A 70,882-nucleotide genomic window follows, 5' to 3' on the forward strand; every position below is an offset into this window, starting at 1 on the left:
GAGACGTGACCAAGCCACATGCCTGCTGCTGTCCTCTCATGTCCACAGGCAAAATGGACATGACAGCCTGTACCCCAGCCCTTCTCCTGGAGAGGTCCTATGCTGTAGCTTGGCAGAAGGACTTTCCCAGCCATGTTCCTGTTGCCGGCCTGCCACCTCCAGAGACAGAACTGACCTCACAGGCCCCTTCACAGCCAGGCATGTCCTCCTGCATGAGGAGTTCCTGAGAATCAGCTGTCCTCCTCATAGCATACCCCTCTGTCACCCTCATTCTAACCCATGACCTGGCCACAGAAAAGCAGCCTTGTTTCTTTCAGATTTTTCAAGTGCATTTCCCACAAGCCATTTGAGTGGAGAAACATTCTTCACATGAACTTCCGTAGTTGTGTTGACATACACATGATATATGATCTTTCATATATATGGCTTTTTTTTCCAGGTTGGACTGACCGCTGGAGATCATCGAATCCAGCCCTCCAACTGAGGCAGGGTCAGCTAGAGCAACTTGCTCAGTAACTGGTCTAGCTAGGCTTGCAATATCATAGAGGCATAGGAACAGAGAATCATTTAGGTTGAAAAAGACCTTAAAGAGAATCAAATCCAACCGTTACCACAGGACGGCCAATCCCATCACTAAATCATGTCCCGAAGCACTGCATCTATGTACTTTTGAAACACCTCCAGGGCTGGTGATTCCACCAGCTCCCTGGGCAGCCTGTTCCAATGCCTGACCATCCTTGCAGTGAAGATGTTTTTCCTCATATCCAATCTAAAGCTCTCTTGGTGTAAATTGAGGCATATTCCTCTTGTTCTGTCACTTCTTACCTGGGAGAAGAGACCTACCCCACCTTTCAGGTCTACAACCCAACCTTTCAAGTCTACAACATCCTTTCAGGCAGAAAGATCCCCCCTGTGGTTCCTCTTCTCCACACTGTACAACCTAAGTCCCCTCAGGTGCTCTTCAACAGTGCAGGGCTCCAGACCCTTCACCACCTTTGTTGCCCTTCTCTGGACATACTAAACCACCTCAACATTACTGTTGAAGTGAGCGGCCCAAAATGGAAACACAGTGTTCAAGGTGTGGCTTCAGCAGTGCCGAGTACAGGGGGTCCATCACTGCCCTGGTCCTGCTGGCCACACTGTTTCTGATAGCAGACACGATGATATGGGCCTTCTTGGCCACCCGGGCACACTGATGGCTCATGCTCAACCATCTGTCAACCTGCACCCTCAGGGTACTTCCCCACCAGGCTGCCTTCCAGCCACTCTGGCCCAAGCCTGTAGCGTTGTGGGGGGCTGTTGTGACCCACGTACAGAACTGGCACTTCTCCTGGTTGAACTTCATACAACTGGACTCATCCAAATGATCCAACCAGTGCAGATCCCTCTGCAGAGGTTTACTGCCCTCATGGAGATCAACACTGCCACCCAATTTGGTGTTGTATGCAAACTCACTGCGGGTGCACTCAAGCCAGATCATTAATAAAGTTCTGAAGCAGGACTGGCCCCAACACTGAGCCCTGGGGAACACCACTCCTTATGGGCTGTTGTCACCTGAATTCACTCCATTTACTCCCCCTCTTGGGGCCTGGCTGTCCAGCCAGCTCAAAACCAGCGTGGAGAACCCACCGAAGCCATGAGCAGCCAGTTTCTCCAGGAGAATGCAGTGGGAGATGCATCCAAAAGGCTTTCCTAAGGTCCAGGTAGACAGCATCCACAGCCTTTCCCTCATCCACTTGGCAGGTCACCTTGTCCCAGCAGGAGATCAGATTCCTCACGCAGGACCTGCCTTTCATACATCCATGCTGGCTGGTCCTGACCTCCTGGTTATCCCGAACCTCCCTCCTACCCTTCTTGTAGGTGGGCAGCACTTGACTAACATTCAGCCTTCTTGGACCTCCCCAGTTAGCCAGCACTGTTGGAAGTCACCCCTGTGGTGAGGCAATAGAGAAACAGACCAATGATTTTCAAAGTGTCCCTGCATCACGGGATGTCCATTGTCAAGGACACAATCAAAAGCACAGAGGGGCTGAGCTGGGCTCTGTGAGCGCTGGCAGGGAAGAGCCCTGGGGCCAGAGAAAGAGCTGCTGGCAGGGACAGCTGCAGGCAGCAGAGCCCTGGGCAGGGAGGGGGGGAGATGCTGAGGGGGACCCTGATGCAGGGCAGATAGGGGCACCTCCTGGCCATGGTCTGCCGTGCAGGTGCCTTCCCTGAGCAACACACCTCTGCTCTCCTCTCCCACCCAGCACAGCCTTTAGACCGTTGGTTCCATGTGTTTCAACAGCTCCTGGTCCAGCAGAGCAGCAGAAGGGATGAAGTGCATCTCTCCTGCTGCCACGTGCCATTTCTCGCTGAGCACAGCCTGAGGGTGACTGCCCTGCACTGCTGCTGTGTGGGAGGTGGTGTGCCGGGCTGGGGAAGGGGAAGGAGTTCCTGAGTGTCCCTTTGTCTCTCTCCTGGCCTTGCTCAGATGCTATTGGCATTGCAGACAGGCTCTCTGGCAATAGGGGTTTCAGCTGCCGGCTCAGGCGCACACCTTGTGGGTCCTCCTGTGCAGACATGTCCTCAGCAAGGAGGTGTCCCAGCTTTCCCCTAACCGATGATGCTGTGGGCAATGCAGTCTGTGAGGCTGGGGAAGGAGCTGACTCTCTTTCAAGAAGTTCACATGGTCGGAACCCTTTAAACATCTCTCTGGGGTGTCCACCCAAGGTCTATGCTGCTTCCAGGGCACACGGTGAGCCCTCGGTGTCCTTGGATAGCAGTGTGGTGCTGAGCCTTCGGTAAGGGATGAGGCATTCTGTTCTCTGCAGTGGATCCCTCTGCTCTCAGCAGTGCCTGGCTGCTTGTCAGGGTAACATGGCAGTGTGATCACTCTCCATCTAGGAAAGGAGCAATTGCCGGGCAGCTGGGAAGGAGAGGGATGGAGAGAGCAGAGTCCCTGCCTCTGCCCTAAGGCACAGACAGTCCCCTTGCCTCTCAGCACTCACTCTGCTCTCCCTGAGCACAGCACAAACCCCTCCTGACCTGACTCTGGCCATGGCCGTTGCTCAGCATGGGCAGAGCCGATGCTGACAGGCCCTTCTGCGCTGGGAGCAGTTTGGGCTGAGCCAGTGCAAGGCCAGGACTGGCCCCTGCCCCCACGGTTCCCATGAAGTCCCTGCTGCAGAGCAGGGCTCACTGCTGGGCAGCCAGCAGGAACAGCCCCTCTCCTCACAGCACACTCGGCCAGCACTCAGCACAGCTCCAGCCACGGCTCGGAAGGGAGCTCTCCTAGGAACGGCAGAGGGGGGGCATGGGGCACGGGGGGTGCATCTAGGAGAAACAGCTTTCACTTGCCTTAACAGAAGAATTGCCTGACTTGTCACTACTTTTCCTCCTTGAGCAGGTTCCCATGCCCAGAGGCAGCACATGTCCAACAGCAGCTCCATCTCCCAGTTCCTCCTCCTGGCATTTGCAGACACGCGGGAGCTGCAGCTCTTGCACTTCTGGCTCTCCCTGGGCATCTACCTGGCTGCCCTCATGGCCAATGGCCTCATCATCACCACCATAGTCTGCGACCACCACCTGCACACCCCATGTACTTCTTCCTACTCAACCTCTCTCTCATCGACCTGGGCTCCATCTCCACCACTCTCCCCAAAGCCATGGCCAACTCCCTCTGGGACACCAGGGACATCTCCTACTCAGGATGTGCTGCACAGCTCTTCCTGATTGTCTTTTTCCTTTCAGCAGAGTGTTCTCTCCTCACCGTCATGGCCTATGACCGCTCCGTGGCCATCTGCCAGCCCCTGCACTACGGGACCCTGCTGGGCAGCAGAGCTTGTGTCCACATGGCAGCAGCTGCCTGGGCCAGTGGGTTTCTCTATGCTGCGCTGCACACGGCCAATACACTGTCACTGCCGCTCTGCCAAGGCAATGCCCTGGGACAGGTCTTCTGTGAAATCCCACAGATCCTCAAGCTCTCCTGCTCACACACCTACCTCAGGGAAGTGGGGCTTATTGTGTCTGGTGCCTCTTTATTCTTTGGCTGTTTTGTTTTCATTGTTCTGTCCTATGTGCAGATCTTCAGGGCTGTGCTGAGGATCCCCTCTGAGCAGGGACGGCACAAAGCCTTTTCCACGTGCCTCCCTCACCTGGCCGTGGTCTCCCTCTTTGTCAGCACTGGCATGTTTGCCTACCTGAAACCCCCCTCCATCTCCTCCCCATCCCTGGACCTGGTGGTGGCAGTTCTGTACTCGGTGGTGCCTCCAGCAGTGAACCCCCTCATCTACAGCATGAGGAACCAGGAGCTGAAGGACGCACTGAAGAAGCTGATGCAGTCAGGTGTCTCTCAGCAGCACTGAACTGCCTGAATCTCCTCACAAGGCATTTCCTGGTCATCTCTGGAACATCCTGTGCATTTAGCACTTTTAACGTCACAATTGTGTTTCTCCTAGAATGTTTGCATGCACTCCACTTCCTCAAAGGAATGAACCCAGCCTGCCTGACCCAGAGGCTTTTGTACGTTTGCATCCAGGATGGTGCAGCTGGACTCCTGTGTCACATCTCTGTAATTTAAGGGGCTTGTGTAGTGAAGATATCTATCAAGTTCCCCAGAGAGTAAAGCACCAGTGTAGAGCTCAGCTGTGTGAGTGTGCAAAGTTGGGGCAAATAACAGGGTGGGGGCATGCGGCAGGGTGTCCTGGTGTAAATCCTTGGGTCACGGTGAAGGAAGCAAGGCAGTAATCGGGTGGGACACAGGGCTCTGCTCAGTGCCATGTTCCCTGGATACCCAGGGGAAGCTGCCCCAGGTGCCCCAAGATGTCCTAAGCATCAGTCGTTTCCTTTGCTTGTTGTACACCCCAGTCGCTACGAGGAACATTTGCTGCATGGTCAGCTCTGTCATCCTTAGTGGCTCAGTGATACCCAACTCCATTGCAACTCTAAATGTAAATGGAGCCACTTTCCTACTGTCACTGGTTACACACAAGTCCCATAGCTCTTGCCACAGTTGGCCACTCAGCCAAGGCTGTGGTCAGACATCTCCAAATAGATCATGTCCTCACGGCTTTGCTTTGACAAATAGTGAAGTAAACCACTGACGGAGATCCCACCAACTGGCCTGGGTCCAGTCTTTCACTCTCCATGTTATCTCAAATAAACCCCATTTTCTCAGCCTCTCCTTGTCCATAACATGATCCAGGTCCCAACCATCCTTCTGGCTTCTGCAGGACTTGCTCCAGTCTGGCAGGGTCTTTCTTGTGCGGGGGAGCCCCACTGTGGGCTCAGCAGTCCTGATGTGGTCCTGTGGAGGGTTAACCATGGCCAGCACCCAGCCAGCCACCCAGCTGTTCATCTGCTCCCCTGACTCAACAGGACAAAGGGAGAAAATAAACCAGTGATGCTCCTGGGTCAAGGTACAGGCAGAGAGACTACTTACCGATCCCTGTCATAGCCAAAGATGTGTTGTCTTGCCAAAGATCAATTTCATTCATTGCCAATTAAAACAAGATGTTGATTGTGAGAAACAATGACCAAAACATTGAAGACCATTCCCCATTTTCTCCCAGGGCTAAATTACTCCATTGATCCCAATTCACCTACACAAGCACACCCTGAGAGGTGTAGGGGGGATGTTGAAGAGGGTTGATGGCACACGAAACCGCTGCTGCTCCTTCCTCGTCACACTTCTGCCCTGCTCCAGCGTGGGTCCTCTCCATAGACCCTGCTATCTTTGCGGTCAAGGGTATGCATTGTTCATTTCATTCTGTCTTGCTTGTGTCCTTGAAACTCAGAGAATGACAGAGAACGTTGACATTGGAAGGGACCTCTGGAGATCACCCAGGGAAACCCGCTAGGAGAGGCACGGCCAGCTGCAGGAGTGGTCTGGAAACTAGGACCATGCGCGGCAATCAGTTAGCTGAGGGGAATGCGCTCGAGCTTGTCTAGACAACAATTAACATGATGAGGCATGTTTGCAGAGCACAGGGGAGTGGGAGACGGATGGCACCAAGCTTGGCGCCAAGGAAAGGTAACACCTTGCGGTTAATTGATGGTAGTTAACCACCAGTCAGGGATTGCCTAGTATGCAAGGCTTAGCTTCAAGAACAAATCTGTTTAAAACGCGCAGCTTCTGAAAGTGTATAAAAACGCGTGCTTCTGTACAATAAATTGACATTTGCTTGCATCAAGCTGCGTCCTGTCTCTTCATTCGCCGCAAATTGGTGACCCCGACGTGATGCGTTTAAGGATCTAACGTGAAGGGCTCTCGAATCGCCTATCTGAGCGACATGCAGCGAATCCCACAGACCTCTGAATGATCTGCTGAAAGGAAGCAGGAGCCAGCCTGAAATCCCTCCGGAGTTGAGAGGTGAGCTGTGGGAAATCCGTAACGGGGAATCAGGCTTCGTCCCCAGAAAGAGACGTATATGGACTCATAAAGGGTCTTCTAGTCAGATCCGGGAGTCCGTGCCTCAGTCTCCTCAAATGGTGACCCCTATGGTGGTGTTCCCAAGCCTTGGAACAATAAGGACGGAACTGGTCTGTACAAAAAGACAGCTCGTGGAAGAGGGCTGCGTTCTGGAGGAGACGTCTTGGCTGAACGATCATCTTGCTGGCTGGACCAGGCGGACAACCTAAACCCCGAGGATAACACCTGTATTCATCGAGACAGGTGAGCAGCCAAGAAACTTTAGAGACTTTGAAAGAATGAAAGTGTGTACAGACAGCAGCCAATTGTATGATGCTGCCGCGGAGGGGAACTCCGTGTCGGGAATGCATTTAACATCTTGGTGGCAAATTCTGACTACTCTTTGCCAAGTGTGGACTAATTCTACTAGCGGTGCTAAACCAGAGGAAGCTGTAAATTCCACCGACAGCGTGACTCTTCTCAAGACACCGTCAGCGATGGCGATTCTGTCCACACCTCCTCTGCCCCCAAAGCTTCTGTCACTGATTGCAGCGACCCTCACAACACAGGACCAAGCACGGGAACAGGACAACTCGGACAATGATTTTATTGACACTGATAAACCTTTTGATCCAGGTCCTATAGATCTGGAAAAGAGCTAGACCTTTCCCCCATCCCCTTGTCTCTCCTGATGCATTGATTGTATTTTTGGGGAGGGTGAAAGGGAGTGTGAGGGATTGGTGGCAGGAATGCAAGTGGGAATCAGTTCAGTGATGGGTTTGGGGAGTTGCTAGGGCATGTTCAGTATTTTGTCAGACAAATCAACCTGCAGAGTGGCAGCCTGTGCAATACGAGGCTGTTAAAGGGTTAAGCAAAGCAGTGCGGGAAGGGAGGATTCATAATGCATTTGCTATGTCCCTTCTTGAAGTGATGGCAGAGCCTTATACACTCACACTGCATGATTGGAAGTTACTGCTTTGTATGGTACTAACTGATACAGTATATGATGTGGTTATTTGATTTTTGTGAGCTACCTGTAGTGGCCTTGACTGAAAACCTTAATCGGGGAATTGCTGTTAACTATGAGCAGATAGCTGGAGCAATTAACTGTGCCGATTCTGTGACTCAGGCAAGGTATGCCAGGGACAACTGTTTGCAAATGAATGAGATGGCTATTAAAGCAGTCAGGGTGCGGGAGTCTTGCCACAGTCTTGCAGGGTCCTAGAGAGTCACTAACTTTAATACTAACTTGATTGATTGGCTTCAGAATATTTTGCAACAAGTCGAACTTCAGGAAGCTCAAGGGTTGCTTTTAAAACAACTAGCTGTGATAATGCCAATGAAAATTGTAAACGGGCAACTTTCACAATCGCAACCCCAACATGTGTCAAATGATTGTAACGCAGAACTCACAGCAGACTGTAATTCTCAGGCTGAGTTCTGGAATGCAGCATAACACATTTTTGCTTCTCTTGATATGGAGAAATAATGTGAAATGGGGATAATGGACATGGATTGTGATTGTATGTGTCTGCTTAAGGAATGTGGGTATGGTGACTAGTCATGGGTGCGGTGACAACCACAGTTTTGAGGAGACGCCTGCCCCTCTTCCTCTAACAAAGGGGAGACGGGGAGACGCCTGCCCCTCTTCCTCTAACAAAGGGGCTATTTAAAAGAGAATAAGAAAAGATGAGAGACATTCAAATGCTATCTAGAGGGAGGGAGTGCTAAGTCTCCTTGCTGGAAAAGATTGGGTGGTCACAATCACCTGAAGAAGATCGGATGGTCACAAGAACATGAATCACCTGAAGAAGATCGGATGGTCACAAGAACATGAATCACCTACAAACCTGCAGGACCACCACATTCCAGGAAATGGACTGATAAGCTAATTAACATACGAAGCGGGGTTTAGGTAACAAATATGTATAGGCGTTAATTGAATATTCATTTGTTCATTGTATAAATGTGAGATGGTTCGTCACTTCGGGTATGCACGCTTGTGGAGGAGCGATCCCCCGTGCATCTGCGCGCAATAAACATACCTACTTTATAACTTTCGAGTTATAGAGTCTAATTCCGCACGTCAGTTTGGCGAGCCAGGCAGGAGGATTTCTGCTCGGCTGAGGGACCAGCTGCGGAGCGGACGCTCCTAGGCGCGCCCCGGGAGATTTCCTCGGAGGAGCCTCCTCTTCTCAGCTGTTCACCCGGGAGCAGAAGAGAAACCCCTGGATCCACGGATAAAACGGTATGTTTAGTAACGGGGCGGCTGGTGAGACGCACGGAGACGTCCGGCGCGCAGCGTAGTCCCCAGGAGGAAAGGTACCTTGGGAGGGGGTTTGCTGACCAAGGGGTGGCCGCTAGCGATCTTGAGGGCAGATCGAGCAAACCCGAGGTTACTGCCATTCCTAAAAGCCCGGAGGCCTCGTGACGGAAAGCGGGGGGCGGGACGGAATAAGGCGGAATCTCACAGGAACAAGAGGGACCTCACAGCAAAAGTAAAAGGGAAACTTTTGCGTAGGGAAAAGAGGAAGCTAAAAACTTCCTTTAGGTTGTCTTAAGAATTGGGGAATTCCTGGAATGTAACAACTGAAATAGCGCTCTGTGTCTTGTTTGTTCTATGTGTTGTCTTGTTATATGTTCAAAACTCGGAGTTATGAAATGTATGTTGAAAAAATATTAACATTCTGGTAAATTGTGGCAAATAGCGGAAAACTTAACACTCTGCTTAAGACCAGGAAAAATTGGTTTTTGTTTGTTGTTTGTTTTTTGGCAATTGTTCATTGAAATGCATACTTTGTGAACTGTTAGTGTTCCTAAGAGTTTGTACGTAAGTGCACGGTACCGTATAACATACTGCTTGTGTGACTGCGGGCTGCCCGGAGAGTGTGAATGGTGTGATTGAGATGCGCATTTTGATTTTCCGTGTATAGCTTAATTATTTTGACTAAGTGTGAGTGCAAGAGTGCTTGAGACAGGCTTTTGAGTGCAAAACGAGTAAAAGCTCTATCCGCGTTTCCGACCTTGGGTGGCTAAGGCGGCCGGAGAAAAACAAAGTAATTAAAATTGCAAAATGGGAAATGGAAGGAGTAAGCCCTGTGAAAAATCGCCTTTGGGTTGTATATTAAAACATTGGAGTGATATTGTAGGACAGGGTGGTACCGAAAATAGAAGGAAATTGGTTAAATATTGTAATCAGTGGTGGCCTTTGTATAAATTGGAGAGCGATGCGAAATGGCCTCAGGAGGGAGGAACGTTAGATTATAACACTCTCCTGCAATTAATGTTGTTTCTGAGGACAGAGGGAAAATGGGATGAAGTATCATATGCAGACATGTTCTTTGTCCTCCAGGACAAACCTGAGTGGCAAAAGGACTGTGGATTAGTACCCCCTCGGGATCCTATGGTACTAGCACTAGAAAGAGTGCGGGATTAACATCACCTGATCTTTGATTGTGGCTCTAGAAAAGGATGTTCTTGTTGAAATTTTTGTGTTAAAAAGCTCAGGTTGCGGTTCCTTCTGTGGAGCAACCAGAATGAAACACGTTGTAAGATATAAAAACTTGTACTAATGTATGTAAAACCTGAGGCGTGTGAGCAACCAGAATGAAACACGTTGTAAGATATAAAAACTTGTACTGATGTATGTAAAACCTGAGGCATGCGTGTGTGTGTGAAGAATCAAAGACCCTGTGAAAGTGTTGAAGTATTGGGGTGAGTTTGTACAAACCCCTGTACCCCCTCGAAGGTGCGACTGAATCATGCTGGAATGCATGGCAGGATGTTTTCTGTTTGCCTGCAACGGCATGATACGTAATAACAACAGACTTAAAGCAACAAGTAGCAGATTTGCATTCAGGGTAAGAAAGAGTTAAAACAGAAGTGCTGCTGCAGAGGCAGGTTTGTGTAACCTGCAGAGCAGGAAGAGCATCTCCTGCCCCAAACCCTTCTGCTGGTGAGGAGGAGGGGTTGCTATTGCTGACAATTGAGCAGAAGGACCTGACAATGTCACCCCAATTGCTGCAGCATTTGCAGTACAACAGGACCGGTAACGGCCCTTCTAGGGCAGGGAATGGGTATGAGGTGGAATTTTAGTGAATACAAAACCAACTTACTTGTTAAACTTCAGTAAAAAAAATAAATAAATAAATTTGTTACAGTTGTGGGAGCTGCTGGCCACCAGGAAAACATCCTGAAACCTTTAAAGTACAAACTAAAAAAACAAATAAGAAGGCCAAATTCACTAAAATCTTCGTTGGGATGAGATTTATTAGAACATCTAGACGTTTAAAGAAGGGGAAATGAAATTAAAAGTTAAATATGATCAAGTAATTGAAATATTGAGCTTATCTTTAATTCAGCAGAAAAGAGGAAAAGAGGACCTCCCTGAAGTAAGAGAAATTTTTAACCAGGTGTATCTGAAAATAAATTCCAGGAAAAGTGAAAAATGCTTTACCTGATACAGTAAAATGATAAGGGGGAGGCTTGCTCAGTTCAGATAAAAACAATATCCCTTGGTCAGCAAGGCTGTGGGGATATTGGCAGAAAAAGTGAAATAAAATACACTCTGTAGTAGTTCTACTAATGTAAATCTGTGTGTTTTGCCATGACAGTGACTTGTTATGGGATGTGCAGATGAAACTGCATTGACAACGAAGTACAAGGAATAAGGTTGGTCAGGTGCCTCCTACCATAGTCAAGGGCAAGACTGGGTTGGCCTCTGTGTTTGCCACCAAGAAGAATCTTGAGCTCCGCTGTTGGCTGCAACCCAGTAGGCGTTGAGCGGTGGGAACAAATGCCATGCCAGACCTTGATGTGAGGCATGGCCCACTCTGAGGCACTGATTTGGAAATTGGAAACCGCCTGGCCGACCATGAGGCCAGACGAGTAACAGAGGAGGTAGGAAAGGAGGAATTATCCTTAATACCAGATGATAAAATCCAAACTGTAAGTACAGATCAAGAGCCAAACTATTCTAAAGAAAACTTAAAGGTAATTCAGGACATGAATTATAAAATAAAATTAAGTAAGTGGACTTATTTAAGGGATGGTTGTATAGTGGTACCATCCAATTTAATATGGACCACAGCCCTATTATTAATAAGACGCATTGGGGAGCTGATACTTTATATAAAAGTCTAAATCAGAAATTGAAAGGGTGAAACTTGTATACTGTAATAAAACAGGTGACTCAGCAATGTGAAATGTGTTTACGCAATAATCCCAATACAGCAAATAAAATAAAACTAGGGAACATTAGCAGAGGGAATGTTCTAGGGCAACATTGGCAGATCGATTTCTCAGAACTTCCTAGAAAAGGGGGGTATCGATATTGGTACTAATGGATACCTTTTCAGGTTGGCCAGAAGCCTTCCCGTGCAGAACTGCTAAAGCCCGGGAAGTGACCAAAATACTACTCCAAGAGATAATACCTAGATTTGGAGTCCCAGCGGTAATGTCCTCGGATAGAGGACCACATTTTGTGTCCAGAATAGTGCAACAGATTAGCCACCATCTAGGAATAGATTGGCAATTACATACCCCATACCGACCACAATCGAGTGGCCAGGTGGAAAAGATGAATCATCTAATCAAACAACAGATTGTCAAGTTAGGCCAAGAAACAAATCTAACTTGGCCCCAGTCTTTGCCATTAGCTCTTACACGAATTCGAACTAGACCGAGAGCAAAAGAGGGGCTTAGCCCATTCGAAATTTTATATGGACGACCCTATGGGGTACAAAAGGGGATGTCTTCACAGATTGGTGAAGAAACAATGACTTCCTATATGGTGGCACTAAACAAACAATTAATAAGAATTGAGAAGCATGTGATGGGAACACGCAGTAGGGGTCTGGATGGACCTGTTCACGATATACAACCAGGAGACTATGTATACGTTAAGTGTTTTGCAGATAAAACCCTGGAACCACAGTGGACCGGACCTTTTCAAGTCCTACTCACCACCTACACTGCAATCAAGGTTGAGGGACAGAATTCTTGGATTCACCATACCCGGATTAAGAAAGCCCCTGCAACTTCTTGGAAAGTAACCCCAGATAAAAAAGAACTGAAACTCAAATTTACTCGGACAAATGGGAACAATGTGGGTGGCAAATTTTATGACAATGCTACGGAGGTAGAAAGAAAACTCCAGTCATGGTGGAATATGGTGAACTTTACCTATGACCCCAACACACACACCATCACAGCTTTTGTGTTAACCATACATAATGCAGTAATAATTACCATACACCCCATTGTAGCCCTTGGAATTAACCATAATGGGGTGCTCCTATACCCTTTTGAACATAGAACATGGGCCAGAAAGATAGGCGACAAGTGGCAAACAGTAGATTTAGAATCTTGTATTATGCGAGAACAGCAGGGCTTCCTCTGTGAAAGCAATACTATAATGGCTCAGGATACTTGTTTAGATACAGATCAAAAAATATGTCATTTCGAGGCCCGACCAAATGCAAACTTGAAAACAGTAATTATATATGCAGGGAAGGGATGTGCGTGTTTGAGAACTAAGTGTAACACAATAACCATAGATGGGGAGGTAAAAGAGAATGCACAGTATTCAAATTATTGTATTTGTAATTTTACTACTATCACAGGATGCGATTTTAGTTACTCAGCCCCAGTAGTGTCTCATCAATTCTTAAAATCCAGTTTTACCCTATCACAGATAATAATTCCTACCCCCATAGGACTAAATATAAGCAGTATAAAAGAACTATTAAAACATGCAGATTTACAACGTATACTGGAAGAAACCAAAGAAAAGGGACATGAAACTCTTCTTATGATCCATCATGATGTAGAGGGGATCAAGAAAGTTTTAAAAAAGGTAGAACAGGATGGAAACCATAATTGGTGGGATACTCTCTTTGGCTGGTCACCCTCTGCAACAGGAATTCTTAACACTATGGTACACCCCATTGTGATCTTATTGATCAGTTTAGGAATTTCCTTAATACTAACCATTATGTTATATTTGTGGGTTTGGAGAATGTTTAAAAGAGTAACACTTATGTATGATGCTTTATATCATTCGGGAAGGCTGCTTAAGTAAAAGAATTTACTTAATTTAATAGAAAAGGGGGGATTGATATGGAGAAATAATGTGAAATGGGGATAATGGACATGGATTGTGATTGTATGTGTCTGCTTAAGGAATGTGGGTATGGTGACTAGTCATGGGTGCGGTGACAACCACAGTTTTGAGGAGACGCCTGCCCCTCTTCCTCTAACAAAGGGGAGACGGGGAGACGCCTGCCCCTCTTCCTCTAACAAAGGGGCTATTTAAAAGAGAATAAGAAAAGATGAGAGACATTCAAATGCTATCTAGAGGGAGGGAGTGCTAAGTCTCCTTGCTGGAAAAGATTGGGTGGTCACAATCACCTGAAGAAGATCGGATGGTCACAAGAACATGAATCACCTGAAGAAGATCGGATGGTCACAAGAACATGAATCACCTACAAACCTGCAGGACCACCACATTCCAGGAAATGGACTGATAAGCTAATTAACATACGAAGCGGGGTTTAGGTAACAAATATGTATAGGCGTTAATTGAATATTCATTTGTTCATTGTATAAATGTGAGATGGTTCGTCACTTCGGGTATGCACGCTTGTGGAGGAGCGATCCCCCGTGCATCTGCGCGCAATAAACATACCTACTTTATAACTTTCGAGTTATAGAGTCTAATTCCGCACGTCACTCTAATCTCTTCTGTAAGAATAGTACACGCTCTTAACTTGCTTAGTAAATTAGGCTGCTAGCTTGCTAAACAAAGTAATACTACAAATACTAATTTTTTTTTCTGGCGTATTAACAGATGTTGATTCTGTCCATCATATGTTGCTACAGAACCGAGTTGCTATTGATTTTTATTATTAGCACAGGGACACAAGTGTGAAGACTTTGGTAGGATGTGTTACGTGAATCTGAGTGACCACTGTGAATTAATTTACAAAAGTATACAAAACTCAAAAGCCTGAAAACAAAGATCTGCAGCAGAGCCAGGGGTGGGATGCCGTTGGTCTCTTCTCACGGCTGGGAAACTTTGGGCCATGACTCAAAAGTATTACAGGATTTATTATAATTATCTTTAACCACCTTATTGATGTTTGCCTTACGTCTCCCATACCTTTTTTTCCTGTATTCACTGTTTAGTTGATTGTAACATAAATCAGGTCATGGTCACCCAGCTACACACAACCTTTGCCTTGTCGCAATTAACAAGCAAAAAAAAGGAGGATAGAGAATGTCTGAAGAGAGATGTAGGAGAGGAAAATGAGAATATTTGACCTAACAAGAGATGAGAGAACAGCTGGGTATTGTGAAGGAGAATAGGAAAGATAAACATGGTTATTTAGTGTTTAATAGGTGTCTGCATACTTGTAGTGATATAGAGCTAAGTAACTACATGAACAATTTCTGCCCTGAGCCTGGTGGAGCATACAGCTGTGGTTTGTGTCCGGGCTCAGAGATGTAAATAGGGGCTTCTCTGTTATGGTAAAAGTGTTTCTCTTTGCATAAAAAAAGAGAGGGAATGAGGGGAATGACCCCAGAGGTATGTTCAGAGAAGGCATGCGATGTTTCGAACTTTTTGACTGAACCAGTTCTTGTATGGTGTGCCCGTCCGTCTATGTATAATGTTAATCCAAAAGAAGCTGATATTGTTTACACTTTGTCGATAATTGTCTTTCTGTAGATGCTAATGCAGTAGGAGGCTATGATGGGAACGTGTCGCAGCGGTTCTTCTCTTATCCAGAGTAACAGCAGGGAAAGCATTAAAGAGTTAAATCACCTTGTTTGGTAGTCAGTTAAGAATGTGAGTCAAAATTGCCGCTGCTTTTTGTTGTTTGTTCAGGGACATGGCTGTGAGGATTTTGATGGTATGCGCTGTGTGGATTTTAGGTGCGCCATTGCAGCAACATGTTAACAAAATCTGAGAAAATTTCAGCCTTTTTTTGGCATCCATTCACTCAATTGGCAGTATTGTTTGTTTGCTATTGCCTTGGTTGCTGTCATGTTTGCAAGGGCCCTGCAGAACATGGCAAACCTGGTACTAGCTGTTCAAAAACAAAAAGGGGAAAGTGTAAAACTGTACGGAACAAAGACAGTGGGTTATTTTGACATTGATAATATGTCTTAGTTGGTTTTTTATTTGTTCTATTACTTGTGCCATGTTTTTGCTCCGTTTCAGGGGTTCTTTTGTGCAACAGGAAGGGGGAGATGCAGGAGCGGTCTGGAAACTAGGACCATGCGTGGCAATCAGTTAGCTGAGGGGAATGTGCTCGAGCTTGTCTAGACAACAATTAACATGATGAGGCATGTTTACAGAGCACAGGGGAGTGGGAGACGGATGGCACCAAGCTTGGCGCCAAGGAAAGGTAACACCTTGCGGTTAATTGATGGTAGTTAACCACCAATCAGGGATTGCCTAGTATGCAAGGCTTAGCTTCAAGAACCAATTAGTTTAAAACGTGCAGCCAGCTCAAGCCGGTTGTACAAGGCCTTGGCTCGGTAGCTTTGGAATATGTCAAGGGGTGGACTTTCCATAACCACTCTTGGCAACTACCTGCAGTGGTTGAACATCCTCAGTTCAAAAAGCGTTACCTTGGTTCACATGGAATGCTGCATACATTAATAAGACTCTCAGAGCCTTTTCTTCTCCAGACTGAACAGTTGTAGATCTCTCACCCTGTCTTCCTGGGAGCCATGTTCCAGTCCCTTCAAGAAGCTTGGTGGCCTTTTGCAGGACTTTAGTAGGTCAACAACTCCCTTCCTCTGGGAAGCCCAGCCCTGGACACGGCACTCCAGATGTGGCCTCAGCAGTGCTGAGAGGAGGGGAAGGGTCACCTCCCCCCATCAGCCAGCGATGCTTTTCCTAATGCAGCCCAGGGGGCCGTTGGCCTTTGCCATGAGGGTGCATCGATGGCTCCTGCTCAGCTGCTTGTCCTCTGGCACCCAAAGGTCCTTCTCTGCAGAGCTGCTCTCTGGCCAGCCTGCCACCAGCAGGATAGCCCCGGGAGGGCTGGATCACGGGCTGGCCTCCCCCAGGGGCTCGCTCAGCACCAGCAGCAGCATCTTGCCCATCCTGGAGATGAGCTTCAGCTCTGGCACAGGCCGCAGGGTGCTACAGAGTCACCTGGGAGAGCAAAGCCCTCTCCTGCCAGGGCTGCACAGCCCAGGCCTGTTGCCCTCTGGCCTCGGGGACTGCAGCCCTTGCTCTCATGGTGGGAACGTCCTCCATCCTTCTGCTGCCCCCTGCCACCCGCTCCAGCATCCTCTGCTGGGCAGCAAACCCCTCCCACACAAGGGCTCCCATCCCTGGGTACTGGTGTCCGTGTGACAAGCCTGCCCTTGGCCCTGGTGCCACCCCTGAGGTGCTGCAGCCCACATGGGCCCCAGAGCCCACCGCCTGGGGCGCGGGTAGCAGGAGCCCCCTGTGCCACCACAGAGCTGTGACATCAGTGGCGTAAGCGCTGAGGAGGGGCAGGGCAGCTCCCACGCCTTTGGTAGGGGATGGAGACACAAGGTCTGTAGGGGAGACCTACGGGAAAGATGAGGGGAGGGGGACGCTCTGTGCGATTTCAGGGCAGCTCAGATACATGGAGCTCTTGTATTGGACAGGCAATGAGGTTGGGTGAGAGCTTGAGTGTGGATCAAAGGGGAGAGCAGCCAGGGTGGCACTGAGGGAGGAATTAGTTGTGGTTTGACACTGGCCAGCACGCAAATGCCCAGCATCTGTTGCTCACTGACCCCTTCCATGCCCAGCGTGATGGGGGAGAGGATCAGAAGAAAACTCACAGGTCAGGAAAATAACAGTTCAACAGGAGAAGCAAAAGCTTTGTGTGCAAGGAGAGCAACATGAGCAATTCGCTCACTCCTTGCCATGGGCAGCAGGGGTTCAGCCATCCCCAGAAAAGCTGCTCTTCAGCAATCTGTCAGTGACACGGGAAGACAAATACCATGATCACAAATGTCCTCTTTTCATCCTCCTTTCCCCGAGCTGTTATTGATGAGCACAACGTCCTGGGATATGCAATATCCCTGTGGTCACTGGGGGTCAGCTGCCCAAGCTCCTTGCATCCCCCCAGTCTCCTTGTAGCGCATGCAGAGTGTGAGAAAGAGAAGCCTTGGTGATTACTCTGCAGCGGTGGCCAAAACACTGGTGTGTGGTCAGCGCTGCCTTAGGAAGAGATGCAAAGCACAGCACCAGAAAAGCTGCTGTGAAGAAAATGCACTCCATGCCAGCCCGAGCCAGGACAGAGCGACAGGTCATACAGTCAGGGTGAGGCAGGAACAATGTCTTCTTGAAATGACCTGAGGAAACCTGTGGATCACAGAGCCTGTCTCTTCTGGGGGAATCAGTCTCCTTGGTGATCACTGCACAGGTAAGCAAGGATGCCAGGAGCCCAGGTCTTTGTGGGAGAGTCCCCCAGACCAACCAGGCCACCCACTCTGATGCTCACCTGCACCTGGGACTCCCCAAAGAGGACAAGCTGCTCAGGGATTTGAAGACCAGTGTCACCTTGCTTCTAGTAGTGTGCAGTTGTGGTGTCCGTGATGCCCAGGCATGTGTGGATGGAGAGCAGCAGAGCACAGCCGAGGACAGGAGGGAAGGAGAACCTGGCCTGCTGAGGGCACTGGCAGGTGGGATCCCATGGGGGCAGGGCCCTGAGAGCTTCCCTAGGCCTTCCTGGCCCTGACCAGCCTCACCTGGGGCCTCCACCCAAAGCTTTGTCCATGGCTTCAGGAGGCCATTGAAGCCAGGCAGGAGATTCAGCCCCAGCACAACCTGTGCTGTAGGTGTGCGGGTCTCCAGGCACAACCACAGGAACAGCCTGGCCTGTCTATTGACCTTGTTGGTTCTGAATTTCAGGCTCACTTCCCAGCTTCATTCTGAATGGGGTGGCCAATGAAATGACTCCATGGCCCTCCAAGTCCTGGGGACATTCTGCTGCCTTCCTTCTTTCCTCTAACTCCCTCCAAATTATACACACCTTCCTTGTTGTAATGGCTTGTCTCTGGCCAAAAGCCCAGCAGCCACCCAGCCACTCCCTCCCTCCTTCCCTCCCCAGTCAGGGCCAAAATATTAACACAGCGGTCTACATGTGGTGTTATGAGTGATGATAATGTGGAAAAAAATAATTTCCCTCACTGTATTGTCAAGGCACCTCTTCATACGCTCCAGGGCACGGCTGGCTGCCTCTGCTACCAGGTCACGGGCTGGGATTGTGTTTTGCCTTCTGTCCCCCAGCACCACCAGGGCCTTTTCTGCACAGACACTGCCCAGCCAGGCAGGTCCCAGGCCCTGCAGCTGCAGGGTGTTAGTCCATGCGAGGGAGGTGCAGGCTCTGCCCTTGGTCCGTCCTGCATCTGTGCAGCTCCTGACAGGGCGGCCACCCCACCTGCCAGGGTTCCCCTCCATGGCATCCCTAGGGCACAGGGATGGTCCTCTCAGTTTGGTGCCACCGACAGACACTGTGAGAGTTGCCTCCACTGGATTATCTTTCCAGCTCTTAAACTGTAAGCAGGAGAGTCCCCTGTGGTGCCCACACTGCCCCAGTATGTCCCAGTGGCCTCCAGGTGGGGTGTGAGCCCTTCCCCACTGCTCTCTCAGCCTGACCATCCAGCTGGTGTTTTACTCATCTCTTTCTGTTTGCACCCAGAGTGTCATGGCATCGCTTGGGTAGAACAACGCTGAGGGAGACCATGGGAAGACATTTGTAAAGCTGAGGGAAATGACATCCACTGTGGAGCTCCTCACGCACAACTGCAGGCTGTCAGGTTTGCGAGGTAGATGGCAAATCTCATAAGCAGTCATAAGCCATCACAGTGAGAAGAAAATACTCTGCTGAAATGAAAAAGAGAATCAGTAAGTGCTGGGCAGCAAATCCTCAGTAAGAGATGGCTCTGGTCGTACAGGAAACTGAGCATGGCTTTGGGGAGAATGGTGGGGATGGAGCCCAGGTCGAGGAGGTAGAGGTTATGAGGATGAAGGACATGGGGGTGTGGAGGAGGTGATTGCACAGTACAGTGGTGACGATGAGGCTGTTGGCCATGAGGGCAGCCAGGGAGATGCCCAGGAGAGCCAGAAGTGCAAGACCTGCAGCTCCCGCGTGTCTGCCAATGCCAGGAGGAGGAACTGGGTTAAGGAGTTGCCACTTGGCATCTGGTGCCTCCTGGCATAGAGATTGTCTGAGAGGGAAAAGGGTTAGGCAAGACTTTGCTGAGCAAAACCTAACATATTTCTCAGAGGAACCCCACTGAAAAGGCCTCTCTGCTTTCCCGAAGACCTTTACTAGATCTCTCATGAGTTGGTTTTTGCTGAGGGTGCTCCAGGGAGTAGGAGACTCTGCTGTGGGCTCTGCAGGAGTTAGTCCTTCCCTACAGCAGTAGCGAAATAGGAACGTGGCGTGATCTAGGATTAAATACACTCAGGGCATCAAAGGGCTTCACAGCATTGCCACCCCGTGTTCACCCAACTATGGAGCGGAGTTGAGGGGATTTTTCTCTGTGTATTTTGTTCCGGTTGCCCCACCACAGCTGAGGAGTGGTTTTGGCACTGCCATTCCTGCTGCACTCCAGGTGCCATCAGGTGGGCCCTGAGAGGCAAAGAGACAGTCCCTTTGTGCGGACTGAGGACAGCCAGTCTGTCCACCTGCCCTGGTTTCAGCTGCCCTGTGCTGGCAGCTCCTTGACCTGCAGGACTATCACCCCCAGTGCTTCCCAGAGAAGGAACTGGACGCTGCTGAGAGCAGAGGCAGCCAGTTTCCAAGTACCGATCTGCAAACTCCTCATGCTGCCTCATCATACCTGAGAAGGATCTCCGCTCTGCCCCTGCAGCCAGGGACACAGAGGGCACATTGCAGCTGCCTGTGCACAGCTACCCAGCAGCATTCCTGGGGTGTCTTCTCCATGGGGCTCCCTGATCACACAGCGATGCCACCGGAGAGTTGTGCCCTTCTGGAGCGCAGCCTGCAGCCACCCAGCTCCTGAAGGTGGGGTGTCCTGAAGTGAGAGGTGTCTCTTTTGGACTTCTGGGAGCTTAGGTATCAGGAGGCGATTGGGAGACCTTACTGCCATAGGCTAACCTGTATGGCAAGACCCCTCAGGCTGGTCTCTCAAGTGCTTCTGAGTCCCACGCCGCATCCAAATTGAGTGATAAGAGCACGAGGAGCAGAGACAGAAGGGGGGAAGATGGACAAACGCTGCAGCGCTGCTACCAGTGGAGGCAGGATGGGGCAGCTGGGAGGGTATTTGGTGATTTCTCCCCTTCTGGGGTGAGGCCACGGAGAAGGCGACCGAGCCCATGGCTCTAAGTGCAGAGGCTATGCTGATGGTAAAGAAGAGCAGGGGCTTTCTCCAGGGAAGGTGCCTGCCCTGCAGGGGATGGCAGGGAGATGCCTGAATCCCCCCTCCCACAGTGTTTCTGGGAGCAGCTCCCTCTTGCTGCCTGCCCACGTCTCTGCTGCCTGGAGCTGTCCCTGCCTGGAGCTGCTTCTCTGGCCCCATGCCTCCAAGCTACTCAGGACTCACATAGCCATCCCACCCGCTCTGTGCTCAGCTCTGCCCTTCTGCACCCTCCTGGCAGCACGGCACTGCCCAGGGCCATCCTGGTGTGTGCAGGGCCAAAGGAGCAGCTCAGAAAAGTGCTAACGAGAGCTGGGTTCTCAGTGCCTGCTCCAAACCAGCAACATGAATTCTAGTCTCCCACCACCCACTCGGCCCAGCCGGCCTTGGGCACCCCTTGTTCCACACACAGCAACTTCACACCTCTGCAGCTGTGCCTGGGAGCAGAGAGCCGCCATGCCTTCTCCCCTGATGGTGTGGCAAGGAAGCCCTCCTCTGGAGCATCTCCTTCTCCTCTGCATTACAGAAACTCTGAGAGTCTTCCTGACACATCCCGTCAACTGTCAGATGTACCCGATTGAAGAGGTCCATCCAGGAATTGCAGAGGATGTGGAAGGAGGGCCATGGATCCTGCAAAGGGTATAGGGATGCTGTCCAGTTACGTAGGGATGTGTCAGGAGGGACAAAGTGTGGCTGGATCTGAACATGGCACGGGACTCAAAGAAGAAGGAGAAGAAGGACTGGTCTAGGCATGTCACTTAGAGAATGAAGGACAAATTAAATGTGCACCCCCAACAAACACAACTGGCAAACCAGTAACAACAGACATGGGGAACCTGAACATGAGTAAGTCTGTGGGACCTGACTAGATGAATGCCTGAGTCCTGAGGGAGCTGGCTGATGGAGTCGCCAAGCCACCCTCCATGCTATTGGAAATGTCAAGTCACTCAGGTGAAGTTCTTGGTGACTGGAAAAAGAGAGACATTGCACGCATCCTTCAAAAGGGTAGAAAGAGGAACCCTGGGAACTGGCCACCTGTCAGCATCAGCTCCGTGCCGGGGAAGATCATGGAAAAGATCCTCCTAGAAGCTGTGCTAAGGCCGACGGTGAGCAGGGAGGTAATTCAGCACAGCCAGCATGGCTTCAACAAGGGCAACAATTGCCTGAGCAACCTAGTTGTCGTCCATGACCTTCTCTGACACAAGGATTGGGTTTACAGGCTTGTAGTTCTCCAGATCCTCCTTCCTGCCCATCTTGCAGGTGGGCACCACTTTGACTAACCCCCAGTCTTCTGGGGCCTCCCCAGTTAGCCAGCACCGTTGATTATCATCCCTGTGCTGAGGCAGTTGAGGAACAGACCAATGATTTTCACAGTGTTCCTGGATCACAGGTAGCATTGCCAAGGACACATTCCAAAGCACTTTGTCCTTCCTGGACATGAGGTTCAGCTGCACCAAAGGTCCTCTGGGGCTTTGGGGAGAGTGGTGGAGATGGAACATGGGTCGAGGAGGGAGAGGTTGAGGAGGAAGAAATACATGCGGGTGTTGAGGTGATGACGGCAGTGATGACGAGGCCGTTGGTTATGAGGGCAGCCAGGTCAGTGGTGTCGTGGTTTAACCCTGGCCGGCAACCAAGCACCACGCAGTCACTTGCTCACCCCTCCCTCACCCAGAGGGATCAGGATGAAAATCAGGAAGGAATGTAAAACGCAAGGATTGAGATAAGAACAACTTAATAGGCAAAGCAAAAAGCCGCGGGCACAAGCAAACAAAGCAAGGAATTCATTCCCCACTTCCCATGGGCAGGCAGGTGTTCGGCCATCCCCAGGGCAGCAGGGCTCCATCACGTGCCATGGTTACTCGGGAAGACAAACGCCATAATGCCAGATGTTCCCAACTTCCTTCTCTTCCCCCAGTTTATATACTCAGCATGACGTCATATGGCATGGAATACCTCTTTGGCTACCCTGGGTCACCTGTCCTGGCTGTGTCCCCTCCCAATATCCCGTGCCCCTCCAGCCCTCTCGCTGGCAGTGCCCGAGGAACCAAAAAGTCCTTGACTTAGTATAAACATCGCCCAGCAACAACTAAAAACATGAGTGTGCTCTCAGCATTGTTCTCACATCATAGCCCAAACAGATCATATACTGAAGAAGAAAATTAACTCTATCCCAGTTGAAACCAGGACAGGTGCTCAGGAAGAGCCAGAAGTGCAAGAGCTGCAGCTCCCATGGGTCTCCATATGCCAGGAGGAGGAACTGGGCGATGAAGGTGCCACTGGGCATTTGCTGCCTCTGGGAATGGGGACCTATCCAATAGGGAAAAGACTGTGACAAGTTAGGGGAGATTTCTCTGAACAAACCCTCAAGCTTTCCTCATCAAAACCACACTGAAAAGGCCTTTCTGATTTTTGGAAGACCTTTGGATGTCCCTCTCATGAGCTGTGGTTGGTCTGGCTGAGGGTGTTCCAAGGAGCAAGGGACTATGCTGTGGGCTCTGCAGGTGTCTGTCCTGCCTTATGGCAAGGGGGAAAGAGGAACTTGGGGTGATCAAAGATTAAACGTTCTCATGGCATCAAAGGGCTTTCCAGCATTGTCACTCCCAGTTCACCCCACTACAGAGTGGGGTTGAGGGGACTTTTTTCTGTGTCTGCTGTTTCAATTGCCTCTGGGAAAATTACTCATTACTTTGGAATTAGGGAAAACTGGGACCCAACAGAAGCCTAGCAGTATAGAAAGATTTCTAGGCTAAAATAACTGCATCGCTTTTAGGATGGTTGGCATGGACGGAATCTACTCTACCACAGCTCCCTAAGCAACACACCCTGCCATCTCAGCACCTGCTGATGGGAGTAATGGAGGGTGGAGCAAGTGGAGACCCCACAGTCAAGCTCTGCTGTGCTCCCTGCAGGAAGGGAAACTTGATGGTACCACACAGCTGATGTCACATAAGAAGCTACGAGAGGCTGTCCACTGCTGAGCCAACCATTGAGGCGATAGGACTTTCCTCAGATGAAATAATCTCCCTGTAATACCAATGCACACCTCCATGCCAAAGTTACCCACCTCCAAGGTCCTACTACACCTCCCTGGGCACAGGATACCAAACAGTAACAACAATATGAATGACTGGAGTCACTCAAGCTCCACCAAAATGTCAATACAATGAACTGGGCCAGGACTGAAATAAGTCCGGAGGTGGCGGGTGTTCTAAACTCCTCAATTACCACAGTGATTCAGTGGTTCACTATCTGATAAACACCTCTGTGAACAAAGTGAGGTCAAGTGAGGACCCACTCTCTGGGAATGAAGGGACTTCTGACCAAGGGAGTCACCTTGGGAAGGATGAGTGACATAGAACAAGGGGTGGAAAGAACACCATTGCCAAAGGAACGAGCATTCAAGCAAGGAAGTTCTGGCCACAGCCGAAGACAAGCTGGTAAGGTCTTTCAACCCTCATACATATAAAAAAAAAACAAAAACAAAACCAAAAACACCTAAAAACAAACCAAAAAAACCCCAGTCAATAGTAAGACAAAGGTAACTGTGGTAGTGACAGATTGCAACCTCCATGTCAAACAGCCCTCAAACGCGGGCAAAACCCCGCTTGGGGAGCGTGTGCAGTCAGTGAAAGCCTTCCGTGGTGCTGCCTGAGGGTGAGCACTAACGTACCTCACGAGTGAGAAACTTGTAACCTATCCCATGTAGGTAAATGAATAAGCAACGCGCTATGAAGTGTCAAAGTGGACAATGAGGGGATAAGTGAGTGGAGACTCCATGGGAACTTCTGGGATCAGTGGATGGGCTGAACCTGTCGTTCCCCCTAGGGACGCCTATAGGGTAAGAACTTTATGCCAGCACTAACTCACGGTAGCTGTTGCTCAGTGTGTTGCTTTAAGCGTGTTTTGCAGTCAGCCTACCATTACTGGCATTCTTTGAACCTTACTCTGTCACAAACTTGCATAATAAAAATCTTCAGCTGAAGCTCATTTCCTATAAGTCTCTGGAGATGTGAGTAGGTGTTTTAAGGGCTCTGACTCAATGATGCTGTCAGCGGGGTTCCTGGATAGGTTGGTAGAGTCACCCTCGGATACAGTGGGCTGCCAAAGCACAGGTCGTGGGCAGCTTGGTCAGACACAAGGGTCTCGTCTCTCTTTGGAAACTGCCAGGCTCATTAAAAACCAAGAGTCTGAGGAAACCCCTTGTCGTAACACGAAAGCACTGCTGCACATCTGGGCTGAAGCCCCCCAGCTGTGGCACCAGCCCAGCTCTGCCTGGCCATAAGGCAACCTGGTACCAAGTGTCCCCGAGCCCGTGGGTGCAAAGGCTTTGCTTCAGAGCAGAGACATGGCCTGGGCAAAGGAGAGCTGAGTCTTGAGCCCTCGGACTGTGCAATGAAGTGCTGAAATGGGCTCTGCAGGGCTTACTGAAGCACTGAAGACATCCTCCCTGCCCCTGCCTGCAGAACCACCAGACACACACATACACACACGCTCCTTTAGGAGTACTTGGATCCTTTGCTGCAGTTTTCCTGGTGTCCTCTCTAGTAATGGGTTAACAAAAGTTGATACTCCTGCAGAAAACTTTTTCTAGTAAGAGAATTGCCACTGCTGGAAATAAGTGTGTCCCCCCAGGAGAGGCAAGGCCCATGAGGGATTGCCTCATCCTGCTGCCCAGCAGGTTCCCCTGCAGCCCCAGGGACAGCTGGAGGGAGCCCAGAGGGGCAGAGGAGGGAGGCAGGGAGAGCTCAAAAGCAGCCCTTGGTGGGGGGCTGCTGAGAGCTCCCTGCTGGAGAAATCTGCAGAGCCCTGGAGCCGGTAAGTGTGTGGCTGCAGGGCAATGCCTCTGCAGTTCCTAGCCGGGTCTGCAGCAGCTGGGGCCCCCCCAGCCTGTGGGACCGTGTGGGAGCCTTGTGCTGTGGAGGAGGCCAGTGTGCTGCAGAGCAGGGCTTCCCTGCTGCAGCGTGGGAGGGCCAGGGCATGTGGGCTGCCTTGTGCCAGGGCCGGCTGCAGGGCTGTGAAGGTGGCTGTGCAGGCAGGGGTGCCCAGGGCTGTCCTTGCCAGCAGGGTCCCTGCAGCCCAGGGGGCTGTGTGCTGGGGCAGGGGCTCTGCTGCCTGCCAGGGGCAGCTCTCAGCCTGCTGGGGGCTCCCGACAGCTCTGGGGGCGTATGGACCGACCCCTGATAGGGAAGGATCTCTCTGCTGTTGAGAGTGTGCCGCAAGGGTGAGCGCTGCTTAGAAGTATAGGTTACCCTCAGAATATGTCTGGATGAGACTTTTTGTATCGAAGGTCAGCGCAGGGATTGCTATGATAAATCCAGGGCTCTCCTCAATCTGTGTTTTCAGTTTTCTGTTGTTGGGGGCAGGAGAGGGAAGGCAGAAATGTTAATGGAGAGCTCGAGTTTGAAGATGTCCCTGAGACTGCCAGCTGTAACTCTGAGTGATGAGGAGGTCTGCCAGGAGCCTCCTGAAGTGCCCTCAGCCACTCCTCCGCCTATGAACAGCAGCAGCAGCACCTTTGCTGGAGCCATCAGGGTCGTTCTGAGCTGCCCTTTTCCCCCTGCGGACAGGACCCTGTGCCCAGCCAGTGCCCTTCAGAGAGGCACGTTTGTGCGGGGCCAGTGCACAGAGGCAGAGATGTGGTCTGTGAGCACTGACAGGGAAAGACCTGGCACAGGGAGATACCTCCCACAAGGAAAGTCTCCTGACATCCAGGATATTGCAAGGACTGATAGGAAACTTCAGACAGAATTGTTGTTGAAGGGAGAATCAGAAAGCTCTCTCTGACCATGTGCAGTGCAGACCCCTTTCTCTGAGGCATCCCCCTGGCCTGCTCTCCCCCCAGCAAAGCCTCTGCCCTCAGGACTGGGGGTCCCGAGGCGTGAGCCACCCCCTCTGCAGCCAGAGCTCCAGCAGAGCCGCGGTGCAGCTCTGCAGCCACGTGCCCCGGTCCCTCTGCAGAGCACAGGGGCTGAGAGCAGCTGCCCGGCAGTGTTGGTGTGTGGGAGGTGGCGAGCAGAGCTGGGCAAGGGCAACGCTGCCCTCAGTGCCTGGCTCGCTCGCCCTGGACACTCTTACCTCAACCTTCAGTGCAATTTTACTTCTTTCTCTGCCGTTTTGGGTTAGTTTTATTCTCTATCTCTTGCTGTCAGGCTCTCTGGGGATGGGTGTTTCAGCTGCAGAGTCACACTCTGACCTTGTGGGTCCTCTCCTGCAGGTGTGTCCATGGGAACAAGTGTCCCAGCTTTCCTCTCACCTGTGGGGCTGTGGGCAATGCCCTATGTGGGGCTGGGCAATGGGCTGGTTCTCCCTGAACCTGATGCTCTTGTTAGGGCACTTGGCTACCTCCTTGAAGTTCCCTTCCAAGCAGCGAGTTGCCCTCCAGAATGGAAACCTGTCCCCTCGCACCCATTAGTGATCTGAAAGCCCCACGTAGAAGCGTAGAGTTTCTGTGATGGAGAAAACACTGTTGGGGTGGGTGAAATGAGCTGTGTATCCTTTGCTGTGGGTGGGATGCTGAGTTCTGATGAAAGTCTACACCCTTTACTGGTCTGTGGTGGGTCAGTCCGTTCTCAGCAGTGCCTTGTGGTATTTCAGGGTAACATGGGAGTGTGGCCACCATTCATCTCAGGAAGGTGCAAGCCCATAGAAACTGGGAACCTGATGGACAGACCACCTCCCCTCACTGGGCACTCACCCACAGGCAATCCTCTTGCCTCACAGACCTCACTCTGTTCCCCCGGAGGGCAGCAAAAATGCTCTGCTTTTCTGACATGTGAAAATACTCAACAGGAGAGATGGGGGGGAGCTGTGAAAAAAACTAAAGCTCTCTTACAATGCCTTCACCCTTCCCGTTCCTTAGCACTGGCGCTGCAGACGCTGACCAGCCCTTCTGCGTTGGCACTGGTTTCAGAGGACAAAATTAAACACCAGGACTGGTCCCTGCCCCCACCCACTGCTGCAGAGTGGGGCTGGCTGGTCAGGAGCCCGTGGGCAGATGCCCTGCTCTTCATCACCCACACGGCCAGCACCAAGCAGGGCTGCAGCCACACAGCTGCAGGAAGGTCTCCGAGAAAAGAGAGGGATGTCTGTGTGTGACGGGGGGATGGTCTGTGGGAAATGGCTTTGATTTTGCTTGCAGAAGTCTCCCCTAAATTATCACTGTCTTTTTCTCCTGTGACAGGACCATATGCCCAGAGGCAGCACATGTCCAACAGCAGCTCCATCACCCAGTTCCTCCTCCTGGCATTGGCAGACACGCGGGAGCTGCAGCTCTTGCACTTCTGGCTCTCCCTGGGCATCTACCTGGCTGCCCTCATGGCCAACGGACTCATCATCACCACCATAGTGTGCGACCACCACCTGCAAACCCCCATGTACTTCTTCCTCCTCAACCTCTCCCTCCTCGACCTAGGCTCCATCTCCACCACTCTCCCCAAAGCCATGGCCAACTCCCTCTGGGACACCAGGGACATCTCCTACTCAGGATGTGCTGCACAGCTCTTCCTGATTGTCTTTTTCCTTTCAGCAGAGTGTTCTCTCCTCACCGTCATGGCCTATGACCGCTCCGTGGCCATCTGCCAGCCCCTGCACTACGGGACCCTGCTGGGCAGCAGAGCTTGTGTCCACATGGCAGCAGCTGCCTGGGCCAGTGGGTTTCTCCATGCTGCGCTGCACACGGCCAATACACTGTCACTGCCGCTCTGCCAAGGCAATGCCCTGGGACAGGTCTTCTGTGAAATCCCACAGATCCTCAAGCTCTCCTGCTCACACACCTACCTCAGGGAAGTGGGGCTAATTGTGGCTGGTGCTTCTTTATTATTTGGCTGTTTTGTTTTTATTGTTCTGTCTTACATGCAGATCTTCAGGGCTGTGCTGAGGATCCCCTCTGAGCAGGGATTGCACAAAGCCTTTTCCACGTGCCTCCCTCACCTGGCCGTGGTCTCCCTCTTTGTCAGCACTGCCACGTTTGCCTACCTGAAACCCCGCTCCATCTCCTCCCCATCCCTGGACCTGGTGGTGGCAGTTCTGTACTCGGTGGTGCCTCCAGCAGTGAACCCCCTCATCTACAGCATGAGGAACCAGGAGCTGAAGGGTGCAATGTGCAAACTGATAGCTGGATGTTCTTCTAAAGCATTAAAATGATGAATAGCATTTATAATGTAGTTCATCACAGACCCTGACTCTCTTCTGAATTTTTTGTAGTTACTTGTGGTATTTCAGTTCTGATAAAGTTGTCATCCCCATTCAAATTCCTTCTGTGATTTTCTTTTCTGAAGGTGCCCTGCTCTCTCCTCATCTAACAAAGCCAAAGGGCCATTAGGAAACTATATTTTGGCTGGGATTCTTCCTTCCAAGGCCTTTCTGGAGCTGCAGGGACAGTTCCTCTGTCCACAGACGGAGGGGAAAAGGTTCCTGGCATGGCAGCAGTACCAGGGAACACCAGCCCTTGGCTCTCAAGTGCTGTCCTTCTTCCACTTCCACACTCTCCTTCTGACCCCATGCCTTGGTGTAAGGCCTGAGGGCTCTGGCAGCTTGGTCACCGCCGTGCTGCATGGCAGTCCTGTGAGCGCAGGCAGGGGCAGGCAACGGGCACTCTGTGATGGTGCTGGCCTCCATAAAATGCTATGGATTTGTGGAGACCACCTGAATGCAGCACTGCAATGTGCTTCCTTGAACCGAGGTCCCCGTGCCCGTTGCTCATGACGAGGGCCATCTCCGCGAGGTGCCGAGCAGTTCACGACACCCCCGGGCTGAGGTGCTGCCAGCCTCTGGCAGGGGCAGCAGGAGGCCAGGCAGTCACTGTGCCTGCTGCAGTGCTCTGCCTCCGCATGTGCCAGGGACGGGCTCGTGCCTCTGAGCACCCCTGTGCGCGTGAGGCTGGGGTTCAACCACGCCAGCAGTGCATGAGGCCAGCTGAGGTGGGGACACCTCCCAGGGCACAGCCGTTCCTGTGTGTGACTGCAGGAACAAAGGCCACTGTCCCAGGGAGATTCATCTCACCCGCCTTGGGCAGGCTCATTGCAAGGGCCTCGGTCTGATCACGGCACCCTTTCTGGATGGTGCCCTCAAATGTGTCCGAGCAATCAGGGAGGTTCTGGGGTCCTGGCAAAAGGCAGACATCCAGCCTTTGTTCAGGAAAAGCAAGAAGGACAATTGGGAGAAATACAGGCTGGTCATCCTCACCTTAGTGTCTGGGGAAATGACGGTGGAAATATTCCTGCAGCCATTTCCAGGTAATTGTGGGACATCAAAGGGCTTGCTGCACCCATACGTATTGAGGCAAGAAGAGGATGGTTTGTACCTGGACCTTTGCAAGGGTTTTGACTTTTTCTCCTGCACTTTCTGTATAGGCAGATGGGTGACTTCTGGAGTGAAGAAATGGAGGATACTGTGGGGGGAAGTTGGCTGGGGGCTTGTGGCTATGTCTCGAGCTAGCTCAACAGCGTCAGGGAGCGAAACCCGACCTTGGGAGAGAGACACAGTTATGCTTGTTGGAAGGAAGCCATGGGAGCAAGAGGAGAAACTTGAAGATAGAGAGTGGTCTGCAGAGCTTGTGGCCTTGTAGATAAAGGGAGTTGCTGAGCTGCTGTGTCTGTAATAAAAAAAGAGCCCAGAGTGGAAAATTGCTGAGCACAATTACAGGCTGACACGTCAGCCCGCTGCAAAGGTATAAAAGGCTTGCTTGATTATTGATTAATAAAGTGTCTTCGAGGTGTCTTCAGGTGTCTTTGTGCCTTCGATCCTCTCCCAGAGTCGGTGCATCATACGCCACAGGGGCTCAAGACCAAATGTCACCAGTGGTCAAGTCCTCCTGGTGGCCACTGACTAGTGGCATCTTCCAGTGCAAGCAGTTGGGCCAACTGTGTTGAATGTCTTTATTGTCTCCCAGTACAAGTTGACAAAGTGGCTTTTCAGACCCTCCTGTGGATGATGCCAAAGTGGGCAGAGCCCTTGAGCGATGCTAACCAGTTCACCCTGCCTTGAGCAGGACGGCTGGACAAGGGCATTTACAGGGGCCTCTCCCAACCTGAGATATTCTAGGACTCATTGACTCACTTCCCTGGAGAGCTCTGTTGGGATGGGATAGCAGGGGGAAGAAGGGAAAACAGAGGCGCAGAAGCAGAGACAAAACATGGTCCAGTAGAAACAAAGCAGTTCCTCTGGGGAATGTTCTCTCAGCCAGATGGTAGGTAGGAAATCCATGAGATAAATTGGCTGACAGAAGCTTCCCTTTATCTGCTGGGTGCTGGGCCACGGGGAGGGTGACGGCTGAGGACGGTATCTCGTGGTGAGTTGTGTCTCAGGGACTCACATTCCAGCAGGAAGCCAATGGCTGTGGCGGGGGCAGTGAGGCCAGTTCTGCCTGCGGAGGGGACAGGCCACCAGCAGCAATGTGCCTGGGAAAGGGGCGGTGAGGTCACCTCTGCCTGACACAGCGCGTAGGGCAGCCCCTGACTCATGGCTGGGACACGTGCTGTTAAGCTCCATCTGCCAGTGTCTCGGGCAGGCCAGCAGAACCAAGGGGCTTCTTTCTTGCTTGTCACGTCTCTGCTGCCTGAGAACATGACAGCACCGCAGCAGGCACACGGCTTGCTCGTGTCTATGCGAGAAGCTGAAAGGCTCGCAGCCTTGGAAGAGCGTGATGAGGCCGTGGCATGGTCAGGGGAAAGGCCACAAGGAGGGTGACGGGTCGGGATGCCCGCCTGAAGGGTGGTTTCCCAGGTGGTGGAGCTTTCCTTGGAGGTAGGGAAGAGCAGGAGGGAGAAGCACTGCCACCCAGTGCAGCTGGGAAAGTGGAGACTGGAGGTCAGGAGGAGGAAATGTCACTCAGGGGCTTGTGCTGTGGTGGGAGACGTCGTCCAGAAGGAGTATGAGATCAGTCCATGTCTGTGTGTTTGCAGGAACAGCGTGTGAGGGTGGGCAGACGTGAGTGCATGTGTGGCAAGGGCAGGGCGAGAGCAAGGTGGGGAAGCCAGATGGGTGCCTGCGGCCTGCCAGGGAAAAGCAGCAGCCGTGGGACAGCGTAGGACAACGTGAGACGGAAGGCAAAGGGCACGGGCAAGGCTGGAAGTCACCAAGAGAACCCAAGGGTTGTCCCCTTGCGTACGGCCATTGCCTGTGCCGTACAGAGTGCAGTTTATGGCACCTGCAGTGTCCTTGGCCATCTCTTCCTTTCCTGTGGATCTCTTTGTCACTGCCTTCCCCAGTTCAGCAGCCCCTCGCCAAGGAATAAACCACCCAGCAGAAGAGTGAAACCCAGTGGGTCTCTCTGTAAGGGGTGGTTGATTCTGCCTGTATCTCCGCAGTTAAGTTGTTCCCCACCGACTGTTCTCCAGTGTCTCAGTCAGTCATATCAGGAAAAATCCCTCCCCGTGTACATCTACCCGACCACCTTGGTGGTAATGCTTTTTGTGCTACAGGGCACATATCCAGCACCACCCAGTGCCCAGTGGAACGTTCCAGTACCTACTGTTAGTTAGTTCTGACAGCTTCATGAAATGCATTGAGCAATCACAATGTGGGTAGGGCCCCACAAAGACCAGAGTTCCATTTTGGTGTGTCTCGGCTTCATTTTAGTAACACACTTCACACTGAGTGTGGATTCAGTGTTGTCCAGGTCTGGAGGTCAGTCTCGTTCCAATGAGTGTATTTTGGTCTTAGCCACAGTTACTCCCACTAGTCCCCAGTGGGATGGGGATACCAGCTACAGGCATTCCTGCATGAGGACATTCAGGGAAATGGGTACGTACCCAACAATCACTCCTCCTAACAGCATTTATCGATTCTTCAACAATTTTCAAATGAGTATTCCATGTCCATGACTCCTCCTGATCCCACCCAAGCTGAGGATTTAGCATACCACATCACAGGCCAAATTCTATACATCTGTAAAACATGTTTCAACATATATCTACAAAGGAGAGACAAGTAGCAGGCTCCAGCTTCCCTGTAGACAGCCCAGTCTTATCTGGGGTCGCATTTCAGTCATTCACTTACATGCTGTCTGGCAATAATGCAAGATACCGAACCTAGAACTTCATGATTCTGGAGGTAGTTTCAAGCATAAAGGTTTTTCTTGCTTGACAGTCCATTCTGGTGATGTGGCTGCTTAAACCCTGCTATGGCACGTCCATGGAGTGACTCCTTCAGGCTTGACAGCAGCGTAGGTGCTGAGCAAAATCTGGAAAGGTCCTTTCACTTCTCTTCAACGGTTCATCCAACCACGTTCTAAGATACACACAATCTCCGGGTCGGTAGTGATGTACAGGCACGTCCAGGGACAGATCTGCGCTCACAGTGACGTACCTCTGGAGAGAGGACAGGACCTTTCATAAAGACTGAACATACTCTTTTAAGCCATGTTTCCCTTCTATTATTTTGGGATTCACTCCCCTTTCTGTCACCTGGCAAGGTTTACCATGTATCCTTTCCAAAGGACTAAGTCTCTCCTTCCGTTTACGCTGGATCCTGTATCTGTAGCAATGCTGAGGGAAAAGCATCTGACTGCTCTCTCTGAGGTTCTTGTCAGATTTTACTCATCTGTCTTTTCAGGCTTTGCTTCATTCTTTCTACTTTCCCGCTTGATTGAGGTCTCCATGGAGTGTGGAGATCCCATTTTACCCCTCCTAGTTTAGCTAAAAGGTGAAGGGCTTCTACTACCAAGTGTCGACCCCTACCCAAAGAAAGTCCTATGGGTACCCCAATCTCAGCATAATCTCTGAACTTACACTTACGATATTTCTTATTGGTGCGACAAGGGAAAGCTTCCAGCCAGCCTGAAAAAGCATCTGCCATTACTAAAAGGTACGGATACCCATTTTGCTGCAGTAACTTGGAAAAAGTCTAATTGCCAGTAATCCCCTGGGCTTTGTCAGCCCTGGGAAAGATCATTGGGGTAGGTGAGGGTTATTCTTCAGGTACAACTCAGGCTTCTTCACTCTGCTTTTTGTTTTCCCAGTCATGGTACATTTAGAACTTGCCCTTTCAAGGCTTCTACCAAACTCTCAATTCCCCAGAGAGTTTCGTGGTGCTTCCTTTTAACCAATTCACAGATAATTTCCTCTGTAAATGTTAGTTGATGCGAAGGAGTCACCCATCATCCGTGATTTGGGTTGCCTTCAGTATATTAGCCAACCGATTGTTTTCTGGTGGATCCTGTGGGCTCTTAGGCCCTACTTTCTGCCGTTTCTCTGGCAGGACTAGCAATATTTGACTTTCAGCTGCTTCTTTCCTTGCTTGATCTGCCACTTGCTGTCCTATATGCACCGAGCTATCTCCAAGGTGCTGCACTTTACAATGCATAATTGCCAGCACCCTGGGTCAACTGGTCACCTGAAATGATTGTTGGGTCTTTGCCTCATAATTTGACGGGGGATCCTTGAGAGGTTCAGAGTCCTCTTTCTTTCTTTCTTTCCAACAGCCCCATCAGCATGGTCGTTTCCAAAGGCAAATTTCAAATATGTCCATGCATTAAAAAAGCCTTGTCTGTTCATAATAATCCCAGTGCCTTTAGTAAGGCTGTGAGTTCTGCCTCTTAGGCCCACGTGTCAGATGAGAGGGCTTTGGCTTCTCTTCTCTCTCTGATAGTTACCACCACATGTCCTGCTCTTTGGGTCCCATTTCGCACAAAACTACTACCACCTACAAATAAGTCCCAGTCTCCATTTTCTGTTGGCGTGCCTTTTAATTCCACTCGGCTAGAATATACCTCTGCCATTGTCTTTAAACAATCATGAGTTGGTTCTTCTTTTCCACTGAGATCATGTCATTTTTGCCCAGGTGTCAGTTCCTGGGCCTCTTGCATCGGTAATACTGTAGCTGCCACCGTGCGCGGACAGGTTGGCCGTCCTTTACTGACACTGTCCAGCTGTTTGGAAAAGCTCCCCACGGCTCTGCTCCATGGTTCCAGGCTCTGGGCCAACACTCCTAAGGCAACGTGTCACCTTTCATGCACAAAGAGTTCCAATGGGTTTTCTAGATTTGGGAGGCCTAGAGCTGGAGCACTCATTCCAGTCCCTTTCCATTCCGTAAAGGCATCTCTGCACTCCTGAGTCCAGACAAGGAGGTTTCCCTTTCCTCCGACACCTTCATATAAAAGCTTGGCAATGAGTCCCAAATTCGTTATCCATAAGTGACACCACCCAGCCATTCCCAGGGATGCTCTGAGCTCTTGTTTTCATTTGGCTTCTGGGATTTGACAAATGGCCCTTTTCCTCCAGCTCCAAGACTCTGCTGGCCCAGGCAAATTGTAAATCCCCAATTGGTTGCTTCTTCTGGGGTGGTCTCTGCCTTTTCCCAGGGTACTTTGTACCCTGCTAGCCCCCAAAGTTTAGGAGGTCCTTGTTATAGAATCTTCTTTACTACTGGTTGCTAGCAGTATGTCACCTACCTATTGCAGCAAGGCGACATTTTCCTACCTCTTTTGCCAGCTTTCCAACTCACTGGCTAATTGATTTCCAAAGACTGTAGGACTATTTTTAACTCCTTGCAGTCATACAGCCCTGCACAGCTGGGTTTCTCGACCAGTTTCAGGGCTTTCCCATTTGAAACCAACCGACTGGTGACTGGCAGCAGCCAGCACAAGGCAGAAGAGCGCATCTTCCATCTCATACAGTAAACCATTCCTCATTCTCCTTCAGGGTGGTCAGGAGGGCATACGGGTGCGCTACTGCCTCATGGACATCTTGCACAGTTGGATTTATAGCTCTTGAATCTTGCACCAGTTTGTATTCTTCTGAATTTGGCTTCCTGACAGGTAATACTGGAGTGTTATGTTCTGATTGGCATTCTCTTAGTAACCCCAAATCTGTGATTTGTTCAATTAAGGACTGCAACCCTTTCCTGACTTGTAGTTTAACTGGGTACAGCTTTTGACTTGCTGGTCTGCCATTTGGCTTCCACTGGATGATTACTGGTTCCCCTGCTTGGGGTTGCCCTGGTGTTCCTGAAGCCCATACAAGAGGTATTGCAGCATTTGTACCTGCTTCTGGTATCTGCTGTAGCTCGACTTCCTTCTGCAACATAAAAACGTGGGCATCCAAATCTTTATTGTCAGGAATATGGTTCCTTTGAGGAAGCCCAGGTGGCACCTCAGGTAGATTTGGTTTCTGTCAACCAGCAACTGAATGCCAGCCCTGCAGTGCGTCTGACCCAAGTTCATCCAGCTGGTCCATGAACAGGAAGCCCATCACAGTGGGGGTTCCAATCACCTGGCTACTCCCACACTCCACTGGTACTTATTCCAACAATCCTTTGCTCAGCCCCGTGAAGATACCATCAAAGAACCAGTGCATGGTTCTCACAGTGTTCCTGGATCACAGCATATGCAAACTGAAGCACATTTTCAGCAGCACCATGTCCTCCTGGAGGTCAGCCTCCCCTCCCCCACAGGCCTTCAGGGGCCTCAGCAGCACTGCAGCTAGCCAAGCCTTCTTCTGCCAGGGCTGCAGAGCCCAGCACTGCTTTTCTGGCCTTGCAGAGGGCAGGGCTTCCTCTGCTGGTGCACTTAGATTGCCACCGCCACCCACTCCAGCGGGTCTCTGGTCTCCAGCACAGCACGGGCACACGCTGGCTCGGGGGCGCTTGGTACCAGCTTTGCCCGAGAGAAGCCTGAGCTTGGCCCCAGCGCTACGGCTGAGGTGCTGCAGCCCAGAAGCGCACCGATGGCTTGGGACTGGGGCTCAGGCAGGAGGAGCTGGACTTCCACATGCTGTCATCGTGCTGGATATTGATGGAGTAAATCATGACATTGATGAAATAAATCATGACGGGTGGTGGGACGGGTCACAGTGGTGCGGCAGGGAAAGGTGTGGGCTTTTCACGAGGGACAGGCCAGGAAGCTGAGGAGGGGATGCCCTCCGTGTGCAGGCACTTGTTGCACGTGCGGATCTCCTCTCCGGGGTGTGCAGCAGGTTGGGTGAGCCCTTGCAGGAGAGTGTCAGCGAGAGGCCGGTTAGTGTGCCATCCTGGTGGGAGACACAGCACCCGCACTCAGGGTACGGCAGCGGAGAAAGGCTTATCTAAGCAAGCCAAGGAAGTCTGCAGGTCCATGATCCCAGCTCTTATTGGGGACTTCATGACCCTGACGCCTTCTGGAAGGGGAGCACAGCAGGATACACCCTGTCCAGCTCGTGTCGGGGGTCTCTTGAGACAAATTCTTTGCACAGGTGTCAGGCCAACAAAGGTGACGCTCACCTGAATCTGGTCCTTGCCAAACAGGCAGTGCTGCTGAGGGATGTGAAAACCAGTGTCAGCCCCGGCTGTAGTGCTCATGAAATAGGGGGAGAAGACTTTAGCCTCTTCCGGGGACTTGTAGTGGTAGTCCCATGGGCAGCAGCACTCAAGGACAGCAGAGCTGTGTACGGCTGGTCATTCAGGAAAGCATTTTCCAAGCGGAACTGTCCATACCGAGGAGCAGGAAATCAAGCAGACATGCCTAGAGAGATCCTTGGCTAAAGAAGGAATTCCTCAAGAATCTCCAGAGAGAAAAGGAAGCATCCTGGAGGTGGATGCAAGGGCTCAAAGAGGAATTTAGAAATAGGGATGTCTTCAGGGAAGCCAAAGCCTGCTTAGTATGGGGTCTTGCAAGATGTTCAAGGGCATCAAGAGGATCTGTCACTACTTGCAGAACAGTTTAAGAAATAAACGAAGCCCCTGTGTGGCCACTGCTGAGCTTAGTAAGAGCAGGTCTAGATAAAACTGAACATCCTCCAGGTCCTCTTTGCCTTAGTCTTCCCCAGCATCGTGTCCCAAAGCTTTGTGCCTGAAGGCAGGACTCTGGAGGGAACCAGCCAAGTGTGGATGGGGATCATGTCAGGAGTCATTTGACCAAATTCAATGCTTCCCACTCCAGGGAGGTGGAGGGGCGGCATCCCAGGGAGCTGTGTGAGCAGGCCGATGTCCCAGTGAGGCCATTCTCCATCCCCACTGGAAGGTCATAGAGACTGGAGGAACTTCCTCTTGACTGGAAGCACCCATGAATCTCGTGATACCCAAGAAGGACAAATTGAAAGTCCTGCCCCTAAAGTGGACCGAGGCCCTGCGATGACACAGGGCAGGGACTGCCTGGCTGGGTCCTTGGTTTGCATTTGGCAAACTAGGAGCCATCAGGAAAGGTGACCAACAGCCTCCTGGGCTGTATGACCAGGAGCACAGCCACGGCAAGTCATTCCCTCCCTCTGCTTCCCACTTGTTTCACCACATCTAGAGTACTTGTCTAGCTTTGGTGCTCCACAATAGCAGAGAGACATTGGCACGCTGGAGCCATTTCAGTAAAGAATCACAGAGATGGTCAAGGCTGGAGCACGGGCCCTGGTAGATCAGGCTGAGGGAGCTGGGCTGGTCCACCCTGGAGAATGGAGGGCTTTTGTGGGAGGATGTAAGAGCCTTGCGTTGCCTATGGCAAGGTTTCCAAGTACTCACTGTGGTACAAGGCAGGAGCACAGGAAGCAATGAACCGAAGCAAGAGCGCTGTCCTCCTTCTTCACCTTCAGCCTTTAGCTCGGGGAACCACAGGCTGCACGGACCCCCAGTGGTGAGGGGTGTGCCATCAGTTCGAGTCCTCTTGGGTGACATTTCTGGCACCTGAGCGGGTAACTATCCAGGTGGATTTTCCAAGGGTAAATCCTGCCTCACAAACCTGACAGCCTGCAGTTGTGTGTGAGGAGCTCCACAGTGGATGTCATTTCCCTCAGCTTTACAAATGTCTTCCCATGGTCTCCCTCAGTGTTCTGCCCAAGCGATGCCATGACACTCTGGGTGTGAACAGAAAGAGATGGGTAAAACACCAGCTGGATGGTCAGGCTGAGAGAGCAGTGGGGAAGGGCTCACACCCCACCTGGAGGCCACTGGGACATACTGGGGCAGTGTGGGCACCACAGGGGACTCTCCTGCTTACAGTTTAAGAGCTGTAAAGATAATCCAGTGGAGGCAACTCTCACAGTGTCTGTCGGTGGCACCAAACTGAGAGGACCATCCCTGTGCCCTAGGGATGCCATGGAGGGGAACCCTGGCAGGTGGGGTGGCCGCCCTGTCAGGAGCTGCACAGATGCAGGAAGGACCAAGGGACGAGCCTGCACCTCCCTTGGGTGGACTAACACCCTGCAGCTGCAGGGCCTGGGACCTGCCTGGCTGGGCAGTGTCTGTGCAGAAAAGGCCCTGGTGGTGCTGGGGGACAGAAGGCAAAACACAATCCCAGCCCGTGACCTGGTAGCAGAGGCAGCCAGCCGTGCCCTGGAGTGTATGAAGAGGTGCCTTGCCAAGGGAGTGCGGGAAGTGGTTGTGTCCCCATGCTCATCCCTCGTTAGATCCCCTGTCCATGACTGTGTTCATGTTTGGGCCCTGACTGTGGAGGGAAGGAGGGAGGGAGCGGCTGGGTGGCTGCTGGGCTTTTGGCCAGAGACAAGCCATTACAACAAGGAAGGTGTGTATAATTTGGAGGGAGTTAGAGGAAAGAAGGAAGGCAGCAGAATGTCCCCAGGACTTGGAGGGCCATGGAGTCATTTCATTGGCCACCCCATTCAGAATGAAGCTGGGAAGTGAGCCTGAAATTCAGAACCAACAAGGTCCATAGACAGGCCAGGCTGTTCCTATGGTTGTGCCTGGAGACCCGCACACCTACAGCACAGGTTGTGCTGGGGCTGAATCTCCTGCCTGGCTTCAATGGCCTCCCGAAGCCATGGACAAAGCTTTGGGTGGAGGCCCCAGGTGAGGCTGGTCAGGGCCAGGAAGGCCTAGGGATGCTCTCAGGGCCCTGCCCCCATGGGATCCCACCTGCCAGTGCCCTCAGCAGGCCAGGTTCTCCTTCCCTCCTGTCCTGGGCTGTGCTCTGCTGCTCTCCTTCCCCACATGCCTGGGCATCAGGGACACCACAACTGCACACTACTAGAAGCAAGGTGGCCCTGGTCTTCAAATCCCTGAGCAGATTGTTGTCTTTGTGGAGACCCAGGTGCAGGTGAGCATCAGAGTGGGCAACCTGTTTGGTCTGAGGAACTTGCCCACAAGCCCCTGGACTCTTGGCATCCTTGCTTACCTGTCCTGTCAACACCAAGGAGACTGATTCCCCCAGAATAAACCAGATTATCTCACCCATTGTTTCTCCTGCCATAGTATCTCACAAACCAAACATTTTTTTAATTGGCAATAAATTAATCTTTGCCAAGACCTCACATCTCTGGACATGAAAAGAATCATTAAGAGATCTCTTTATCTTTGCCATGAGCATTGCTGGTTTATTTTTTTCCTTTGTCCTGTTGAGTCAGTGCAGCGAATGAGCAGCTGAATGTTTGTCTCACCACTGGCCAAGGTTAACCCACCACAGGACCACATCAGGACTGCTGAGCCCACAATGGGGCTCCCAGCACATGAAAGACCCTGACACATCAGAGAAGTCCTGCAGAGGCCAGAAGGATAGTTGGGACCTGGAGCATATTATGGGCAAAGGGAGGCTGAGAGAGCAAGAGTATTATTTGAGAAATTGTTCTGAATGAAAGACTGGAGCGCTGGACCCAGGCCAGCTGGTGGGATCTCAATCAATATTTGTTAGAACACCATGCCATGAGAACATGATCTTGTTGGAGGTCTCTGACAATGGCCTTCCCTGAGAGACCAACTGTGGCAAGAGCTATGGGACTTGTGTGTAACAAGTGTCAGTAGGAAGGTGGCTCCCTTTATATTTAGAAATGGTGATGGAGTTGGGTATCACCGGGCAACGGAGGAGGACAGAGGTGACCATGCAGCAGTGGTCCCTAATGAGGGCTGGGGTATATGACCAGGCTTGGAAATGAGCAGTGTTTGGGAATTTGTGGGGAAAATTTCCCTTCTGCAGCTTTCTGAGGGTGTGCAGGGAACACGGCACAGATCTGGCCCCTCAGTCCCGCTCCTTTGGTGCCTTGCTGGCTTCACCATGACCCCTGGGTCTGCACCAGGACCACCCTGCTGTGTGCCCCCACGCTGCACACCCACACAGCTGAGCTCTCACTGGTGTTTCCCTCTCCCTGGCCCTTCCCAGCCCAGCCCCCCCTCCCCAGCTCTGCCCACCTCCCCTGCCCTCTCCCCAGCCCAGGCAGACACAGCAGCCCACGCGGGGCTGGCCCCATGCAATTGCCCACCCAAAGGGGGCTGCAGAGCTCTGGGCACTCACCCCATGGCCATAGACCATCACAAGGGCACAGGAGATGCTGGTGGGCAGAGAGGGGTCTCCTCCTGCCAGTCAGCCCCAGGGCTGGCACCAGCCATGGCATGAGGACACAGAGGCCATTGCCTCCCTCTGTCTGCTGCTCCTCTCTCACAGGGACCCTGCTTGCCCACTCCTGGCAGCCCCTCGGCGCCAGTCCCTGTCCCCAGCACCAGGCTGCTGGCCTGGGGGCTCCCCAGGCACCTCCTGCTGCACCAGGGACACAGCAGCCTGCCCCAGCTGGGGCATCCACAGAGACACCTGCTCTTGCCCACGGATGTGGTCTCAGGCATGGCCCTGAGCAGGCGGTGCTGCTGTGCAGGGCAGCGGTGCCTGAAAGCCCAGGGAGATGGTCCCAGGCACATCCCTCTTGGTCACCCACCATTCCCATGGGCACTGGGCCCCCACACGCCAAGGCTCAACACAGGCCCATGCCCTAACGCGTTGCCCCATGCCCTCCTCCCCTGAGCCATGGAGAACCCAAGATCAGAGACGTTGTTCAGGAAACAATTCCTGCAGCTTGTTCCTCAGCTTGGCTTTGGAATTAGTGCCAAAAGTCCAAACATTGGAACTGAGAAATCCTCCTTTTATTACAGAGATGTGAGCCAGGAGTCAAGGTTAATTGTCCACCCATGCACATGTACAAAGAACACCAGGTCAGACAGGCTGGGTTCCCACGTGCAACAGATTCAGACATTTCTAGAAAAACAGGATTGTCACAAATAGAATGCTAAACGCACTGGAGTTTCCAGAAATGAAGGGGAAATGCCTTGTGAAGGGACATGGATAATTTGTTGCTTCTGAGATACACCTGACTGCATCAGCTTCTTCAGTGCGTCCTTCAGCTCCTGGTTCCTCATGCTGTAGATGAGGGGGTTCACTGCTGGAGGCACCACCGAGTACAGGACTGCCACCACCAGGTCCAGGGATGGGGAGGAGATGGAGGGGGGCTTCAGGTGGGCAAATATGGCAGTGCTGAGAAAGAGGGAGATCACGGCCAGGTGAGGGAGGCACGTGGAAAAGGCTTTGTGCCGTCCCTGCTCAGAGGGGATCCTCAGCACAGCCCTGAAGATCTGCACATAGGACAGCACAATGAAAACAAAACATCCACAGACTAAACAGGAACTAATCACTAGAAGCCCCACTTCCCTGAGGTAGGTGTGTGAGCAGGAGAGCTTGAGGATCTGTGGGATTTCACAGAAGACCTGTCCCAGGGCATTGCCTTGGCAGAGCGGCAGTGACAGTGTATTGGCCGTGTGCAGCACAGCATAGAGAAACCCACTGGCCCAGGCAGCTGCTGCCATGTGGACACAAGCTCTGCTGCCCAGCAGGGTCCCGTAGTGCAGGGGCTGGCAGATGGCCACGGAGCGGTCATAGGCCATGACGGTGAGGAGAGAACACTCCGCTGAAAGGAAAAAGACAATCAGGAAGAGCTGTGCAGCACATCCTGAGTAGGAGATGTCCCTGGTGTCCCAGAGGGAGTTGGCCATGGCTTTGGGGAGAGTGGTGGAGATGGAGCCTAGGTCGAGGAGGGAGAGGTTGAGGAGGAAGAAGTACATGGGGGTTTGCAGGTGGTGGTCGCACACTATGGTGGTGATGATGAGTCCGTTGGCCATGAGGGCAGCCAGGTAGATGCCCAGGGAGAGCCAGAAGTGCAAGAGCTGCAGCTCCCGCGTGTCTGCCAATGCCAGGAGGAGGAACTGGGTGATGGAGCTGCTGTTGGACATGTGCTGCCTCTGGGCATATGGTCCTGTCACAGGAGAAAAAGACAGTGATAATTTAGGGGAGACTTCTGCAAGCAAAATCAAAGCCATTTCCCACAGACCATCCCCCCGTCACACACAGACATCCCTCTCTTTTCTCGGAGACCTTCCTGCAGCTGTGTGGCTGCAGCCCTGCTTGGTGCTGGCCGTGTGGGTGATGAAGAGCAGGGCATCTGCCCACGGGCTCTTGACCAGCCAGCCCCACTCTGCAGCAGTGGGTGGGGGCAGGGACCAGTCCTGGTGTTTAACTTTGTCCTCTGAAACCAGTGCCAACGCAGAAGGGCTGGTCAGCGTCTGCAGCGCCAGTGCTAAGGAACGGGAAGGGTGAAGGCATTGTAAGAGAGCTTTAGTTTTTTTCACAGCTCCCCCCCATCTCTCCTGTTGAGTATTTTCAGATGTCAGAAAAGCAGAGCATTTTTGCTGCCCTCCGGTGGAACAGAGTGAGGTCTGTGAGGCAAGAGGATTGCCTGTGGGTGAGTGCCCAGTGAGGGGAGGTGGTCTGTCCTTCTGGTTCCCAGTTTCTGTGGGCTTGCACCTTCCTGAGATGAATGGTGGCCACACTCCCATGTTACCCTGAAATACCACAAGGCACTGCTGAGAACGGACTGACCCACCACAGACCAGTAAAGGTTGTAGACTTTCATCAGAACTCAGCATCCCACCCACAGCAAAGGATACACAGCTCATTTCACCCACCCCAACAGTGTTTTCTCCATCACAGAAACTCTACGCTTCTACGTGGGGCTTTCAGATCACTAATGGGTGCGAGGGGACAGGTTTCCACTCTGGAGGGCAACTCGCTGCTTGGAAGGGAACTTCAAGGAGGTAGCCAAGTGCCCTAACAAGAGCATCAGGTTCAGGGAGAACCAGCCCATTGCCCAGCCCCACATAGGGCATTGCCCACAGCCCCACAGGTGAGAGGAAAGCTGGGACACTTGTTCCCATGGACACACCTGCAGGAGAGGACCCACAAGGTCAGAGTGTGACTCTGCAGCTGAAACACCCATCCCCAGAGAGCCTGACAGCAAGAGCTAGAGAATAAAACTAACCCAAAACGGCAGAGAAAGAAGTAAAATTGCACTGATGGTCTAGGTAAGAGTGTCCAGGGCGAGCGAGCCAGGCACTGAGGGCAGCGTTGCCCTTGCCCAGCTCTGCTCGCCACCTCCCACACACCAACACTGCCGGGCAGCTGCTCTCAGCCCCTGTGCTCTGCAGAGGGACCGGGGCACGTGGCTGCAGAGCTGCACCGCGGCTCTGCTGGAGCTCTGGCTGCAGAGGGGGTGGCTCACGCCTCGGGACCCCCAGCTCTGAGGGCAGAGGCTTTGCTGGGGGGAGAGCAGGCCAGGGGGATGCCTCAGAGAAAGGGGTCTGCACTGCACATGGTCAGAGAGAGCTTTCTGATTCTCCCTTCAACAACAATTCTGTCTGAAGTTTCCTATCAGTCCTTGCAATATCCTGGATGTCAGGAGACTTTCCTTGTGGGAGGTATCTCCCTGTGCCAGGTCTTTCCCTGTCAGTGCTCACAGACCACATCTCTGCCTCTGTGCACTGGCCCCGCACAAACGTGCCTCTCTGAAGGGCACTGGCTGGGCACAGGGTCCTGTCCGCAGGGGGAAAAGGGCAGCTCAGAACGACCCTGATGGCTCCAGCAAAGGTGCTGCTGCTGCTGTTCATAGGCAGAGGAGTGGCTGAGGGCACTTCAGGAGGCTCCTGGCAGACCTCCTCATCACTCAGAGTTACAGCTGGCAGTCTCAGGGACATCTTCAAACTCGAGATCTCCATTAACATTTCTGCCTCCCCTCTCCTGCCCCCAACAACAGAAAACTGAAAACACAGATTGAGGAGAGCCCTGGATTTATCATAGCAATCCCTGCGCTGACCTTCGATACGAAAAGTCTCATCCAGACATATTCTGAGGGTAACCTATACTTCTAAGCAGCGCTCACCCTTGCGGCACACTCTCAACAGCAGAGAGATCCTTCCCTATCAGGGGTCGGTCCATACGCCCCCAGAGCTGTCGGGAGCCCCCAGCAGGCTGAGAGCTGCCCCTGGCAGGCGGCAGAGCCCCTGCCCCAGCACACAGCCCCCTGGGCTGCAGGGACCCTGCTGGCAAGGACAGCCCTGGGCACCCCTGCCTGCACAGCCACCTTCACAGCCCTGCAGCCGGCCCTGGCACAAGGCAGCCCACATGCCCTGGCCCTCCCACGCTGCAGCAGGGAAGCCCTGCTCTGCAGCACACTGGCCTCCTCCACAGCACAAGGCTCCCACACGGTCCCACAGGCTGGGGGGGCCCCAGCTGCTGCAGACCCGGCTAGGAACTGCAGAGGCATTGCCCTGCAGCCACACACTTACCGGCTCCAGGGCTCTGCAGATTTCTCCAGCAGGGAGCTCTCAGCAGCCCCCCACCAAGGGCTGCTTTTGAGCTCTCCCTGCCTCCCTCCTCTGCCCCTCTGGGCTCCCTCCAGCTGTCCCTGGGGCTGCAGGGGAACCTGCTGGGCAGCAGGATGAGGCAATCCCTCATGGGCCTTGCCTCACCTGGGGGGACACACTTATTTCCAGCAGTGGCAATTCCCTTACTAGAAAAAGTTTTCTGCAGGAGTATCAACTTTTGTTAACCCATTACTAGAGAGGACACCAGGAAAACTGCAGCAAAGGATCCAAGTACTCCTAAAAGAGCGTGTGTGTATGTGTGTGTCTGGTGGTTCTGCAGGCAGGGGCAGGGAGGATGTCTTCAGTGCTTCAGTAAGCCCTGCAGAGCCCATTTCAGCACTTCATTGCACAGTCCGAGGGCTCAAGACTCAGCTCTCCTTTGCCCAGGCCATGTCTCTGCTCTGAAGCAAAGCCTTTGCACCCACGGGCTCGGGGACACTTGGTACCAGGTTGCCTTATGGCCAGGCAGAGCTGGGCTGGTGCCACAGCTGGGGGGCTTCAGCCCAGATGTGCAGCAGTGCCCTCAGCCAGGGGCCCACGCAGAGGCAGCTGCAGCCCGTCCTGTTGCAGACAGAGCTGTGACCCTGAGGGAACCAAGTGCCAAGGCAGGTGGCAGAGCTCAGCACAGCTGCTCGGCAAGGACAGCAGCCTCCAACAGCCCAGGCATCCACCACGCGGTTTAGACCGGTGAGGCAATTCCAGGGCACCCGAAGGAGTGTTCTCTCCTTCAGGAGCAGTCACAGAAGACACAGAGATACTGTGTGGCCGCTGCTGACTTGAGCAAGGGCAGGTGTGGGTACAGCTGAGGTTGTCTCTGCCCTCTTCTCCTCTGCCTTCCCCGGCCAGTTCTCCCAGGCCTCTGTGGCTGCAGGCAGGACTCTGGAGGAGAAGCAGCAGCAGTGGGAGGGGATCAAGTGCCTTGACCTCCGGCAACCTTGAGCAGTCCGTGGGAGCAGAGGGGCGGTATCCCAGGGGGCTGAGCGAGCAGGCTGCTGTCACAGGGAGGCCACTCTCCATCCTCTGGGAAAGGCCATGGAGACGGGGAGAGCTCTCGCAGGGCTGGCAGCACCCACCCATGGCACGCAGGGCCAAGGGTTGAGCAGGGGAAGTAAAATTCCCAGAGACTGACCACTAGTGTAATATTTCATGGTGTATGAATGAGGTGAGTGGGTTGACCAGGAGAGATTGTGCCTGGACATCCTCTCTGCTTTCTGTGAGGAAAGGACAGGATTGCTGGACTTAGACAGAGCAGTGGTCGTCTTTCAGTGGAAGGGAGCATAGCTTTCAAAACCCTCATCCACAATATTCTGGTGCCCACATTAGGATATTTCGGGCCTGCATGAGTAGAGAAGTAGATATTTATTAAATCAGCTGGATCATCAGTCTCTGACATACATGATCAGTGCCTGGTTCTCTGCCTGGAGGCATCCAGGTAGATGGGTGCTGATGGGATCTAACCTGTCACCTTGCCTGTTGAACCTGGAGGAGATGAGAGGGTGTTTTTTCATAGAATTTCTAGATGAAACCACAAGTCACGGTCCACTCAGTGGACTCTTGATGGTTCATTAACCACGATCTCGAAGCACAAAAAATCAAGGCGACCACGCCAAGGGGTTATGCTTCAATCCAACAGCACAATTTTATTGCTTGCCCGTAAAGCGGCGTGCGATAGGTAGAAAGACAGAAAGTGAATAAAAGGAAAAGTAAAAAGAAAAGGAAAGAGCATTATAGCTACCACCACGGGTCTAAGGCGTCTCTATGGTCCCAGGTCCAGGCAGTGTCCCGCCGCCGGTCCTTCCGATCGTCGTGATCCTTGTTATGACCACAGTTGTGATCCATCTTCTGGACAGCTGTTATGCGGCCTTATTCAATCCCAGGTGGGAGGGGATGGCATAGTACTCCTCGTACCGTGCAGTTCTCCTTCCCAGGGTGTAGTTGTTCCTTTCAGTCCCAGGTTGCAGGGAGCGGCATAGTACTCCTCGTACCGTGCAGTTCTCTTTCCCAGGGTCTTTGTGTCTTGGTGTCCATGAGGACCACATTCCATCTCCAGGTCTCTGCTGGCAATGTTGAGACCATATTGTTCTCTTTAGACCGACTCTTACACCACCCCGTGGCTCAACATTGTTATCAGGACCACGTGGCAGCGATATAATCCTCTGAGAGGGGTAAAAAAGGGCAGGGAAAGAAAAGGGGAAAAGAAAATGACAGACAGGAAAAGAAGGGGAAAATAATCCTCTTTCTTTCAAACAGTTCAAAACAATCAAATGGTATTCATAAAAATGACTAAACATAAATCTGTTTAGGTCTTATACAATTTTCCTTGTGTCAGTAGATTTAGGGATGTCCACATTGGAAGGGATATTCAACAAGATACGTGCATTGATTACAGATGTCAGATACGTCAATTGCTTTACCATTCTCCAATTTAAGACATACAATATCATTGACAAAACAAGACCAATCAAGACCAATATCAAAAGGATGACAATAGGGTGACACAACTTGCTCAAGATGCCAGTAGCAGTCGGTGACCATCCGAAAAGTGTGTCCCACCATCCGTGTTCTGCATCTTTTCTCACTCTTCTCAAGACACGGTGTATTTCTTCCACATTGTGATGGACAGTTATCAAGGTTTTCTGTCCGTTTTCTCTAACCTTTGCCAGAATCTTGATCAAGTCTTGATGCTGTAACAGTTGTTTTACCAAGGTGAGATTCATTCCAATGGATACAGGCTGCAAATCGTGAATTAGTGTATAATTAGATTTCAAGAGCTGGTGGGATGTGCCTGGGGCTAAATAGGAGAAGTCACATCCAGTGATGTTCATAAAATTGCAAACGCAAGAATTGGAATGATTCTTAGTATCTACAATCACCGTATCTACAGATACAGAATTACAAGCAGTTCTCAAACATGCACAACCCTTGCCAATATATACAAGCACTGTTTCAGGGTTATCGTCAGGACGAATCTCAAAATGGCAGATTCTCTGTGTAGTGTCTAAACAAATGTCCTGAGCTCTGATTGTGTTGCCTTCACAGACAAATCCTTGTTGTTCCTGCACGATACAAGGTTCCAAATCTACAGTTTGCCATTTCTCATCCACCTTTTGGGCCCATACTCTGTGCTCGAAAGGATAGAGTGTGGTTCCCTTCTGGTTCAATCCTAAGGCAATAATGGGGTAGATTACATTTATTGACGCATGTGACATTGTCAGTACAAAAGCGGTGGCAATGTTTGTGGTGGGGTTATAAGTAAAGTTTACCAAATTCCACCAGGATTGGAGTTTCCTCTCAAAATCGGTGGCACGGTCCCAGACTACTTTCCGAATTTCAGTGGGAAAAGTGCCTCCTTCACCTTCTCTAATAATCGAGGCAGCCACTGATTGTATCCATAATTGAGCCTGGATACAACTAAGAGCCAGAGAAAGGTTATTTTGGATTATACCAAGTGTATCTACAATCAATTTGTGATCTTCCATATTCACCTTTTCCCATTTTGGTAACACATCTGTTAACTGCCACTGGTTAGTTCCCAGAGCCAATAGGGAAGATTGCAAAGGTTGTTGCAATCCTGCCAGATCGTTAGCTGTAGTTGCCGATTTGGTCATTAATATCTCTGAGTCAATGCCATTCAGAAACCCCAATCCTGTTCCCAAAACACCAGTGAGTTCTCTCCGAGTCCGTTTCCCAAAGGTGTCTGTCTCCGCAGCCAGGTTATCCTTCCCTCATAAGAGGGTTTTAGGAAAGGAGAGCAGGCTGGCTGAATACCTGAAACATTAATTTGCATCAACAACTCAACTCGTTTAAGAGACCATTTTGGATTAAACAACTTTTGTTGTTGACCTGTATTTCTGACTATATATGGTCCAATTTCAAAAAGTTTTGGATTGGGTACAGCCATTGGTTGAGTGGTAGGTGTAATGACATCTATTCTGAGTTCCCCCCAGTATTCCGTGTTGTTTATGCCACACATAATCTTATAGGGGTACTGCATTGCAGTCAAATCCAGTCAGCACTCTTGGCTTTGGTTTTTACATGACAAAATAGAACCATGGGGTTCAATTTCATAGCTGTTTGTTGGCACAATAAGGGATTCAGTAATTAATCTGCATCGTATGGAGATGTTGTCACCCTGAGCCACCATAAAAGGGGGTAAAACTTTATTTTTGTCATTCAGCGTGAGGGTCGTGTCCATGCCATGGTGTGTGACTATTGCAACAAGCATCACTGGGGTTTTAGTTACATCATTTATTTTGAATTTGAAGGTCAGACTCAATAGATCTGATCGGTTTGCCGGATTGCTTCGCCAACTACACACCACATAGACAGGTCTCGTCAAGGTGAGGTTATACCAACAGTCAGTCTTGTCATTTTTACAAGACTTAGAGATCTTAACGTTGTTGGTACATGGATCAAGGGTGGTATAATTGCCGACGTGCTTTTGGCGACAGCACATAATAAGGGATTCTCGCTTATCACATTCGCACTCAGCAGCATGACAAAGTTTTGCTGAAATACCGGGGTGAATCCTGGTTGTTAAATTTGGATCCAAAAGATTGCCAGAGACGGTAATTAAAGAGGCCTTTACATAGAGAAGTCCTTCCACTTTTCTGCATCCTACCATAACCTTTCCTCCAATTATTCCAGTTAGAGTTCTGATCCAGTCTTTCCTATCCCACTCCCATTCAAGTGGGGAATAGGCCTTATCATCATACAGTACTACAGTGGCCAAATTTAGAAAGTGATTCTTTGGATACTGCCCTGTAAAAGCAGTATACCCGACAATAGATTTAGACCAAGGCCATTCAGCACCCTTTTGGTTATGCGTAAGTGGGAAAACACAAACAAGTAGTACCAGTCCAATTTTACTATTAGTCATTTTAAAATTTAGGGCTATGAATTTTCATCTATTTATAGTTCATGTTCTCAGTGTCCCTCGGAGTTCTCCTGTAAAAATAAAACAACAGAGCTTGCCTCCCTGAGGCAAAAAAGAGTTAAGATGATGGGATTATCCAGCGGGTGTTTCTCTTATGTGCCTTTCCCAGGGCATCAAAGGCTTCCCAAGCACATGCATGCAGTGGGGTTTTCAGTACCAGTGGTACGTTTCCCACAGTAGGAAGTGCCACCAGAATGGGTTGTCCTGAGAAGTGAGCTGGGTTCTTTAAATCATTTGGTCCCTTTAATGAAGGAATCAAGGAAGGAGCCGTTGGGCAAAAAGCGGTTATTTTGGGGCATCCGTTTACCCCCCTTCTATCATTTACAGCTTTAACAGCTTCCCACAAGCGGACATCCCAATTTCCCTCATGAGGTTTCAAAAGTCGTTTTAAGAGACCATTGGTCCTTTCTACAGTTCCATTAGCTTGCGGATAATACGGGGTATGAAATACCCATTTAATCCCTTTGCTTCGTGCCCAGTCCTGTACAATTCTGGCAGTAAAGTGAGAACCGTTAGCAGATTGTATTTCTTGTGGCTTTGGAAAAGTTCCAAACCATTCATGCAGCGCTTTCACCGTGTTCTCCCCCGTAGCCCTGTTAAAGGCTTCTACTTGGACTAGTCCTGATGTTATTTCCACTCCCACCAGCACAAAAAGTTTTCCTCCCGATCTCTTAAAGGGGCCAATAAAATCCACCTGCCAGGCATCCCACAAGCCTTTACCCTCCCTCAAATGCAGAGGGTCATCCTCTAAAGGGTGCTTTTCAAGTCGTCTTCGACATTGTTTGCAGGCTGATATACAGGTTTTACACATATCTCTGGTGACGGTCCAGCCTCAGGCAAGGGGCTTCATGATACAGATCTTTAGCTCCTGTGTGTTTGCGTTTTACATGCAACCATTCTAACAGGCGTTCCCAGTCTTCTACAGTCTGGTCCTTCTGTACAGGAGCTAGCCTTGCTAACTCATCAGCCCGGTTATTCCATTCTCCTGCTGACCCCCCATCTATCTGATGGGAAGCTACCCAACCTACAGCAAAGTTCCCTTGGCTAGCAATACTTGAGATGTCTTGCCATTTTTCCTTTTGCCACACTGGAATCTTATTAACCTGCCATTCGTTTTGCTCCCAGAAAGGAAGCCATTCGGTACATCCCTTAAACACAACATAAGGATCAGTATAAATGTAAACAGGAGAAGCAGTTTGTGCTTCATGTTGAAAAACGCTCCATACTGCAATTAATTCACCAACTTGTGCACTACCCTCTCCCTCCGCTATAATTTGCTCATCAGAAGAGGTATGGAGCGCTACTGCTCGGAATTTCCACACTTTTCCTTCTCGTTTGGCAGAAGCATCAGTAAACCAAGCACTAACTGACTGTTCACAGGGAAAAGGAGGGGCCACCTGCATGACTGAGGCAGGTTTATCTTGGCCCTCGTCCAGGCTCACTACTTCTTGTGTAGCTAGGTTTTTAAAAACTCCTTCAGATACAGAGAAAGTGTTACAGTAGTGCTCAATCTCAGCATACCGCTTTCGTACTGAGGCTTTCTGGGCCACCCCGTCAGGGGGAGGGGTCCCAGTAGTGACTGCTTTTATAACTTTAAATGGGCCTCTCAATATAATGCGTTGCTGTCATACGATTTTTCCTACTTCTATGAGAGCCAAGCTAACCACAAACAAACCTTTCTCCCAAACAGTGTATCTTTTCTCAGCATCCCTAAAGCCACGGGAGTAAAATCCCACAGGCCGGGTTGGACCCTCAGGGCCCCGCTGCCATATGTGAACTGACAGTCCTGATAAAGCAAACCCCCACTCCACCTGGAAGGGGTCTGTAGGGTGGATAGGGCCAAGAGCTTGGTGTGCTGTTGCTTCAAAAATTAACAATTGCATAGCCTCTTCCTGAGAAGCAGTCCATTCCCATTTGACCCCTTTTCTTAGCAAATCATAAAGAGGTCTGGCAATGATAGAAAAGTCCGGGATGTGTTTTCTCCAGAACACCAATAATCCGAAGACATGTTGTCGATCCTTTTTCGACTCAGGCATTTTGATCTGTTCTAAGGAAGCAAGGGTATCTGGTGGGATGCATGTCATTCCCCCTTTCCACCAGATTCCTAAGAAATTCGCTTCCTGCGAGGGCTTTTGGACCTTTTCTGAAGGGATCTGCAAACCCAAATTTTCCAAATGTGAAATTATGTTCTGTTGGGTTGCTCCCACATCCTCTATTTCATCTCCCCCAGTTAGGGATATGTGCCACACATACTCTGTTTCGGACTCTTTAGGAAGACGTCCATACTCTCTGCTCAGTTTGGCTAGCTCCGTGGCAGTATATGGTATCTCTTTGGTTGTAATGTGGGGATCATCCTCATCCTCATTCAGATAAGTATATTTTGCTTTAATTAAGGGTCTCACTTGAGGGTTGTCCACAAAACGTTTTCTCGCCCCCACCAACTCCTTCTGAGAGTATATTGGGTTAATTAGTCGAATACCCTTTTCCTCTACTTCCGGCTCCATTTCACTCAGGACTTCAGTGTATTTAGAGCATGCTGCCTTCAGGGTGGTTTTTAACAAGTGGTTTTCTTCCCTTTCTTTCTCTAATTGTTGTTCTAAGTCATAATTTTCTTCCCTTTCTTTCTCTAATTGTTGTTCTAAGTCATAATTCATTTTTTGCAGAACTTTCACCAAATTTTCAAGGGATTCTATAATTTTGTTTTCATTGCTACATTTTCTAAGGCGATCTTCAATTGCTGCGACCAGGCTAGCTCCTAAAATGGCACAGACTATAGATTTGCCCTTAGCTGATCTAACCTTAGCTTCAGCCTGTAAGGATGTCACTTGGTCCACGACATTCTGCAAGTTTGCCCAATTATCTCGAGCCCAATCTCCTCCGGGTACAGAGGGCCGAGCCCCATACTTTGCCAGAAATGTGTAAAACATGTCCCGATCTTTCATTAACAAAGGATTTTGTTTATCAGCTTTTTCGGCCATTGTTACTACGAAGGGACCAAACCCACTTAGGGGAGGCTAGACTTAGTTGCAAACACACAGCCACTGCTGTGTCGCCCTTCTCTTTCCCAAATGGTTGAAGGGACCAAAAATCTGCTTCAGGAAAGCAGCTTATAGTTACTACAAGGTTGTCCCTTCACTTTCCCGAGCAGAGCAGACAAATACTCTTAACACGAGGGCAACCCCCCTCTATAGCACTTTCCCCCTTTTGCACTTCGAGTTCTTTTAGCTTGATCCCAACAGACAGAGCCCTCAATCGGAGTTTGGAGTGCTAAGGCCTAGGTATGTGTGGTGTGTGGGAAATTCGAGTCACCCCCCTTGCTTTCTGGAGACCTCTCACCCAGGTGGGTGTAGGGCCAGGTGCGGCTAGAATGAAACGTCCTTCCCCTGTTACAAACCACACACAACCTGCACCCATCTGTCTCTCAGGATCCTGTCCGTGACACCAGTTTAATGTCACGGTCCACTCAGTGGACTCGTGATGGTTCGCTAACTATGATCTCGAAGCACAAAAAATCAAGGCGACCACGCCAAGGGGTTATGCTTCAATCCAACAGCACAATTTTATTGCTTGCCCGTAAAGCGGCGTGCGATAGGTAGAAAGACAGAAAGTGAATAAAAGAAAAAGTAAAAAGAAAAGGAAAGAGGATTACAGCTACCACCACGGGTCCAAGGTGTCCCTATGGTCCCAGGTCCAGGCAGCATCCCGCTGGTCCTTCCAGTCGTTGTGATCCTTGGTGGGGAAGATCTCCAAAGTTCAGTTGCTAAGAAGGCATCTTTTTATGCCAAGCAACACACCTTGCTCCTCCTCTGGTCCATGGACTGCCGCCAGTCTCCGCCCTCTCGAGCCAGGTTATCTTGCTCCAGTGGCGGGTAGCTTCAGACCAGGAGACATGTTCTTGTATTGTTTTCCAGTTCGTTGTTATGACCACAGTTGTGATCTATCTTCTGGACGCAGCCTTATTCAATCCCAGGTTGCAGGGAGCGGCATAGTACTCCTCGTGCCATGCAGTTCTCTTTCCTAGGGTCTTTGTGTCTTGGTGTCCATGAGGACCACATTCCATCTCCAGGTCTCTGTTGGCAATGTTGAGACCATATAGTTCTCTTTAGACCGACTCTTACACCACACTCAAGACAGCAGACACAACACTGGAAAGCAAGTTTGTCATCTTTAAGGACACAGACAGGTCAAAGTGAGGTTCCAAAGGAACCTCATTGTATTCGATAAAGAAAAATCCTATGTCCTTTCTCCAGAGTGGACTAAGCCCCTGCAATCAGAGGGCCTGGGGACCGCGTGGCTGGGTAGCAGCTGTGTGGGAACAGTCCTGTTGACTCTTGCATGTTTCAGGCAGAGCACGAGTCATCGGTAAATTCAGCCAAACAGCATGGTGGGCTCGATGAGATTGAGCAGAGACAATTGAAGTGATTATCCCCCTCTACTCGGCACATGATACAATAGATCCAGCGTACCTGGAATCCAGTATACCAGAGACATTGTTAAACTGGACCCTGTTCAGTGGAGGCCCACCATGGTGGTCACAGGTGGAGAACTTGCAAAATGAGAAGAAGTTGAGTCATTTGGGCTTGTCCACCCTGGAGAAAAAAAGATCTTGGAGGAACATGCAGCAGCATGGCACTGGTACCAGGAAGACATAGTCAGGCTCATCTCCGTACCACAAGACACAAGGACAAGAGGCAATAGGCTGAAACAAGAGAGGTTCAGAGGACCTAAAGTTGAGTAAGTCTTCCAAAATGATGACAGCCTTCTTTTGGAATCTGTATCTCACAGAGTGTGTGCTGGCTCTATCCCAGAGAGGGACCAAAGTCTGTTTGGGGAAAGCCCTGAGTCACTTGGTCTGGCCTTGCTCTGTGCAGGAGGTTGATCAAGAAACCTGCCCAGGTCCCCACCAGCCTGAATGGTGCTGTCCTTCCTTCCCATTCCCGTTTTTCAGTTAGGCAAAGCCCTCGCATGTTCCCTGAGCACTGAAGGAACTCACACCAGGTGCAGGGCTGCCTCATAGGTGCCCACAATCAGCCCTGAGCCCATCCTTTCCCTGATACAAGTTCTTCTCTGGTACTCTCCTAATATCCTGCAAAAAAACCTCAAAAACACCCTAGCCTGTCAGTCCTTTCCCCCTTGGCCATGCTTTTCTTGTTTTATATCCTGTCCTGGTACTTCGGAGATGTTTACTGTGGGAATTGTCAACCTGAGGTAGAAACTCCATGTAGTGCATCGTGGTCTCCCGTTCCTCTTGTTCTGATGGTGTTTGAAGCACTTGCCCACAGACTAGAAGTGCTGATGTGTTGGGGTTTCAGTCCAGGAGGACCTTGGCATGCCTGGGGACTCGTCCGAAAGAAACCTCCGTAAGTTGACAAGGCAGAGTGGGCAAAGTCTGCCCTGGGAGCAGAACAACCTTGTCCATGGGGACAGGCTGGGGTGTGACTGGCCGAGGAACAGCTGGGGGAGAAGGGCATGGGAATTATGCTGGATGCTGGATGAGCCCATGAGTTTCTCCTTCTGAAAGGAGGGTGAAGAAACTGGAGAAGGGCCCCGGGCAGCCTGTCACGGTGGGCTTAGGGGCCTAAAGCAGCTGAGCTGTGTGCAGGGGCTGAGGGACCTGGGCCTCCTGAGCCCGCTGGAGGGGCGCAGGGCAGCCTAAAAGCCGGCTCTGCCTGCCTGGAGGGATGCTGAAGGCACCTGTGCTGCAGTGGCAGGTGGCATGGCAGAGGCAGCAGCCACAAACTGCCTCCCAGGAGCTTCCCCCAGGCCTGAGGGAATGTAAAGAGAGGGTGGTCTGCGCTGCAGCAGGGCACCCTGAGAGCCCCTGGGATCCCCCCCTTTGGAGGCTGTCAGGTTTGGGCTGCACAAAGTGTCAGCCAGCCAGGGCTTCAGGGCTTGAGAAGGAGGTGCTGAACTCTATAAATGTGCTTTTCTATCCGATAAATGAAGCTTTAGGCTTTTAAAATCAGGCTTTGCTTTCCAAAATTTAAAAAGTTGTGCCTTAAAAAAGTGGTTAAAGAGGAGTTGAGATCCTAAACGGTGCTTGGGCCTAAAAACGGAGATTTCAGCACCAAAAGTGGTTTGGACAATCAGACACTGGAGTCTCACACACAGCCGACCCTCTGGTTACAGCTGGCTGAATTGAATTGAAGCTCACTGTGCTTCCCCTGTATGGACTGTCCGTGTTTGTGTCATTAGTTACCACACAACGGTCTCCTCAGGGACCGCAAGTTCTGGACGTCTTTTCCTCTTGGCACGAACTTACACAGCGAGGGTGGGTTAGCAATGGCTCAGTGCTGATCACACTGAAACAAAGAGCAATACCTGGAAGCAAGGCAGCTGCAAAACTGAAAAAAAAAAAAAATAAATATAGTAACAACTCCCCCCTTTCTGACTTCACCTAGCGGGGTACAAACTATCCTGGGGAAGAGCTCAGATCACCCCAGAAGAAGCAACCAATTGGGGATTTACAATTTGCCTGGGCCAGCAGAGTCTTGGAGCTGGAGGAAAAGGGCCATTTGTCAAATCCCAGAAGCCAAATGAAAACAAGAGCTCAGAGCATCCCTGGGAATGGCCGGGTGGTGTCACTTACGGATAATGAATTTGGGACTCATTGCCAAACTTCTATATGAAGGTGTTGGAGGAAAGGGAAACCTCCTTGTCTGGACTCAGGAGTGCAGAGATGCCTTTACGGAATGGAAAGGGACTGGAATGAGTGCTCCAGCTCTAGGCCTCCCAAATTTAGAAAACCCATTGGAACTCTTTGTGCATGAAAGGTGACACGTTGCCTTAGGAGTGTTGGCCCAGAGCCTGGAACCATGGAGCAGACCATGGGGAGCTTTTCCAAACAGCTGGACAGTGTCAGTAAAGGACGGCCAACCTGTCCGCGCACGGTGGCAGCTACAGTATTACCGATGCAAGAGGCCCAGGAACTGACACCTGGGCAAAAATGACATGATCTCAGTGGAAAAGAAGAACCAACTCATGATTGTTTAAAGACAATGGCAGAGGTATATTCTAGCCGAGTGGAATTAAAAGGCACGCCAACAGAAAATGGAGACTGGGACTTATTTGTAGGTGGTAGTAGTTTTGTGCGAAATGGGACCCAAAGAGCAGGACATGTGGTGGTAACTATCAGAGAGAGAAGAGAAGCCAAAGCCCTCTCATCTGACACGTGGGCCTAAGAGGCAGAACTCACAGCCTTACTAAGGGCAATGGCATTATTATGAACAGACAAGGCTTTTTTAATGTATGGACATATTTGAAATTTGCCTTTGGAATAGACCATGCCGATGGGGCTGTTGGAAAGAAAGCAAGAAAGAGGACTCTGAACCTCTCAAGGATCCCCCGTCAAATTATGAGGCAAAGACCCAACAATCATTTCAGGTGACCAGTTGACCCAGGGTGCTGGCAATTATGCATTGTAAAGTGCAGCACCTTGGAGATAGCTCGGTGCATATAGGACAGCAAGTGGCAGATCAAGCAAGGAAAGAAGCAGCTGAAAGTCAAATATTGCTAGTCCTGCCAGAGAAACGGCAGAAAGTAGGGCCTAAGAGCCCACAGGATCCACCAGAAAACAATCGGTTGGCTAGTATACTGAAGCAACCCCAAATCACGGATGACGGGTGACTCCTTCGCATCAACTAACATTTACAGAGGAAATTATGTGTGAATTGGTTAAAAGGAAGCACCAAGAAACTCCCTGGGGAATTGAGAAGATGGTAGTTGTTGACGCAGTAGGCTCAGACACAACTTATATGACCAATGTGATCAAGTTAGTGCCACGTTATTAATAGACTCACACCAATTTATACTCTACAGCTAAAAATGCACACACTACGCACGCTTTGTTATGTAAAAGGTGATCGGTTAAAACTGCTCGTTCACACGCTCCCACCTCCCAAGTTGTTGGTCCCGGTGTGGTGCCCACACACTGCTCCCCCCTTGTGCAGGCATCCTGTTTTTATCATCTTTCTGTCCAACTCTCTTATCTCTCTGTGAATACACAGTTTCTTTGTCTCCCTTGGCCTTGCACATGTCCTTCACAACACCTGCAGCTGGTTAGAGCTGCAGCCTGTTATTACAACCAAGTTATTCGGTCTGGGTTGCTCATAATATGCCCGTTTTCTTCCAGCCACTCCAGAAATCCCCCTTTTTGTTTTTGAGCAATCCAGACCCCATTCTGGACATCTGTTTAATTAACCCATTCATTATGCGTTGCAAACATTGAAACAAACAGGGAAGTAACAATATCAAAATCAAGAACACTATTACCACTACCAATGCTCCTTTAACTACAATCTGCAACCATCCCCTTAGCCCGAGGCTATTGAGCCGGTCAGAAAAAGCATCATGCCCTTCAGTAACATGCTTCATATTGTCGTGCAGTGTTGCTAATTGCTGAGTTATGCTTTTTGAGTGATCAGACAAACTGGAACAACACATCCCTTTCAAAATCTTCACAACCATGTCCGTGTGCTAACAATAAAAAATCTATGGCAGCTCGATTCTTCAAAGTAGTATGCCTAACACCCTCTACATCAGTAAGTAGCTCACTTACCATTCATGAAGTCAAATTAAATTGTTTCTGACCCCAGCATGCTAATCTATGTATATTTTTTGCATTCATGGCTGCCATTCCTCCTGGAAGAAAAATAGATGTGGCTATAGCAGTGCTACTGATGGCAGCTGTACATTGTCGTTACATGTATCATCAAAAGTTCAAATAGGTCTCCCATGATCCCTACTGACATTGAATAAATCTTTCACGTGAGGAGCAAACAACGTTAACCGTCCAAGGTAACAAGGCACACCAACAGGTCGCATGGGAATACGGGGCCATGCTCTATCTCCACAAACCAGAAACACTCCTGGAGGAAGTTTAAAACCCCCTGTGGTGCTTACATGTAACCTTCCGGCTCTCAAGTCACTCCAAAGAGAATGCCCTGTGACATTTAGATAACGTACATACCGGCCCTGCTCCCCTTGCCTTGTAAACCAACTATGCCGCGGTTTATCAAACCAGATCACTCCTGTACCATTCACTGGTTGGAGCTGCGGTGACATGCTTTTACAACCTGGCATTGCGGTTGCAGTAACATTATCATATTGGACAGGCACAATGCTAGCCAATAAGTCTAACTCCTGTAAAGGTAACTGATGTAATTGATTTAAATTTTCAATGACCGCTTTCTGCCAAGCTGCGCCACGCATAGAGGGCCAAACATATCTGCTGTTGGGGCTTAAACAAGAACCGCTTTCTCTGTTAGCCAGGTTTACGCTCCGTGGATTCCAATACCCATCAAAGTCGGTTTCATTCTCCTGCAAAGGCATACCAATCACACAGGTTCAAAAAGGGTTATCTGCTTGTTGCAAGCTCAGACAAAAATCTGTTACCCCAGCTGAATTTGCCCATGTTACCCAAATATTCGTTCTGGGTAAAATGTCAAAAATCCCCTCACTACCTGGTGGAAAACAAATCAACATAGCTGTGCTCTACGTCTGAGGTGTTGCCATCATTTTACCTCCTTTTCCCAGCTGCTCCAATGCACCTGCAAGCTTCGAGGAACGTTTATTCTAATTCTACAAATCCTGTCAACTATCTTATTATTCTGATTAATACACTGCAAAGCTAAGCGTCTTAAAAGCCTGAAACTAATTTCTGCTAAAAACCCTTCACCCAAGGTCCTTAATGTAGCTTAAAACCTCAAGAAAACTACTGTTATTCTCAAAGTATTCACACTTGTCTTTCCATATTAACAGCACATTACCAATATGCTAACACACCTAGAAAGTCAGACAACTCGCTCGCTTCAGAACAAAACACAACCCGATCATTACATGAGTGACATTTAAACAGACTATCTCGATCACATGCACGTGCGACTCTCCAAGTCTTCTTGTCACACCACGTGCAATGTATGAAAACCCAAGGCTGACAGTTCAGACCACGCTCTCTACAAGCTGTGTCGATTTTCTTGATCTGTTCTGAGCTGGGCAGCTGCGTTCACATGGGGTCAAGACCAAGTTCAGTCGATGCTGGTGTCGTTGAAGTGCCTCAGGACATAAGGCTACCATTGATATTGACCCATGCCCTGTAAAACATAAGAAATCAAACCTGATCCTCTACTTTAACCTGATCCTCTACTTCAACCGGATCCTGTACTTCTTTATTCTTAAGATCCCCTTGCCAGGGCCTCACCCAGCGACTCGGAATCCATCTAACACGGGTATCTGTAAAAACGCAAGCATGTCCTTGCCCCGTCATTTTTAGTTCCGCAGGTCCCTTCCATTCTCCTGTAGCGACATCTCTGTATTGACCAAAAACACTATTTCCACACTGGTTTACCCCAGATCTCAAACACAAACTATGCATTATTACTGGCGGTTCATTTCTATCACCTGTAAACCATAAATAGTTCAATACGTATATCGCTTTTACAAGATGCTCTGCCGGACCCAGTACCTCTCCCCTTTTTGTTTTTGCAAAAGCGCTTTCAGTGTTTGATGTACTCATTCCACAATGGCCTGTCCCGTGGGAAAGTGTGGTATGCCTACGATATGACATATACCCCAAAGCTGACAAAAAAGAGTAAAGTTCCAAGAAGTGTAGGCCGGGCCATTATCAGGTTTGATTTGTGCAGGCACTCCAAGTGCCATAATGGCAGCATGCATATGTCTAATTACATGCCATGCTGTTTCACCAGCTTGCGCCGTTGCTCAGGGCGCTAGGGAAAAGGTATCAATTGAAACATGCACTATTTAAGCCTGCCAAATTCTGGGATATGAGTTACATCCATCTGCCAAAATTGTAGGGGTCGGAGTCCCCGAGGGTTCACCCCCAAACCAAGGCCAGCTCCTGCCTTCTGACAATCAGGACAGGACTGTACAATTTCCCTAGCATCAGCCACAGGAATGTGAAATTGCCTGGCCAACACTTTTGCTGACTGGTGAAAAAACTCATGTGATAACCTAGCTTGTTCAAAGGTTTTAACAACAGGACCTGTCCAGGCTGGAGCGACAAGCTGCTCAGCCCGAGCGTTACCTAACGCGAGACCTCCGTATTTCTGATGACTGCGAATATGCACAATAAAATATTCATCCCGATGCTGGTTCAAAAGCCTTAACAATTGTAACAACAGAGTAAACAATACAGGATTTCGCACAGGTTTCACCATACTATGTTCCAAACGCTGTACCGTGCCCACAACATATAATGAGTCTGATACTACATTAACGGGTTCTCGAAACCAGTGCTGAAATGCCCAAGTAACAGCTCGGAGTTCTAAAGTCTGTAAAGAGTCTCCGGTCACCCCAGGGAGCAGTTGATGTTCCCAGGTTTCTCCTGCTTTCCAGGTGACTGCAGCTTTCTGAGATTTTCACCCAGCATCAGTAAAAACAGTTATCCCTTTTAAAGGAACCTCCGATCGCAAAGGCAAATGTTCAATGCGCTGATGAGATAACAATGGCAAAAGTTTGTCCGAAGGGTAAGTGTTAGTGAGAGTTCCCAAAAAATCAGCAGCTGCTATTTGAAATTCTGTTGAAGCAGACAACGGCCAGTCCAAATAAAGTTGAGACACAGGTACATATGTAATAGTCGGCTTGAGGCCTGAGATATCTGCAATTCGCTGCCTCCCTTTGATAATAAGCTGTGAAAACAATTCAGGGTGTGTAACCACTGTCTTCCTGGGCTGGAAAGGGAGAAAAACCCATTTCAAAATTCGTAAATGCAGTTTCCCTTCTCCCAGCTGGATAATAATAATCCCTAATGGGTGTTCTCTCTCACCTCCTGAGTCAATTATCATCAACGAAAGAGCTTGGTTGTCTAGTCGACTGTGAGCATAAGTTGTTACTATCTTATTAGTGATCACCTGCAACGCCTGTTGCTGATCCTCATTCAATTGACAGCGCTCCTGAGCCTGTGCAGTTGTTCCCAGGAGCGGCATCAATGGTTTCAGATCATCGTTCGTAGTTCCGCAGATATTACGAACCCACTGGATATCTCCCATTCATTTTTGCACATCAGACAATGTTTCTATTGCTGTGTTAATTTTCCCTTTCTGAGTCGAATCATTCCATTTGTAATGATCCAGCCCAGGTACAACCATCTCCCTTTCTTCTGAATTTTCTCTGGGGCTATCTTCAACCCCCTTTTTCCAAGACTATGCGTGAGCTGACATAAAATTCAGCTGAGAAAACAGCTCAGAATCCAGCTGTTTTCCTGCAACCGAAATATCATCCATGTAATGCTAGATAAGTAAATGAGGATACTGCTCACAAATGGGTTCTAAAGCCCAGGCAACAAACAATTGACACGTCGTAGGTGAGTTTTTCATTCCCTGCGGCAACACCACCCAGTGATATCTTTTTGCTGGCTCTGCTTTATTTATCGATGGCACTGTAAAAGCAAACCTTTCAGCATCCTGTGGATGTAAAGGAATTGTAAAGAAACAGTCTTTTGAATCGATAATCACCAAATCCCAATCCTCCGGTAGCATAACCGGAGAGGGTAGCCCGCGTTGTAAGGCGCCCATATCACACATAACGGCACTGGTTGCTCGTAGTCATGTAACAGCTGCCATTTCCCAGACTTCTTTGGGATTGTAAAAACTGGGGTGTTCCATGGACTAGTTGAAGGCACGATGTGCCCAGCATCTAATTGTTCCTGCACCAAATTATTGACAATCTGCAGCCGGTCTTGCTTTAGCGGCCACTGATCAATCCAAATTGGACCATCAGTTTTTCAGCTGATCTCTTCCAATTAGTGCCACAGGCAGGTGCATTATGTAGGGACATGTAGTTACTACCCTACCATCAGAGAACATAAATGCAATTACGTCTCTACTGATAAAGGTAGCTTGAGTCCCACCAACCCCTACAATGCCGGTACCCGCTGGCATTAGAGGCCACCGCCTAGACCACTTAAGAAAAGGTACAATCGTTACATCACCTCCACTGGCTATAATCATCTGCAATTTGCACACTTGTCCACTAGGGTGTCTCAGTTATGTTTCTTCCTCCGGTTTTCCCCGACGGATGTCCATGGCTAGCAAAACACCAGGCTGACCGGAGGATCCAATACCTTCTACAGCCCTTGTCTTTTGTTCTGCGTTAGGCACTTCTGCTTCAAAAGGAATTAATTGAGCAATTTTTGATCCCTCCTTAATAGTTATAGGGGGAGTTAGTGTGTAAACCATTATTTTAATCCGTCCTTCAATAGGTCCTGGGACTACAAAAATACCTTTCCTAGATACTGAAGAACATCCGATTAATAAGGCACTCACACCATGTCCCAAAGGTCCCACAAGATTTGAATCAACCAATGGAACTGTGGTGTCGGTAAGAGTAATAGCTACTGCTCTTGTCAGGTCCACTCTGGTGCTTCCGGAGGTGGCGGTGGAGCAGCGGTCCAAGCACCCTGGACTTGTGTCGTACCACAAGGGCGAGACGTGCTCCGTGTCTCGTTCCCCTTTTTTCCGACAATCACTGGTGTTATGATTATCTTCCCAATACTGCACACACCATTTCTTTTGCTGTGAGCCTGGAACATGACATTGTGATTTAATATGTCCCATCCTGCCACAATTAAAACATCTCCTAGCTTGCCTCCCGTTATTATTTTTACCTTGCACAAGCGGCTTCACTGCAGCTCCTACCGCGGCAGCCATAAAGGCAGTTTTTTCCTGATCAATCATTCTTTCTGCCACCTCCAACAGCTGGACAGCTGATGACCCACACAGCAGGAGGCTTAAAGCTTTCTTAGTTTTCTCATTAGCATTATCATAAGCAAGCATATCAAGAAACTTTGCTTTCATATCCTCATTCAGATCAGGATTAATCATGAGAGCGGCATGCAGTCTGTCTATAAATTTTGGGTAAGATTCTATAGGTCCCTGTTCTATCCCCGTAAATGCTGGTGCTATTTTGTCATCATGGAGGGCAAAAATCGTTTTCAGAGCTAGTTCCTGCATTAATCGTAACACCTTGGGTTGGAATCCCACTTGCCACTAAGGGTTAGCGAAGGGGCTGGCACCTGTAAAGCATTTGGGCATTCACTCCAAACAGCGGATCCCCCTGCTGACGTGGCGTGGCCGCAGCAGCATGACTCGCTGCCTGCCAGCGTTGAAAAAACTGTATCTGCTGAGAAGCCGTTAACAAAGCTTGTGCAACCATACGCACATCATATGGAGTTAATAAATTTGCTGTGAAAATATGCTGAATTATTGAGTTAGTATATGGAGATTTAAACCCATATTGTGTTACTGCTAATTCCGCTTCTTTGATTACTTTCCAGTCTAAAGGTTCCCACTCGTTACCCTGTGGTGTTACTATCACAGCAAATGCCATCGGCCCAAATTGCCCCTCTATAATTGCATCCCAAATGACTCCCCACCATCGACGTGTTGGATTACAGTTACCCCCCATGCCTCCCATTGGAACCAGCGGTGGTAACGGTCCCGCTGCTAATGTCTCCCCAGAGCCACTCTCCCCTCCTCCACCCTGTGAAAAAGGATTAATAGAGAAGGGAGATAGTGGCAGTGCTATAGGAGCAGGCTGTGCCAATTCTAGCATCCATGTCTCAAGTTGCTCCAATTTTTTCATGAGATCTTGCAGCTGTACATTCTCCAAACCACAGTGACGTTCTGCAGATGCCGATTGGGGTGATGGAGGCGTGGACAGAGGCAGAGGTGGATAGAAGCTGTCCTCTGTCGAGACGTTATGCACGCGTTCCAGGTATTTCTCTCTCCAACATGGACCGGGAGATTCAAGCGGTGGCAGATTCATTTCCTTTGGCTCTTGGCGCTTTAGCCGCACTGCTGCTACACACCATGCATCCCTGTCCTTTCTTTTGGCTTTTGGGAACGAGGCTCCCGAGAATGTCATAGCAGTAGCAGAGTCTTTTGCTCTAGCGCCTTCAACTTCTGCCGACAGGGCAGCAAAAGCAGATGTGGTAGTTTGTCATTCTGCTTTCATCTCTTTCAGAGTTGCAGGAGCGGTCTGGAAACTAGGACCATGCGCGGCAATCAGTTAGCTGAGGGGAATGTGCTCGAGCTTGTCTAGACAACAATTAACATGATGAGGCATGTTTACAGAGCACAGGGGAGTGGGAGACGGATGGCGCCAAGGAAAGGTAACACCTTGCTGTTGATTGCTGGTAGTTAACCACCAGTCAGGGATTGCCTAGTATGCAAGGCTTAGCTTCAAGAACCAATCTGTTTAAAACGCGCAGCTTCTGAAAGTGTATAAAAACTCGTGCTTCTGTACAATAAATTGACATTTGCTTGCATCAAGCTGCGTCCCGTCTCTTCATTCACCGCACAGAGTCTCTGGGATCAGCCTCCACACTGTGGAGAGCTTCCCCCTGCCTTTAGAGCCTGAGCTAATGTCCTCCCACAGTGCTGCGCCAACCTTTTCCTAAGTGTCTAGTTCAAAGCCTGCACTCACGGATCGGATTAATCCACGCTGCCGAGCCCACGACAGCAACCTCTTCAGGCTTCCCTCATCACAAGATAACCCTCTCTGAGAGAGGATATGTTGGGCGAGCTTCACCACTGCTGCTTCCTCTTTGCTCAGCGTGGACCCCATCTCCTCCCCGACCGCTCACCTGATCGGGGCAAGATTCCAACGGCTGTGCGCACGCATCTTCCCATGCAATGGGGCAGCACCTGCTACGGCCAGCTTCTTCTGCCCCCTCTTGTCCACCTCTGTGCTCCAGCAAGCATGGACAAGAGGGTCCCTGTTCGGGCGCCACTTGTTGATGCAGAAGGCTCAGACACAACTTATACGACCAATGTGATCAAGTTAGTGCCACGTTATTAATAGACTCACACCAATTTATACTCTACAGCTAAAAATGCACACACTACGCACGCTTTGTTATGTAAAAGGTGATCGGTTAAAACTGCTCGTTCACACGCTCCCACCTCCCAAGTTGTTGGTCCCAGTGCGGTGCCAACACGCTGCTCCCCCCTTGTGCAGGCATCCTGTTTTTATCATCTTTCTGTCCAACTCTCTTATCTCTCTGTGAATACACAGTTTCTTTGTCTCCCTTGGCCTTGCACATGTCCTTCACAACACCTGCAGCTTGTTAGAGCTGCGGCCTGTTATTACAACCAAGTTATTCGGTCTGGGTTGCTCATAATATGCCCGTTTTCTTCCAGCCACTCCACATTTTGGGTCTGACTCGACTTGCGTCGCCACAATTGGTTACCTCAACATGCTGATGTGACCCCAATAAGGGGTATCATAAGGAGACCGTGAGACTGTGACCAGCGGGTTGCTGGGGAGATGGAGCCTGGTGAAGTGGAATAGCGCAACGGGACGGCTGCAAGGTCCTGGGAGACCGTGACACCAGAAAGGTGAGCCACCAGGGACATCACGGGGACAAATTTAAGGAAGATACCATGGTGCTGTCATGTGGAAGTTAAATGATACAGAAGCGTGGAACTACTTTAGATGGGCTGTGGTTAAGATGTATGCTATTGTGGGCCAAGAGACAAGGAGTAGAAGCGTCCACTGTGACTCCTCTTAGTGTGTCGACCTGGGAGAATTTAGGATCGACACTGTTAGAAGCTGCGGCGAAAGGGGACAAAGAGGTGTCGTGGCTTTTGGCTACATGGGCACTGCTTAGTGATGCTGTGGGGGGCTTGAAAAGTCAGCAAGACGTCAGTGGGGGTGTATCAGCCAGACCTCCCCTGGATCACCCTTCAGTCAACAGACAAGAGGGTGAGGTCGTGGGGGAGGGGGAGAATCCGTGCCCCTTACCAGTCACCACTCCTCAATGTCCCAAAGCCCCCAGATCTGCCCAATGGCATCGACCTATGTTCGGTAGTGATTCCGAGGATGAGGACGGCAAGCAGAAACCTCGGCGGACTGATCCCTGCCCCCCTGAGTCCCACCGACATTTATGGCAGCCCACACTCCCTCCTCCCACAGCTGCTTCTCCCCTCCCGCCTGCCCCCTCTGCTTCTCCCCTGCCTATGCAGGGTGGAAATTCCAAAAATCGGGAATCATGTCCAGCTACGACAAGGTTATCAGTCAGAGGCAGCGATGAATGTGGTGGTGGTAGAAATCCAGTATCCAACGTAATGGTAATGCCACGCAGCCCTCGGCAATTTTGGCAGGCTGTAAAAGATGGGTTACAGAAAGAGGGAAACTGGAATTTAGTAGGACATACAGGTAGACCGCTCCTTGATGTTACTACTCCTTCCACTGTTGCACTGCATGCATGTCCTGTTATAACAGGAGATGTGGCTGCTGGTAATCCCAAGGTTCATACAGTGTTTCCTTGGAAAATAGTGCAGGACTTGCAAAAACCTGTTTCTCAGTACGGGGTGAATTCGTCGGTTACAAAGCAATTGTTACATTTGCTTACCATGGACACTTGGACTCCTTTCGATATTTCTCAGGTGGCGCAGATCATTTTCCAACCTGTGCCACTAGCGGTCTCCCACAGCACATGGCAGGCAGCGGTGGAACAGCAAGGGCTGCAGAATATGAACCTTGCACAGGATGATCCCCGGGTTGGTAATGGGCCTGACGTGTTGATGGGTACTGGGCAGTATGCCAACCCTCAACATCAGGCTCAGTGGTCCACCCTAGTGTTAGATCAAGTCCAAAATAACCAAGTCCATGTTAGTGTTTTTGATGCAGACTGTACAGGTCAAATATGTGCCTGAGTTTCTGCAACTGTGCCTCCTGGGAACATTCCAAATAATACACGCCTTGCTCAGCTTGTGCTTTTTAGGAGTTTTGTTCCCCAAACAGAGCCTAGACAGCAGGGTGATGAGGGATTCACCTCCACTGGAATACCTCAAGTGTCTTGGACACAAGAACCATCTCCACAAGGACCCAACATGACCTGCACTCTGGCGTTGTCGGGAGGCACTCCTGCACAAGTGAAGTTGAGCGGTCTTCTGGATACCCGAGCAGATGTAACTGTCATATCGAGCAAGGACTGGCCACCTCATTGGCCTCTGGTAAATAACGCAGCGGGAGATGTAGGTCGGGGGGGCGTGACTACAAGCTACTTGTCTGTAAAACCTATACAGATCAAAACACAAGAAGGACAGACTGCCTCCGTCCGGCCATACGTTACTACCACAGCACTCACTCTGTGGGGCCGAGATTGTCTAGGACAGTGGGGAGTTTGGATCACCACGGATTTTTAACTGGGGCCGCTGTACTGCAGGCAGTGAAACAGCCTCCCCTTGGTCTACTTGGCTGACCGACAGACCAGTATGGGTAGGTCAGTGGCCCCTGCCCCAGGAAAAGCTGTGTGCCCGGCATGAATTACTTAAGGAAAAATTAAACACGGGCCACACTGAAGAGTCACATAGCCCGTGGAACAGCCCTGTATTTGTGATGAAAATGATTTCAGGTAAATGGCGATTGCTGCATGACCTGCGTAAAGTCAATGCAGTGATGGCCCCTGTGGGGGCCTTGCAGCCGGGATTGCCGTCTGCCACCGTGATACCAATGGAGTGGGACATTGTAGTTATTGATCTGTAAGGCTGGTTTTTTTACCATTCCTTTAGATCCAGAAGACAAAGCCAAGTTTGCCTTTACAGTAGCAACTAGAAATAACTCTGAGCCCACAAAAAGCTACCACTGGACCGTGCTGCCGCAAGGCACGAGAAACTCACCAAGCATTTGTCAGTGGTTTGTAGCCAAGGCCCTGAGCTCAGTGACAGACAAACAGCTGATCTCTGCACGATGTGTTGCATATAGATCGCACGCTTCCTTTAAGTGGTTTTCTTTTAAAGGACCAATCTTCTCCTTATGCTGTGTTGGCCCAGTGGAACCAGGCTTGGGAAGATCCACAACATGTACTTGAATGGTTGGTTTTGCCTTTGCAGTCTAAGAAAAACAAAAGGGTTTTTTCTCAGCCCCCATGCCTGCAGGTTGGTCTCTCCTTCCAAAGCAAAGCTCAGGAACAGGCTGCAGGAATTGCCCCCAGAAGACCATGCTGCTGGGCTTGGGTTCCCCATGGCTCAGGGGAGGAGGGCATGGGGCAACGCGTTAGGGCATGGGCCTGTGTTGAGCCTTGGCGTGTGGGGGCCCAGTGCCCATGGGAATGGTTGGTGACCAAGAGGGATGTGCCTGGGACCATCTCCCTGGGCTTTCAGGCACCGCTGCCCTGCACAGCAGCACCGCCTGCTCAGGGCCATGCCTGAGACCACATCCCTGGGCAAGAGCAGATGTCTCTGTGGATGCCCCAGCTGGGGCAGGCTGCTGTGTCCCTGGTGCAGCAGGAGGTGCCTGGGGAGCCCCCAGGCCAGCAGCCTGGTGCTGGGGACAGGGACTGGCGCCGAGGGGCTGCCAGGAGTGGGCAAGCAGGGTCCCTGTGAGAGAGGAGCAGCAGACAGAGGGAGGCAATGGCCTCTGTGTCCTCATGCCATGGCTGGTGCCAGCCCTGGGGCTGACTGGCAGGAGGAGACCCCTCTCTGCCCACCAGCATCTCCTGTGCCCTTGTGACGGTCTATGGCCATGGGGTGAGTGCCCAGAGCTCTGCAGCCCCCTTTGGGTGGGCAATTGCATGGGGCCAGCCCCGCGTGGGCTGCTGTGTTTGCCTGGGCTGGGGAGAGGGCAGGGGAGGTGGGCAGAGCTCTGGGGGCTGTGGGGGGGCTGGGCTGGGAAGGGCCAGGGAGAGGGAAACACCAGTGAGAGCTCAGCTGTGTGGGTGTGCAGCGTGGGGGCACACAGCAGGGTGGTCCTGGTGCAGACCCAGGGGTCATGGTGAAGCCAGCAAGGCACCAAAGGAGCGGGACTGAGGGGCCAGATCTGTGCCGTGTTCCCTGCACACCCTCAGAAAGCTGCAGAAGGGAAATTTTCCCCACAAATTCCCAAACACTGCTCATTTCCAAGCCTGGTCATATACCCCAGCCCTCATTAGGGACCACTGCTGCATGGTCACCTCTGTCCTCCTCCGTTGCCCAGTGATACCCAACTCCATCACCATTTCTAAATATAAAGGGAGCCACCTTCCTACTGACACTTGTTACACACAAGTCCCATAGCTCTTGCCACAGTTGGTCTCTCAGGGAAGGCCATTGTCAGAGACCTCCAACAAGATCATGTTCTCATGGCATGGTGTTCTAACAAATATTGATTGAGATCCCACCAGCTGGCCTGGGTCCAGCGCTCCAGTCTTTCATTCAGAACAATTTCTCAAATAATACTCTTGCTCTCTCAGCCTCCCTTTGCCCATAATATGCTCCAGGTCCTAACCATCCTTCTGGCCTCTGCAGGACTTGCTGTGATGTGTCAGGGTCTCTCTTGTGCTGGGGAGCCTTGTTGTGGGCTCAGCAGTCCTGATGTGGTCCTGTGGTGGGTTAACCTTGGCCAGTGGTGAGACAACCATCACTTGTTGTCAGCTGCACTGACTCAACAGGACAAAGGGAGAAGTTAAACCAGCAATGCTCATGGGTCAAGATAAAGACAAAGAGATCTCTTAATGATTCTTTTCATGGCCAAAGAAGTGTCGTCTTTTCCACATGCCACACAAAGATGTGTGGCAAAGATTAATTTATTGCCAATTAAAAAAGTGTTTGGATTGTAAGATACTATGCAGGAGAAACAATGGCAGAGAAAACCTGGCTTTGCTGGGGGAATCAGTGTCCTTGGTGTCCACTGGATATGTAAGCAAGGATGCCAGAAGTCCAGGGGCTTGTGGGCAAGTTCCCCAGACTAAACAGTTTGCCCACTCTGATGTTCACCTGCACCTGGAGTCCCTAAAGAGGACAAGCTGCTCAGGGAAGTGAAGAGCAGTGCCAGTCTTGGTTGTAGTGATTATGAAATTGTGGAGTCTCTGATGC

The 70,882-nt window shown here is 50.4% G+C and overlaps 2 protein-coding genes and 1 pseudogene across 2 annotated transcripts; 2 read left to right on the forward strand and 1 right to left on the reverse strand.

Moving 5' to 3' along the window:
- Positions 1-3,396: 3,396 nt before the first annotated feature.
- Positions 3,397-4,558, forward strand: LOC129734555 (olfactory receptor 14C36-like; annotated as a pseudogene).
- Positions 4,559-27,955: 23,397 nt separating this feature from the next.
- On the forward strand, positions 27,956-28,909 carry LOC129734556 (olfactory receptor 14C36-like). The gene has a single exon (XM_055698166.1). It carries the CDS (start codon positions 27,971-27,973, stop codon positions 28,907-28,909), a length of 939 nt encoding a protein of 312 aa, XP_055554141.1. The 5' UTR covers positions 27,956-27,970.
- Positions 28,910-37,035: 8,126 nt separating this feature from the next.
- Positions 37,036-42,721, reverse strand: LOC129734557 (olfactory receptor 14C36-like). Its single transcript, XM_055698167.1, has 3 exons — positions 41,748-42,721; positions 38,467-38,563; positions 37,036-37,164 (listed from the first exon to the last, which is right to left on the reverse strand). The coding sequence occupies exons 1-3, from the start codon at positions 42,665-42,667 to the stop codon at positions 37,036-37,038; spliced, it is 1,146 nt and encodes a 381-aa protein (XP_055554142.1). The 5' UTR covers positions 42,668-42,721.
- Between the last annotated feature and the right edge of the window lie 28,161 nt (positions 42,722-70,882).

This window comes from Falco cherrug, chromosome W (genome assembly GCF_023634085.1).
Source record: "Falco cherrug isolate bFalChe1 chromosome W, bFalChe1.pri, whole genome shotgun sequence".
In the NCBI taxonomy this organism is placed as follows: domain Eukaryota; kingdom Metazoa; phylum Chordata; class Aves; order Falconiformes; family Falconidae; genus Falco; species Falco cherrug.

What these genes read in the sequence shown, in the direction of transcription:
- LOC129734556 (XM_055698166.1), top strand. Translation starts at nt 27,971, where the DNA reads ATGTCCAACAGCAGCTCCATCACCCAGTTCCTCCTCCTGGCATTGGCA.
- LOC129734557 (XM_055698167.1), bottom strand. Translation starts at nt 42,667, where the DNA reads ATGTCCAACAGCAGCTCCATCACCCAGTTCCTCCTCCTGGCATTGGCA. An exon ending in AAGCTGATGCAGTCAGGTGT is followed by an intron (nt 38,564 to 41,747) that starts ATCTCAGAAGCA and finishes TCTCAGCCTGAC; the next exon opens with CATCCAGCTGGTGTTTTACC. An exon ending in GAGACCATGGGAAGACATTT is followed by an intron (nt 37,165 to 38,466) that starts GTAAAGCTGAGG and finishes CGGTATGGACAG; the next exon opens with TTCCGCTTGGAAAATGCTTT.